Below are 72089 nucleotides of genomic sequence, written 5' to 3'. Positions count from 1 at the left end.
AAACTAAAATGACCAAAATAGCATTTTATTTTTTGAAAAATTTAAATTTTTTTAATTTTCAAAATTTGAAATCTTATCCCCAAAACCTCACTTCTCAACTCTAAACCCTAAAACCTAAACTCTAAATCCTAAACCCTAAATTCTAAACCCTAAACCCCACCCCTTGAGTGCTATTTTTGTGACTTTTGGCCTTGAGTGTTAGTTTGAGAACAAAAACTTGATTTAGTGCTATTTTGATCTTTTTCTCTATTTTCATTTCTTAATAATTTTCTATATCATATTTTTACTATCAAGTAATTATATATTAGAATATTTTTTTTGTATCTGAATAGTATTAGAGCTATATATATTACTAACTTTAACTGCCATAATTATAAGTTTCCTACTAAATTTAAATAAATATATTATTATCTGCTAAATATTGATTCATCGTTAAAAACATATTTTAAATATTATTATAATCTATAGCTCTAATACTATTCAGTTACAAAAAAATTATTCTAATATATAATTACTTGATAGTAAAAAATATGAGGCCACTATGGCCCTGTTCGTTTGCTCACCCAGGTGATCCATCTGGGTGAAGATGCAAATTGATGTTCGTTTAATGCATTATAATGCTACATCCAGATGGATCACCCAGCTGAATCATCTCAAATTCTCACCCAAATGAAGGTGAGTCTTGATGGTGCATCTGGATGCAGATGCATCTAGTGCAGTCCAAAATAATAAATGACAAAAATGACATTTTAAAATCAAAATATTATTTTCAAACCGTAAATTCTATTTTTTTTTGCATATACATTTTTTCGCTATAACAAAAAAATGTATTTTCTCGCAAAACGGAAAAACACACTTTTCCGCCAAAACCGCAAGATGCATTTTTCCGCAAAAAGATTTAAAACACACATTTTCATTAAAACACATTTTTCGGCTAAACAAGTAAAACCACACTTTTCGACCAAAACCTAAAAAACGCATATTCCCGCCAAAACTTCAAAAGCATTTTCCGGCCAAAACCGCAAAAAAAAAAACATTTTCCCACCAAAACCGGAAACAACGCATTTTCTCGCCAAAACAAAAAAAAACGCATTTTCTCACCAAAACCGAAAATACAATTTTCCCGCCAAAACTGGAAAACGGAAGTTTCCCGACAAAGCCAGAAAACATAATTTTTCCACCAAAACCGGAAAATGCATTTTCCCGCCAAAACCGGAAAATGCATTTTAAAAACTTTATTTTTAATTACATAATTTATTTACTGATGAGCTGATCCCATTTTTAAAAATATTTTAGGTCTAAAAATCACCTATAGCATAAGAACCTAATGTTTAGGCCGAAGAATCTCAGGCGGACTATTTGATTACAATGAAACTATGTCAGCTCGGTTTTATATCATGATTTAGCAATTTAAAAGTTAATTATGCTTATGAGAAGTTTACGTTTACGTGTTAATCCTATCTATCTTCAATATTTTTTTTCATTTTTGTGTCGTATTTTTTATTTTGGTTATTGCTTAATATAAATATTGATTTTTGAGTTTATTCTCATTTCGTCATTTTGTTTTGGCTTGAGATTTAAAAAATGTTTAAGATTTAAAATTATTAAAGAGATACATACTTAAGTTAAGATCCGCACCTAGTGCAGAATAAATATTTTATATTTATTCATTTTTATGTTTTTTGCATATTATGAAATAATAAAATAATAATTATATATTAAATAACTAAGAAATCAATTACTATTATGTAATAAATTGACGTGCGCATATAAATCAAATGACCGCTTTTGTTTATTCGCAATCATTTTAGGTTAAATAAATCAAAACAATCAATTTTATCTATCGTATATGATATATAATTAAATTTTAATGATATTAACATAGATATATAGTATAATTTAGATATAGATATATAGGGTAACGCACATTTTTCCTCTGACGCACACTATTAAGAGGGTTGAGATTCAAACTAAAGGCTAAGTGAGATTCACACTATTGTGGGATGTTGCTTCACCAAGAACCGTTATCCAAGCATTCTTAGCCATCTCATGTAACATGGATATTTCATCATCAATATAGCTAGCAGTGATGAGATGCTTCTTCAGCTGAGTGAATCACAAAGTGGAAGCAGAGGTACTTAGAATCAGAAAACTACAGAAAGAATGTGTTATGCAAACGAAATCAAAGTCTAGTGTTTTGAGAATAGTACCGTACCTCTCAATGCATGTCTTTTATACAACATCAAGAAAACTTAGAGATGATAATCTTAGGACAACATCAACCTGCACACAACACTGAGAAAAAAAAGATTTGAGGGATGGGAATAGTAAGTTTGAAGTTAAGGAGTGACATCAAATTTGATTACTTAAGACACTGATGCTCGAATCTTAACATCAAATTTAAACTTCTAAAAAGAGCACAAATTATGAAATATGAGTGATCCTGCTACTCTGCTCTTAAGAATGTTTTATGAGATGACTCTTGAGTCCTAAGTCTTAAGACAGAGAGATATGGAGCGAGTAGTTGGTGTAGAGTAAGGCTTTGACTCACCGAATGGTTCATGTATGACAGTGTGCACCCACCAGGTACTTCACCTTTGGAGAGAACAATACCGATCTTCAGTTATTTTGGCGACGAAGGTGCCCATAGTAGTTCGTTCTCGTACCATGTTGAACTGTTGTCGTCACCTTATTGAGCACAAACCAAAAATATTAAACCAAAACTATGCATAAATGATCATATTTAACATCATAAACATAGTGAAAGATTTATACTTTCAGGGAAAAGAGCATTATCTCCATCTTTTTCATGTGCAGCCGCCTTGTAAGAGCCACCACTATCATTATCAAATAACATAACTTCCTTCTCTTGTTCACGAACTACTTTTCTAACTGATTCTCTTGAAGGTTTACTTTTGGATATTTCAAAATTCTCGCAGCTGATATTGTCCTCGGCCTCCGCCTCTCTAAGAGTGCATCTTTTAGTCTGCTGGACTCCCGTTGCCGTTACTCTTCCTTTGTTTCCTGAGTCAGTAACACGGCCACGTCTATGCTCCGCATATCTCAAGCTCTATGCAATCCAGACACGACGGCAAGAGTCCGGTCATTACAGTCCTCCGCAAACGATGGGGAGGTTAGGGTTCGCCAGTTTTGTTGCGGTGAAGAGTAAACGTTATGGATGATGGAGAGAAAGAAGTTTTTCAGAAATTTGTAGTGTTGTAGGAGTTGTGAGATGAGTTTTACGCAAAGAAAGTTTACCTTCTTATAGATCAAGTTCCACCGCCTTGATGAGAGTTAAGATGCAATGAATGATTTATCGTGGATGGTGTGGGGCTAAGGAGTTAAGAATGTCGTCAATGGCATCGCATCAATGCATTTTCCGTAACGGCTGCATCCAGAATCTACACCGTCGGTTGCTCGGATTACATAAAGAAGAAGAAGACGGGAAACCTACGAATCTGTAAGCGGCCATTGTAGAAGAAGGAGAGCTCGGCAACTGGGCTAGATTTTTTATTATTTTTCGTAGCCCAATAAACCATGAAGTAGCGAAGCCCGCATGAATATCACTCTAACTTAAATGAAACGCAGTGCTGTATCAGCCCGGACACGTGTTGCAACGCCAGGACTCGACTTTCCTAGGTGAAATCCTAGGTGACGTTCTCACAGGAGAGAAAACAGTGTTTTATAATAATAGATAGATTATAGTCTTTTATATACACTAGAGATTTTACCGCGCTACGCGCGGTTTGTTTGTCTATAAACATTATATAATACTAATGTTAAATATAACTTAAACCTTAGATTTATTTTTTTAAAAAAAAAATATTATATCATTTATTTGTTTCAAAATATTTTATTTTTTTGAAATATCATTAATTTATGTTAACATATTAAATGTTTCTATTAATAGTTTAGTAATCATATTTAAATCTTTCTTAAAAATTATAATACTCTACATTTAATAAAATAAAAATGTTTTCTGTTATGTTATGTATATTCTATATTTTTTATAGATCATCTGATTGGTTTTTAATTATTTTTTGAAATATAGGTAAATAACCTTTATTTCATATAAATATATAATTTTATAAATGTGCAATGATTTTTAATACTTAAATCTGTAAATTTTGATAACCAATAAAATGATTCAGTAATTCTTTAAGTTTTGAAGCCATAATTTATTTTCAATAAACTTTTTTGGTATTTATGTTTTTGTAAATAATCATTTGTTATAAAAATGTGAAATATGTAGTAGATTTCAGTATGAACGATTCCATATTAGTTACTACATAAAGTACTATGGATAGATTGCATTACACATATGCAGATATATTAGTCATTGGTAAATTTTAAAAAATTCTAACCTTGGAATATTGTTTGTATGTTACAGTAGAAACTTATTTCCACTATTCTTAAGCTTGCGAAGGTGTTGGAATAGGGAGAAGCAATTTAGAAAGTTTTTAAAACTTGTAAAAAATTCTCAATGCATTAATTGGTGATGTTCTAACCTAAATTCTTATAAATAACGTGGAAAAATTTAATGGTATATAGATAGATTGAAGGTAACAATTTAAAAAAATGTAAATGTGATTTACTGAGAATCAAAAGCAGATCTAAATAACTTATTAAATTGATAAATGTTTATCTTATAATTTTGTGATTAAACCATATTTAAGCTTATTTCTATTTTATATTGACATATATGTTTTTTAAGAATGTCAACACTTTTAAAGTTTACTATATTTATTCTTTTATTTTATGTTATTTTAATTTAACTTTCAATCCGGAATTGTTTTTATACCAATTTCATCTAATTTTAAATCTAATAAGAACTAAAAAAAGTACCATGATTAACACAATAAATATGATGAAGGTAGTTGGATATTAACCGGTTCCTACTTTTGCTATCTAAATTAAGCGGAAAATTAAAATAATCGAACTAAAACCAAGCTAAATTTTGTAAATACTCAAATGATGTCTTAATTTCTAGAGCTAAACACCGAAATACTCACACCAAAATAGACGCAAAAACTTAACGCTGCACAATTGTGGACATGCGATAGTTTTATTTTTATATGCTTAATTTTAGGTGCCTGTTGTGTTCTCTTTTTTTCCAGGCTGTATCTACTTTGTTGTAAGGCTACAATTTTGAAGATTAATTCCTTATATGAAATGTATTTGACCTAAGATGTCTTGATATATTTTCCAATAGTATTATTAATAAATATTTGATAACCTTATATTTTGAGAAAATTAAGGAAATTACTTGGTAGATTTGTTTTGGTATTATATAGTAATTCATTATTTTTTATCCATAAAGTGTAATAAGGTACATAGATGTATATGCTGTGTTATCTTAAAATTTCGTTGGATGATAGTATTTCCATTATTTTGGTAATCTGAATGATGTATATGTTGTGTTATCTTAAAATTTTGGTTATTTAAATGCACCACTAACTTCAAAATTTTTATATTTCTCTTTTCTTTGCAATGAAACCAAAGACTAAAGAAAAAATCAATCTGTTTGAAAATATTAAACCAAAGCAAAGTTTTAAATAACGTTAAAATCATAGTCTTGACTCAAACTGAAAAAAAAAGGACGACCACTCAGCACGTACGAAGTGAGTGGCGTAAGATCTAGTTGCCATGTTTAGGACGCTTAGCCTTCTGTGATTCATCCCTTTTACTGCTACTTTCATTTCCATCATCAGCATTGATTCCAGACCCATCAACGACACTTGCAGTAGCCAAAGAAACTTCATCTTCCGCATCAAGTGGGATTTCAGTTAGAGTTGGCACAGGTGGCAGAATCTCTGGTGAGAAAACCTTAGTAACAGTTATAGCCTGAATCTTGCCGCTGAAGTTGAGGTTAGACACCTTGACCCTGAACTTATGAGTTTGTCCAATGGTGTCAATTAAAGCTTGGGGGGGGGGGGCAGGCATCTGATGGCCAGCACCAAGTTCTTGATTTGCCTAAAAATTCAAGAGGAATAACGTGAGTTCTAATGAACTGGGTGAGGGCTTGAGTTTATGGCTACGTACCTCAAAGTAGTTGTCAACCAATTCTGCCGCTTGCTTCCCTGTCAACTCAGTTCCTGCATCACCAAGTAGGATGAAAACAGCCTGGTCATTATTGTCGTAGACAGAGATCTTTGCGAGATATCTGTGAATAAAAGTGAACAGAAATCAAATTCTAGAAATATGAAGCATGAAATTGTGAGGTTAGAATGCATACTTCGCTACACCAGAAACGTTAGTGTTGCCACACTTGGCGCACATCAACGAAGAAGGACCTCTGGTGGCCTTAGTTTGACAACCGCCGCAGGCAATATAGTACCATGCACTGTCACGCTCAACATCATCAATTGTGGCTATGCAGTCAAAAGAAGCTTCCTGCAACAGGTTAAAAGACAGTGAATGACATGGATATGCTTCGTTTTTTACAGAGGTATCTTAACGTTCTATTTACCTTGGCATATTCCTGCTTGATGTAAGCAAAGATCTGCCCAATTGTCATTGTCTCAACCCTAGTAACCTAATCTGCATTAACCCGATTTGCAATCTCTGGGTTAGAAGTCAACCTGAGACAATTTACAAAACATAATTATTAAAGCTCACTCAAGAGAGACTGAAAAGAAAACAACTTTGAATTGACAAACATATTACTGTTCTCTCTACAACTACTAACCAGTTAAAGTAATCAATCGTGGGCTGGATATCTTTGTCTATGAAGACACGTGAGGATGACATCGTACTGAGAGCCTACGTTGCACGGAAGCTTCATCGGACGTCCGCTTCCCGCTTCGGAACCGGAATCGGAATCGGAACCTTGTGGAAGCTTACGGAATCTCGCTTCCAAAACGCTTCTAAAATATTCTCTTTAAAAACACATTGGAAGCTTACGATTCCGTTTTGGAATCACGCTTCCATTTAAAAAAAAACAATGTCTTATATCAATAAAAATATAAAATTATAGTTTTTAATTTATATATAATCCAAATTTTAATAGTATTGAATAGAGAGAATAAGAATATATAAATATTAAAACTAATACTATAAATTATCTTTATGCATTGAGGTTTTTATTAAAGATAAATCATATATTCAAATATATTATGTCAATTAATTATAAGGAATTAAAAAAATATAATATAATATTATTTAATTTAATTTATGTGTATTTTCACAGTTTAAATATGAAGTCATTTGAAAATTATTATAAGAATAAATGCTTTATTTTAAATTTAAATCATATAATTTTTAGTTTTAGATTTTAAAAAATAATCTTACATATGTATATATATTCATATATATATATATATGTGGATACGCTTCCAACACGTATCCGCTTCCTAATTTTTTAAAAAATCTCGCTTCTGCGCTTCCATACGCTTCCGCTTCCACGTACCCGCTTCCGTTTCCATGTAACATAGCTGAGAGCTAAATTACCTGTTTTTGGTTGCCACATTAAAACAGACACACACGTTAATGATACTGTTTCATGAATGGCTGAAACTTCAAAGAGAGAAGATGACCACATATATCTGAACCACAACATAACTCAACGTAAGACAGGAGCCTAAACTAATGAGATATGAGCAACCAAACACAACTTAATTCTTTTCTGAAACTATCAAGCATTAACATAGAGGTTGCGTGAAGAGCATTGACCCAAGTGAGAGTTAATGAGGCAAACAGGAAACGCTTGTATTTGCAGTGGGTGGGTTATGACATGGGAAAAATTGATTAGTGTCTTCACTGGATGTGAATTTCTTGTAAAAATCTTTTGCAGCCTTGTCCCAAAGGTACAGCTTCATAACGGCTCCACTGCAAAAATTTATTTAAAACAGCTTAAGTGTTATCAAGATGTCCTAGAGAGTAAGCTTTACAGAACGTGAGATTGTGATCATAATAACAATAAACACATACTCTTTCGTCTGCAAATGTACCAAAACATGACGCATGCTGATTATTTCGGCCTCATCAAGGACGGGGCGGTCAATGAGAGACTGTCCATTCACCAGCCTCAAGTGGCCAACGACATCTACAACAATTTTTTTGAAGATTAGTAGAGATATCTAAATACAACACAGATTTTTAAAATCAAGATTACCGTAGAGGTCGCCCCTGAGTCCACGGTTAGCTTGGAAATCATCATGTGTGTGGAACCTGAACCTGTCTGCCGGGAAAGAGACAGAGACGGGTATGTCATCGTCGTCAAGGGGAGCGAGAACAGAGCCGTTGGAGAATGAAATTGTTAAACTCTGATCAGCAACACGATAAATCTCCTTGCTTCTGGTGGCAAAAAAAATCTGAAGAGTGTAAGTAGCTCCTGCTTTGAGATGAGGCCGGTATGTTTCAGCACGATTAGAGGATATAAAACCTTGCATCACAGTCCCCTGCAGGAGTTGGAATAATTCAGGTTTAATGATGTTGATTTAAAGTACAGTGGAATGAAAGTTAGGGGATTAGAACTCATACATGTTCATCAATGAGTAGGAGCTCTAAGCCAAGAAAGGCCCGAGCTTTGGCTATGTTTCTTGCCTCCCAAAAGTGGATTAGCCGGAATCGAAGCTGTGACTCAGATCGTCCTGGTGAGATGTCGTTGAAATACATGGCGACGGAAGCTTTTCCGGTGGTAAGCTGAGACTTTGCGGTGGATTTCATCGCCATGGGTGTAGTTTTTCCAGATTAAGTTTTTTTTATTTAGGATGGATTTAGGTTAAGAGACATAGATTTGAATAAGAGAAGTATCAAGGAGAGATGGATCACACAATTGAAGAATAGCTTTAACAGCGTCATTGATTGTGAAGGTAACGGGGAAAGATCAGACGTTTGGAGAAGATGAAGTGGAAGGGTCTCGGGGGGGGGGGGAGACTATCGACTCCGAAAGATGCAGATGTACTATCATTGATGGGCCTAATAATAAATCAGAGCCCATACGAAAGTGTGAAAATAGCCCATACGAAACCTGCATGACATATCAAAAAAGTGTGATCTGATTGGATGATTTTTCTAGGTGACGTGGACAGCTTCAAATCTCTCCTTCAATCCCTTTTATATATTAGTTAGATACATAAAAAGAATAAGCAAACATACCTATATATAAATACATAAAAATAACATTAAATTACGACATCGAACTAAAATTGTCATGTAAAACTAGGAACACCCTCCTAGACTCATATACAATCATTTCCTACAAAAGTAAATATACATCTCACATAAATATCAAAATTGCATGTTGTCACAATCTCGATTAAATTCAATCATACTGCGGAACTATAGCTGCTTTTGTTGCCACGTCTAGCTTACCTTTATGGTAGAGAAAATGGATGAGCCATAGGATGAACATTAGCAAGAGAAACGCTCCAAACACTATAGCCACAACCACACTCATCGATTGAATCTTTCTTATGATTTGATTCTTAGAAGGGAACAAGATGAAGACTATATATATATATATATATGTATATGTGTGGACGATGACTACTTGTGTTAAAAATATGAAGCTCTTGGAAACTTGTATTCGTAATTCATCTCATTGACCATTGACTTTGTCTTGGTGTTTTCTTTTCTATTTCTAACCGAACCGTGTATTATTCCGGTTAAGCATCAACAAAACTCGAATTTCTGGTATAACTTTTCGAACCAAATTAGTCTAGACGTGTATTCATATCTTATATATTAAAACAGAAGTCATGATTTTTTTCATGTGTGATATTTTAAAATAGACCATTCCTTATAAAATAAACTATCACTAATCATTAATCAATTCTAATTAAATTACATTAATCATTAATCAGTATATTAACTGGTTTAACCTATAACCAATGCCCAAGATGTAAAAAAAGAAAATAGTTCACGGGATTCATATTTCCAGAGACAAAGATGTTTCCATGGGATGGGAGGCAGATGGATTGAAGAAAAGCAATTTGAAATCCATTGATCAGGTAGAAGAAAAATTAAATTCTTCAATCAATATTTTAAAACAAAAGAATATCAAAATAGAGATAGGACTCTTAGTGTTCTGTAAATTTGGTTGAGAGATGAATTGAACCTTTAGGGCACATGAGTCTCTATTGCTGGATATTCAGCAGAGGCAGAGACAACAGCTTAGGGCTTCTATGATGACAGAGGAAGATGAAGAGCTATCTTTCTTCCTCGAGATGAGAGGCGTGAGAAAGAGCATGATAATCTCCTTATCAACAATCATCATGAGTTGGAGACTCCACCAGGAAACATTTTTTGTTTTTTTTTCTTTGATTCTAACTTGTGGAGACAATCATGATGTCTTCTGATTTGGTTATGGTTCTGTACGTTCAAAGTTTGAAACTTCACCGATGTTCAATAGCTCAAGTGATGGCCCAGCAGGGAAGAAAGCTTCTACATTCTGCAGGCTACAAAAATGACAACGAATGGTAACTTCTTAGCCACAGTTTTTGTCAGCTAACATATTTACATGTTGAGGAGATAATTGACCCAAACGCAACGTTTTCAAATGAGGAAGGAGATGTGAGTGAAGGTGGCGAATTCCTGGAGCCACTGGAAGAAGCAAAGCTGTTCGTTGAAAATTTGGCTTATGATGCTGACAGCCAGGCTTTAACTATGCTCTTTGAGAAAGTCGGAACAGTCGGAGCATCTCTGGTTTGAAATAGTTATTGCAGTGTTCAGAATTGTGTGGATTGAATATATCTACATATATTAACATTAGATGGAACTTTCATACTTTTGGTTTTGAATATTCTTTCTTTTTACATTTGTTTAGTTCAAGAGATATATACAATATATAGAAAAACCGACCAGAGTCGTGGGTTTGGATTTGTGACTGAGAATAATGAAAGAAGCTCAGAGAGAGGTCTAGAAGTTCAACATTATGTAAATTTATATGTTATCAATCATATATGAAGTCTCTGCACAAAGGAACATAACCACAAGCAATTCACTATTTAAGTAAACCAATTCCAAAATAGTGTGGTTATAAATCAATAAACCAAAGCCAACTTACATGTATGGTAAACATTCGTTACTTTTTAACGGAAAAATAAATATTTTTGAAAATTTGATTTTGGCAAAATTTTAAAATTTTGGTATCGTAAAAAATATCTTAGCTATAGAATTATGGTTTCCAAACTTTGCATATTTTATTTTAAAAGAATATTAACAAATAACTTTATTTAATATATGTAAATTAAGTTTTAATACATTTAAAACAAAATACGTTAAATAATTTTAATATAAGATATATTGGGAATAAAATATTTAATTGTAAGAATATAAAAATCACTCATAAAATCAAGAATTCAAAGTTTAATTAATAACAATGTTGGACCACTACATTTATTTAAATTCCTTTATTTCTTCTACAACTAACTTAGTTATTATTAAATATAATCTAGCTAACATATTATTTTAATATTTTTAAAATAAAATATCTAAAAATATCTTTTTAAGATTACATTTTAATACATCTTCATTTTCATTTAAGTATCTTTATTTATTTAAAAATTTACTATTAAATAGTAATATTCGTAGTTAATATTAAATGTTATTATAAATGAATACTAATTTATTTTTTTATAGAATAAGAAATAATAATTTCTACAATTTTTTTATAATAATTTAAATGAAGTGGACTTTTATTAATTAGACTTAGCGTAGGTTATTGAGTTAAAAATTTAGATCATACAAATAATCTGATTAACATATATGTATGACTAAATCTAAAATACAAGTATACCTTTAGTAAAATATCTAATTTAATGTTAAATTGAGAGTTAAGGTTTTAATTAGTGTCCATGTTTTAATAAAGAGTTACCACTGATAATTTGAAACAATAAATTATAAATATATAACTTTGATTTTGTCATAAACAATTTAAATATATTACTTACATTATCACCAAATAAATTATTATCTATATAAAAAATATCAAATTCTAAACTATGAAAATTGTGTCTTTATTAGCTTATATGTATTAATATAAAAATTATCCAAATTGTATGTTTCATAATCAAATATACTTGAAAATAATAAAGTTGAAAAAAACTCCAAATTCCAAATCATTTATTTAGACTTAGTTGTTTAAACATCAATAACACATTTCATCAATGCATATAACATCAATGCATATAACATTTCGAACCATCAAAACATATGACTAACCATAATTGTGAAGTATAAAAAATAACAAATAACACCCGCACGGTTGTGCGGGTCGAGATCTAGTTAAGTTTAATAACATACATACTGTACCACTCTCTTTTTATTATTTACTTCTTATACAACAAAATTTAGCACTATGACCTTTTATTTTGTTCCTTTGACTCGACTGATATTCTTTTTCGACTAAAAACTTTTTATTGATTAATATCATCTTTACAATGTTACAAGATGTTTTAAAAGGGAAGGACAACAAGTCAACAATGGAACCACATCCATTCCACATTAATATTTATAGCCTTCCTAGCTAATTTATCAGTACATTTATTAGGGTGCCTCTTCTTATGAACAAAAATGACATTATGAAACATAGTTTTCCAATTTTCTTACCCCTTCTATATAGCAAAGTCATGATGGAGACATTAATCATTCTTGAATCATTTTTAACTTCCATTTTGCCAATTGAAATGGTATCATGCATGTTTAAATATATTTAAAAGTCTGAAAAGTGAGGTATTCAACGATTATATTCTCCTTCAAAAATTAGTCTGGTGGTATAAGTCTACATTACATATGGTTAAAACAAAAGCAAAAAAAAAAATTGAAATTAACTTTTTAAGAAGGCATTCCGTTTACGTAGTTAATTTTTTTTTTCATTACGTAGTTAATTTTTGAGTAATCAAAGTTGTATTTGAAGATTTAATATACAAGACTTTCTCAGTAGTAACTAGTTATACTAAAAAAAATTATCTAGAAAACCATAAAATTTAGATTACATATATAATGGTTATATTCACCTTATTACAATCCCATTAATTATGATTACAATTTTTTTATCTCATTAAGGAGATCACACTTAAAACCTTACATTCACAATTTAAAACCTTGCATGCAAATTCACTATTACGTCACTAATAACTATACAGCCTTTAACCTCCACACCCGCCACAACCGCCGCAACCACCGCAACCACCGCAACCTCCACATCCTCCTCCACCATCTCCACCACCATCACATTCTCCTCCGCCTTCCCCGCCTCCTCCACCACCACTAATTTCATCGGCGGTTCCGGTGGTTACAGCCGTAGCTACAACGGCTGTGGTGACAGCGGTGCCTGTCAAAACAACAAGCCCTCCATCTCTTGCGACACTGCTTCTACCTTTTTCAACGTCTTTTACCGGCGGACGCGGTGGAGGAGACCACGTTTTTTTCTTTTTGCGGTTTTGAAGACAACATAAGATAAGAACAACCGCGATTATAGCGACGCAGGCACATACTATAAGAGCAATAATGTAACCTTTCATTGTTTCTTTTCTTTTTTCTTTTGGAAACTGAATGCAAAATTATGACTTTTGGTGGCCTTTTATATAGATCTAAGTTGTCGTATACTTTGAAAATGTATAGAAGGTTATAGCATAACTCTAAACATTTTAAATTGTTTATGAAAATTACAAGCAATTGCAAAGGAATTTCAAATGTACTAGCAAAATAATTAATAAGTGTGACATCTTCTTCTTGATTACTTTTTCTTTCCAAGAAAAAAAAACGTACGTGACAACTTAATCACTTTGTTTCTTTGACCATAAACTCAAAGATTAAGTCTGAAAGAACTAATCTTCAGTAAGTCAGCTGTTACGGGTCTGTGGGTATATCAAAATGTATAAACAATGAAGAATCAACTATACAATGAGATCACCATAAATAGGTTGGATGATTGAAAGTCATTCCAAAGCGCGTCCATGACAATACATACACTGATAAACTATTCTTTGTATTCATTAAATAAATTATGTTTAGAAAATAAATATGTCGAGTTCTATAATACAATAAATTTCTGATAATTTTCATACCATTAATTTGGCATAGTTAAGTTTTTTTAACTTTAAAGCTTCTTAGTATTTTAATTTTACCAGCTTATTATTATTTAATTAGTCTAAATGACTAACTTTAACTAAATTTTATTAGAGGATACTAATATTTCCACTAAATATGAGAAATAAAGGATCAACATAAATTAACGAGTTAAACTAATAGGAGGATAGATACAACTTGAACAAAAACACAAATAAGGAGTACCATGTTTAGAATTAAAAGTTTGTGCATCAACAATAAATCATTTATGGATTCAGTAGCATAACTTAAAATGATTCATTTGAAATTCAATTCCCAGAACTTTGTCTTCGCATAGAATACATGAAACTAACTAAATTATATAGTAATTTAATAGAATAAAAATAAATACATGATGCCGTCTATATTGCGTAGGTAATGTATAATATTCGATTTCCATTCTAACAAAAAAGTAGGTTAAAATAAGTCACAAACACAAGAAGTTATCATTACAAAACAAATTATCGAACTATCATCTTTCAACCGCATCCACCTCCGCAGCTGCCTCCAGCACCACAACCACCACCATTTCACTGTGGACGTCTCTACCTCACTTCTCTGCCGCCTTACCTCTACTCAGTGCCGTGCCTAGACTGAGGGACCTAAGACGATTGTAAATTTTTACCAAATGTTTTATTTTATTTATAAACGTGATTTAACTTTAATTAATTTTATTTATTATGAAACGATATTCTATATTTCAAAACTTCAGTATCATTGAAAACAACGTACAATATTTTTGGAATTGTTTTAACAAATGATTTACCATAGTATTTTTAAAATGTCCATAAGAAAATTAATTTATTTTGCATACTAATTATTACTCATATGATATTAGCCTGTCAATCTAAAATGTTAACATAAAGATATTATAATACATACATTTTCTTCAAATAATATTATAAATCATAACCTTTAATCATACTATCTATATATAGAGGTAAAAAACTCAACATAAATCATTTTTATCTAAATAAATCAAATATTTTCTAATAAAGGCGGAATCGTTAGTTTTACAAAATTGAGTGGCCCAAAGCAAATGCCTTTTTGCATAAATGAAGGCACAGCCATGCTTTTACTCTTTTATTCCGACGCTTTTTAGGACCAGCTAAAATAAATGTGGAATCTATTAATTGAGCAAAACTAATCTTTTAGAAATAAATTTTTGGTTTTTTCCCAAAAAATGTTTACGGTATTTTAAAACTATTTATATTAAATTTTAATAATAAATCTAGTTAGATAAAAAGAAACTTTAGTTGAAGAAAAAAAATGTATATATATATATATATCTAAAAATTATCATTAAAAGTGATTTTATTTATAAAATTATCCGATTAAAATAAATTTTGAAAATTTAGGCTTTTAACTGTGTGTCCCGGGGTGATTACATTGATAGCCATGCTATCTATTATCTAAGCCAGCACTGGGTTTAGTCGGCTTTACAACAACAAGGCCTCCATGTTTCTTTCCTTTTTTCACATCCCGCTGCTTTTTCTTCTTGGGGCAGAAGCAACAACATAACATTCGACACATTATTATCCAATTTAGCAAATGTCAACAATAAATGTATAAGCATTGTTATAAGTTGTCTGAATACTGATACCAACATGTGATTTAGGGCCTGACTGGTTTAACTGCAGCGGTTGCAGTTGCGGTTGCGGGAGTTTGCGGATGCGAGTGGTTGCGGTTTCTAGCGGTTTTAAGAGATTTGTACGACTGGTTCTGCGGTTAGAAATTTGTGCGTTTACGGGATACTTATGACTGGTTAACTACCAAATGCAGCAGCTGTTAAATAATAAATTAATAATATTTACATTTTATACAATTATAAAAATATCAAAAATAATAATATTATAATAAATATAAAATTTATATTTAGAAAGATATAGTTTAATTTTTTTAAAAATATAGAAAATATTTTTATTTTAAAGTTTTATAATATTAATTAAAATTTAATTGACATATTTTAGCATTTTTATAATTTCACTTTAATTTTTTTATTGAATTTTTTTATTTTTGTATTTATATTGTTTTGGAAAAAAAATAATTTTTTTATCCTCCCGCAAACGCCCGCAACCGCAAACGCTAGCTGGAACCAGCTTTTGAATTTATGAGGTTCAGAGCGATTTGGAGCGGTTTAGAGCGGTTTGAGCGATTGTTGCAAAACGCCAGCAACCGCTACTAACCGCAAAAGCTGCGTTTGCGGGTGGTAGCGGGAAAACCAGTCATACCCTTAAAAGCCCTTTAATATAATCCCAAACTGCCGTGAAAGTTTGACAACTATATAAAATGTAAAATTACAGTTTGACAACTACATAATATGTAAAATTACAGTATACATAAACAAAATTACAGTATACAATAAAAGAAAGGGAAATTGGGGATGATAACACTAAAAAAACCATAATTCACTATATAACTTTTTTTTTTTTTTTTTTTTTGGCACAAAATTCACTATATAACTAAAATCCCACCATCTCTCCTCTTTTCTCTTTCTATCTCTCTCTACCTTCTCTCTACAAAACTAATTTCTTTTATTTTTCTTAGCTATTTCAAAAAAAAGCCCTTAAAAAAATGCACAATTCAATCCTGCGAGCAGAAAAGTGGCCCGGACTTTGATTCTTGATTAATACTACTAAGAGTCAAACAGAAAATGAGATGCACATTTACACTTATGCCTCGGAAACATCACATTATCACAGTTTTAAGAGTCGAGTATTCAAACATTTCAAATATATGTATAGAAGTGTATGATATGTATTTCGATGACTGCGAAGAATTCATATATACTTAAGCATAAGCATTTTGCTCCTCTTTATCCAATCAAATTTTATTTTAAAGCATTAAATAGCATTTAGATGACGTAAATGCTCTCCAAATGCTCTCTACTGAATGTTTCCATATGAAGATTTTGATGTAGCATTTGCATTTAGAATATATAAAATCTATTAAATAGTTTAATAGAATTAACTTATTTTGTATAATAACATCATAAATACTCCCTCCGTTTTTTAATATAAGTCGTTTTACAGCTATGCACGTAGATTAAGAAAACCATTAATTTCTTATATTTTCTAAACAAAAACATCATTGATTATTTACCTAACCACAATTCAACCAATAGAAAAATAGAAGATATATTACTATTGGTCACACAACATTAATTATTAATAAATTTTACATAGAAAACCGAAAACGACATATAATTTGGAACAAAAAAGTTTCTCTAAAACGACTTATAATAAAAAACGGAGGGAGTAATATTTAGAGAAATGACCTTAGATAGCCATATACCAACTTTTTTCTTTCCATTCTAGAATTCAAGGCCCAAAATCACAAAAAAAAATTCATTTAATATGAGAATTTACCATTTAACCCATTTCTTTCTCTAATTATATTTTTTTTTCTGAAAATTGAAATAATGAATCGACGACGACAGCTTGCCTCATTTCCGGCGTCGATCATCTCGGCCGCCATTATCTTCGGCGTTGATCATCTCGGCTGCCATTATCTTCGGCGTCGATCATATCGGCCGTCATTATCTTCGGTGTTAATCATTTTATCCGTCATCATCTCCAGCGCCGCTCATCCCCATCGCCATCATCACCACTTTAATCATCTCTGCTTTCCCTCCGTAATCGAGCTAAGTGTGTTTACTATTTGTGTGAAAAGTCAGTTCTGAAAATGTCTCTCAAACTAGTAACTACGAGTCACTCAACAGAGACGTGAAGAAATATCAGTATGCAATCAGAGGTTCTATCTTGATCTGAAAGCTTTTTCCTTTTCTGGGTTTTCCGAAGTCAAAAGGATGTTGTTATCTTCATAGTTCCAAGTCTATTCTCTGTGATTTTCATCACTTTCTCTCATTGTTTATATCACTGCTTTTCTCGTGAACACATGTAAGCAAATTGGTTTGGTTTGCTAGAAGGATCCTTAAAGTGGTGCTCTTAAAGTGCAGATTTTTCAATACTATACTCTCTAAACCTGTTTTGAAATTAGCAAAATTAGTAGATTCATTGTTGGGTTTGTGGATATCGAAGCATATTCTTTCAGGTGAGAATCGGGTCAATGCCGGTTCCGGTGAGCGGGTGTTCCGATCAGTTCTTGGTCCTTCCTGAAACAAGCTGCAGAGGAAATTACCAGAGATGAAACTGAAAAAGAAGAAGAAGAAAAACATGACCCCAAAAAAAAAGAAACTTTTTGTTACTCAGGCTCGCTCTCAAGGAAACAGTGAGTAAAACTGTTGATGCAGAAGTTTCTTTATTGGTTAAGACACATGGTTAATGGTAGGTAAGGGCAATGGTGATCATTAACCCCAGAAACCTGACTGGTCAGTGTCTCAGTGAAGCTAACTTAAGAGAGATATTGCGATTCTTTTATGACAAGATATTGGTTCCTGTAGAGACGAAGTGTATCAGTAGAACATATACAAAGATTAGAGACCCTCATCAACTCCAAGAAAGTAATCATTTTCCTTTGTGATCATCTTTACACTATGGAACACATGTGAGATCAATACTTTATCTTTAAAATATTTTGATGGATATCTTAGATAACATATATGCCTTATAATAGTATCACATTAAGATTTTCTTAATAAAATTCCTAAAAATGCTTCAAGACAGCTGAAACTTCTGATACTCTTAAAACTTCATTGATGTTTCTACACTAACTGAAGTAGTTTTATACATCGTTTAAACGTTGCTTCTGTTCCTATCTCCCAAAAAAAATTAGGAAGGGGATCATACAAAAGCATCCAAAAATTACTTGAAAATTCTAAGATTTTGAGCATGTACCTGCTGCGTCTGATTTGGAGTAAAAACTGGAGTCTTAGTACTCGGTTGAGCTATTGGAGAGGCAGGTGTCTCATTCGTTGCCTCTGTTTCCATCTGCAAAAAAATCAGGAAGAGGATCATGAACACGTACAAAAGCTTCCAAAAATTGCTTGTTACCTTTTTATTGTTTGGCGAAATAATCACAGTCAAAGGCTTTGTAGCATCCTACAAAAAACATGTTCATAATGCTATAGGCTCTATAATATCCTGGAAAAACATGTTTATAATGATATAAATAACATTAGTTTCTCTTCCAAAATACATTCACTATTATTTCAGAATAAATCTTACTTCATCGTCAAGATTTTCTTCTGCTTGATTCGGTTGGAATGGCATCTCATCTGATGGCTCTCTCTCTCTCTTACGGAAAAAAAATGGGTCCCAGTCTTTGTCTCAGCCTATAAGAAAAAAGGAAATTGTAAGAGTTAGTTAAACAGAAAAATATTATATAAACATTTTAAATATTTCTTCTTACTAAAGCATTCTGATTTTCATAAAGAATCAATAAAATTAGTGAAGATATTGGAGAGGAAGGTGTGTTATACACAACCTGTGTATCCTCTTGTGATAATAAAATAAAAGAGGTATTTATGAGGAGTTTCTACAATTAAATAAAATGAAACATAGTTGCTGCAACAATTAGGAAGGCGATCATGTATATGTACAAAAGCAACCTAAATAAATTGAAAATTCCAAAAGTAAAAAAACAAGCATACTTGTTGTGTCACATTAGGTGGAAGAATTTGAGTTTCAGTCTGTATCTCAGCCTATAAAACAAAAAAAAAACTGTAAGAGATTTATGTAGAAAAATTACAAGCCATTTTTACTAAAGATATTTTCTTACATCAGCATTCTGATTTTGATCAAGAATTGGTGTAGACATTGTAGGGGCAGGTGTGTTATCCAAAGCTTGTGTATTTTCCTATAAAAAGAAATAAAAAAGTTTAAGTTGTAGTTATGAAAGAGTTTCTGTATTTATATATTAAACAGACTAGTGTTTACCTTTTCATTATTTCCTGAAATGATCTCAGTCAAAGGCTCTGTAATATTCAGGAAAAAACATATTCATAATGATATAGATACCAATAGTTCTTCTTCCAAAATACATTCAACTATAATTTAAGAATACATCTGACCTCATCGTCAAGATTTTCTTCTGCTTGATTCGGCTTGGATGGCGTCTCATATGATGGCTCTGCCTCATTCTGCAAAAATCAGGAAAGAGATCATGAACACGTACAAAAGCTTCCAAAAATTACTTAAAACTCCAAGATTTTGAGCATGTACCCATTGCGTCTGATTTGGAGTAAAAACTAGAGTCTCATTACTCGGTTGAGCTATTGGAGAGGCATGTGTCTCATTCGTTGCCTCTGTTCCCATCTGCAAAAAAAATCAGGAACAGGATACAAAAGCTTCCAAAAACGACTTGAAAATTCCAAGATTTTGAGCATGTACCTGCTGCAATGATTTGGAGTAAAAACTAGAGTCTCAGTACTCGGTTGAGCTATTGGAGGGGCAAGTGTCTCATTTGTTGCTTATGTTCCCATCCGCAAAAAAAAAATCAGTAAGGGGTTATGAACACGTACAAAAGCTTCCAAAAATTATTTGAAAACTCCAAGATTTTGAGCATGTACCTACTGCGTCTGATTTGGAGTAAAAACTGGATTCTCAGTACTCGATTAAGCTATTAGAAAGGTAGGTGTCTCATTTGTTGCCTTTGTTTCCATCTGCAATAAAAAAAAACAGGAAGGAGATCACAAACACGTACAAAAGCTTCTAAAAATTACTTTTTATTGTTTGGCGAAGGGGGTGTTTACCTTTTTATTGTTTGGCGAAATGATCACAGTCAAAGGCTCTGTCGCATCCTGGAAAAACATGTTCATAATGATATAACTACCAATATTTTATTTTTATTGTTTGAATATCAATTTATTGACAATATTTCTTTTGGCTCTGGACTAATAGGGTACTTTAGTCCAAGCAGTGCTAGTTTGAGAGGTACTGAATCTCTCATCTTGTTTCTATCCTGCGTAAACAAGGAAATGTTTTTTCCGAAATTTGTTATCATCCGATTGTTTGGAAGGCTTTTCTGAAAATACACAAATCCTTCCTGAAATTTTAAGAAAATTCACGAGCCTACCAAAGATATCAACATGCATAAGCAGAACAAAACACCAAGCAAAAAGTTTTTCAAATTTGTTACCTTCATACTTTCTGGAAGACTTTCCTGAATCTATACAAATCCTTCCAGAAAATTTTATTAACACTACACAGTTTCACAAGTAAAAGCAACAAGAGACTAACAACGTCATAAGAAAATTCACGAGCCTACTAAAGATATCAACATGCGATATCAACATGCATAACCAGAACAAGACACCAAGCAAAAAGTTTTTCAAATTTGTTATCATAGGATTTTCTGGAAGGTTTTCCTGAAACTACACAAATCCTTCTAGAAAATTTAAAAAACACTACATAGTTTCACAAGTACATGCAACAGGAGATTAACAATGTCATAAGAAAATTCACGAGCCTACCAAAGATATCAACATGCGATATCAACATGCGTAAGCAGAACAAGACACCAAGCAAAATTATTTTCAAATTTGTTATCATTTGATTTTCTGGAAGGATTTCCTGAAACTAAACAAATCATTCCAGAAAATTTAAAAAACACTACACAGTTTCAAAAGCACAAACAACAAGAGATTAACAATGTCATAAGAAAATTCACGAGCCTACCAAAGATATCAACATGCGATATCAACATGCTTAAGCAGAACAAGACACCAAGAAAAAAGTTTTTCAAATTTGTTACCATCAGATTTTCTGGAAGTTTTTCCTAAAACTACACAAATCCTTCCAGAAATTTTAAAAAAAAACTACACAGTTTCACAAGCACAAGTAAACAAGAGACTAACAATGTCATAAGCAATTGATGTAGTTCAACTGATTCTCGAGAATAGCATATGTTGTTCTCAACTGTATCTAGAAAACAAGAAAATCAAAAGGTACATTACCTCAAAACCTTGTGTTCTCACAATTCAGCAGCCTTTGATTTGAGCTCCAACAACTTCCAAGGACCTTTCCCTCGCTGGACAACAAAAACGCAGTACTAAACAGTCATCTTAGGCACATTACAGTTGCGAATAAAGAAAACATGAAAAGTTTTAACTTTTATGTATGTTGTGAACTAGAAAAAGCTATAACTTTTAGAGGAACAAGAGAACTAAAACATCGTCACACACATTTTCTAAACACATTCAATAGATGCAAACAAACAACAAATAAATATGTAAAAAGGGATATAAAAGTAGAAATTAAAGGAGAAATCAAAATAACCTGTCTCTTTGGAAAGCTAAGCTTAAGGCAGTAAGAGCAGCAGTAATGATGGCAAGAGAGGTCGTGAGATAAGCGCAAGACCTGAATGTTCAACACAGCTCAAGAGGATCATTAATTATATTTCTCAACCAGTGCTTTCAAATGACACAGGAAGGCTTTGACATATACCCATAACGAAAATCACGAGGATAAAGCTCTGTAAATGAAGCTTCCTGAGATTCCTTCTTTGTAATTATGATTTTGTTCTACATGTTCGTTTTGAACAACAAAACAAGCTCAAATATATTATCCGAAGAACAACAAATCGAAATTCCTAATTATCAATTCAAAAATCCTAAGCTTTTTTTTTGTGAACCAAACAAGATAAACACTAATCATACCGAGATGGCATTGGAGAATCAAAGCTTCGTGCTCGTCGGAGATGACGACAGTGTTCATCGTCGCCGGAGTTGGTGAAATTTCGTCGGCGGCCCGTCGTGAGAGAGATCATAGAGATTTTGAGTCGTGAGAGAAAGATCGGAGAGATTTACTAATTTATTATTTTATTTAATATAAAGCAAGGATAATAAGGTCATTTAGTGTATTAATGAATGTTATTTTGTGATTTTTAGTTTCTAGTGCTATTTTTGAGATAAAAACTCAAAAGAGACTATTATGGAGGATTACCTTAATATGTATATCCAAAAACTATATAATTTTTAAAAATAATTTCAATTTTTTTAAAAATAGTATTACAAATAATATTTATATCCAAAAATTTTCGTATAACTTAATTTTTTTAAAAAAAATCAAACTATTTTGTTTTAAAAATTAGTTAAAAAAATTAAAATAAAAACAATTTTTAAAAATAAATTTTGAACTTTTAAAAAAAATTTGAATTTAAAGAAATAAATTTTGAAATAAATTTTAATTTTTTATAAAAAAAGTAAATTTAAATTTATTTTTCAGTAAAATCATTTCACATTTAAAATATAATTCATTATTACCAATAAACAAATAAAAAATATATTATAAATATAATATACCTATATTATTCAGAAATAAGCTAATTATAAATAATATACTAATCTATATATATAAAGTATTGTTTGCCTCTCTCCTGTGCCTCCACATCACTAATTCATCTCTTCCTAGCCGGCCACGTGTCCACTTGACCAAAACGTACGGTTTCCTCATTTAATTGTTACGGGCTTCGCTATTGTTTTGTGTTATGTTCATGGGCTGGCCCATGACACTTGCATCTTCTTCTCAGTCTGAAATTTAGGGTTCACCAGCTTTAGGAATCTTCCATTCTGTATGTTAACAATTGCAGTTCTGAGATTTTCGTATACATTTTGTCAATAATCTCAAAGTCCATTTATGTTCTGATCGTTTTGTCTTACCTCCGAACCGTTACAAGTTGCAGAGATTGGCATAATTAACACAAACTTAACTCTTCCTCGCCACTAGGACCACGATCAAGAATTCAATGAATCTTATTCAGTTTCCAGTCTGTGATTCTCTCCTATAAAAAGGTAATTATTCATCCCTTGAACATCATCTTTTCATCTCCTATTATCGAGAGATTTCTTATTTTTTCTATAATGGCTGCATCATTTGTCTTCCACTCTGATTTGAAAGCAAATGTTGTTCTTCCACGGCTGTTATGTTTATCAAACTCTAGATTTTGTTTGTCTTTTTGTTTTTCTCTTTCTTCTCCATAAGATTTGTTGATAAACACTATGGATTGCTTATGCTTTTGTCTTATATACTCTTGGCTCAATACAAACCAGATGGAGGTGGAAGATCTTAGCTGCCACTGGAAAAAAGCTATGGCAAAGATTATTTTTCAGGAGATGGAGTTGAGATGAGGATGAGAGTTCAGGCAGCGCTGAAACTGGAAAAAGCTATTCCCTTTAGTCACGAGATGGAAATCATTCAACTCAAGTTGCATGATCAAGCTAGATACGACATATTGTTACAGTCACACGGCAGATTATTAAATATCCTGTCAAGGGAACTTTTGATCCTTTAGTTGTTGGGTAACTAAAGTTTCCATCTTTATCTTCTCAATACATGATTTTAATTGCCTATAAGGTGTTTGAGTTATTGTCTGCTTTTCTCATGTCTCAATCAAATAGTTGTTTCTCTGGTTTTGTTGTCTTCTGCTCAGTTTGGTGTTCGTATTTTAAACAGATCATACTACACGAAATTGCGGCTGTGATCTCCCCCAAGAGCCTTTTACGTACAGATTGACACATGAGGTGATGTTTTGTGGGTTAGTTGTGCTTTTTGCAATGGCTGCCCTCAAACCAGTAAACTCCTCAAGTAAATTCTCTGATTTGAGTTAATGTGATTCACTGTGATGTTTTGTGATTTTCATGTCTTTTTTATTTTAAAATCCTCTGATTTGAGATTAATCTGTTGCTATGACTTACTCTGATCCAGGGAGCTCAGTAACAACGACACCAATCTCATGTTCTGACCAAAGATGCAGCTGGGGTGTTCAGTCCTCTAATTCAGGCTGTTCTACTCAGAACAACATTTGCGCTTACACGTTTCAGTATGGGGATGGAAGTTGCACCTCAGGGTTCTTCGTCTCTGATGTCTTACAGTTCGTTTGAGTACTATGACTCTTGGCCAGACATGTTGTCTCATTTTTTATTTAGTGCTCTGCTTTTCAGTGTTTTCTTCTTGCATCGCTTGAACAGTGATGAGCCCAAGGCCGATGTCACCTTTTAGAATAACATGTAAGACCCATGAATACACTAGAATTGATTAAAAAAATTTAATGCATGGAGATAGTTCATTTTACCTTGATCGAGTGTTGAGAGAGTGCTTGCAGTTTTGGCACTGAAGCCTCAAGATGATCTTCTTCGTGGTCTAAGCATGTTCAACGGATAACACAAATACACATCACCCTTAAAACAAATTATGACATAAAAAACATAGAGCAAAATAATCCCAAATTTAAAAACACTAATAAAATTTTCATATGATTTTAATCTGAAAGGATCAAATACAGAATCATAAAAACAACTCAGTCCCTAAAACTACAAGATAAATGGCTCACTATATTGATTAAGAATATCTAAAAATTGCTCAAGATTTAACTAACTGGTTTAATTCAAACACACAAAACACACTTTGTAAAAAAGAAGTGTCTATTGTACCTTTGATGACACCCAAAAACAACAATCCACTGAGATGAAGAATGGATATTAAAAATATCAAACAAAAGAAAGACCAAAGGAGACGCCATGAAAATGTTAAAATTTGCAGTTAAAAATTAATTATCTTAGTATCAGTTTTAGTACCAATTATTTTTAATCCAAAGGGATTCTTTGATGTTTTTATTTACAGAAATTACATAATATATCTAGCAATAATGACAATAAGTAATTGTAGTGTAACTAATTTTTTTCCAAAATCATTTAATTAAAGAAAGTTAATCTTATAATTAATTATACATCATGGAACATAAACAAATGTCAATCCATTTCTAAGTATTTTTTCAAATAAGTACCACATTAAAATTCTTTTAAACATTAAGTAAATAGTAAAATTATATAGGGTAGTATTATGTGTTTTTCCAATAACTATTTTAGTTTGATTATGTATATCTGATTGAAATATTATTCATTTTGTTTAACAATTATTCTTTTGTCATTTTGTAGTGATCTATAACAAAAAAATAAATGATACGTATTTTATAAAAAGCAGAAGACAAATCATCTATCACATAATTTACTTAACTGCATTGATTTTGGGGTTCAATTTTCTGAAATTCAGTATAAAGCGATTTTATAGAAATAATGCCCTATACAAAATATATAATTGAATTTTAGAAATTATTTTAAAAAATCATGTCAATTACTTAGCGAATCCACTCGCCGCGCGAAGCGCGGCCCGGCCCTAGTTTTATATATAAATCATTACTGCTTTACCAATAACAGTATTAATTGCATTTATGAAAGCAAATTGGTTATGTACTTCGAAAGCATAATGTTACTGTTTTGCCATCGGATCTACCAATCGAGGCCTTAGCGGTCAACAGACAGTGATAATTATTTCGACATGTTAATATTAAAAGATTTGTTACTGTGTCAACCCTTTAACAAAAGAAAAATTGTTACTGGTTCTACACGGGTTTATAGTAATCATGTGCAACATTAGGCTGCTCTAGGCCCCATATTAGACGCTTCTAAGCAGCTTCTGTTGGTTTTTAAAATTCGTTAAGATGATGGTTAATTATCATTTTATGTTTTAAATTTCCGTTTAATAGATTTACATTTATAACTTTTGATTTAACAAGTACACGTGGTAACCAAAGTTTATATTGGAATCTTCAGTGAAATTATATAGTGAAATATTCTATGCAAAATTTGTATGGGATTTTTGCAAAATTGACCTATAACTTAAAGTCAAACACAAAACTAACCTCTTTTTTTTTGAAAATTGGTTTTGCCCTATTCACCCCACAAGTTCATATAATTTACGAAAATGCCATCAATTTTTTTTTTATTTTTTTTTCGAAAATGACATTTTTACTCTCTCACCCTCATCATCTTCAAGTAATTACAAGATTGCCATTGTCATCATTACCACAACCACCATGAACAACCAATTTGAAGCTCTTAATGCTCCTAAAATCGATTTACCCTTCTTCTTTTTCCATTCTTGTGAACTAAACACAACATATATCTCATTTTCTCTCCACAATGAGCTAAAAAAACTCAAGATTTTGATTCTAAAATTTTTATGGTTCATAGAGTCATAGAAGCTAACGATTATGGGTGGGTGACTTCCGTTTGTGATTCTGTGTGCTTGGAGAAGCCTTATGTATGCTAAGGAACTTATCTCACTAATTTAAGGTATGACATCGAGTTTTTTTCCAGATCTGTTCGTCAGACGACTTACTTGGGAAGTCGTCTGGCTGTAGACGACTTACCTTTCAGTCGTCTGGCTGTAGACGACTTACCTGGAAGTCGTCTGGTCAACGCAGAGGTTATTTTTGCAATTGACTTTGAAATCTGTAACCTGAGACGACTGAAAGTTAAGTCGTCTACTATTGTTTGGTTTCAAAAAAAATTCCAAAGAACCTAGACGACTTACATTTCAGTCGTCATAGGTTAGTTTTGTATTTGACTGGATAATTTCAGAAGTTTGACTTCCCCAGACGACTTACATTTCAGTCGTCTGGCGAAAATTAAAATAATAATATTTTTTTAAAGTAAACGACTTACAATTAAGTAGTCATAGGTTAGTTTTGCAATTGAAAAAAAAAACTTCAAGATTTAATTATACACAGACGACTTATAATTCAGTCGTCCACCAGACGACTTAATTGTAAGTCGTCCAGGATTTTTTTCCGAGATTCTGGTCAAACCTCGTAAATCCTGGACGACTTACATTTCAGTCGTCTCGTGGACGACTGAATTATAAGTCGTCTGTATATAATTAAATCTTGAAGTTTTTTTTTCAATTGCAAAACTAACCTATGACGACTTAAATGTAAGTCGTCTACTTTTAAAAAATATTATTATTTTAATTTTCACTAGACGACTGAAATGTAAGTCGTCCAAAAAGTCAAACTTCTGAAATAATCCAGTCAAATGCAAAACTAACCTCTGACGACTGAAATGTAAGTCGTCTAGCTTTTTTGGAGTTTTTTTTTAACCAAACAATAGTAGACGACTTAACTTTCAGTCGTCCGAAATAACAGATTTCAAAGTCAATTGCAAAAATAACCTCTGCGTTGACCAGACGACATATAGTTTAGTCGTCTAGACAACTTAGATTGAAGTCGTCCGCGTCTTCTCCACTAGTTTTTAAGTCTTCTACGTTAGTTTTTGAATAACTTGTATTTTTAAGAGTGATAAGTAACTTCAAGATATGTAAAACTCATATTTACAAAATATGTTCTCTCCCTTAGTTTTACTAAATTTGACTAAGTTTTTCAATGCAAACTTATAAAAAATATGATATGCTTTGACTAGTTACTATTGTTTGTTTCCATCTCTTACCAACATTCTTGTTTATTAAGATGAGAAAAAGGCCATTGGAGTTTATTATTGCATATGAGAGATCCAAAGATAAGAAAAAGGCTACTGAAGTCTATTATTTCATTGATTTGTAAATGTGTAAACACATTGTTAGCACATTTAATACATCTTGGAAAACATTATTACTGATTTTACAAAAAATTCACAACTAAAAGAGTATACATGCAATTCATAAAACAGATCACAAACAAAACTATTATAGATCATTCATCTACAAAGACAAGCTTGGATTCCACTTGAGTAGACAAGACCAGACAACTTTTAAGAAGTCCAGACGACTTCTAAGAAGTCCAGACGACTTCCAGGAAGTTCAGACGACTTTGCCAGAAGACTTTTAGGAAGTTCAGACGACTTCCAGACGACTTTACAGGAAGTCCAGACGACTTTTAGGAAGTCCAGACGACTTCCAGACGACTTCCAGATGACTTCCAGACGACTAACAAGTAAGTCGTCCCAGAAGTTTTCCAGATCTGAAAAACCTGCATATTAAATCCAGATCTGAAAAACCTGCATATTCAAAAACGTTCAAATGGCTTAAAAACAGAAAAAATGAGTGGAAGATTAGATAAATCTACCTTTACAGAACACACAAAAATACATATCTAAAAATAATAGATCTACCTTTAAATTAGTGGAAGATGAGTACCAAATAATTAAAAACCTGCAAAAAAAAAATAGATTAGTAACAAAGACATGAGACAAAATTGAAAAATTCATATAAAGTTTGGTGTTTTCAAGTCAAAGAGATTAGAGTGGGTTTGGAGAGTTTTAGTTTGGGAAAAAAGTAAGAACTTTATACAACAAGAAGTTACCAAATGAAGAAAAATCAGACATAAGAACTTACCAAAACGCTCAGAAAAATCCAGACGACTTCCTAGAAGTCCAGACGACTTCCTGGAAGTCCAGACGACTTCCTGGAAGTCCAGACGACTTCCTGGAAGTCCAGACGACTTCCAGGAAGTCCAGACGACTTCCTGGAAGTCCAGACGACTTTGTCAGAAGACTTCCAAGAAGTCCAGACGACTTCCAGACGACTTCCAGACGACTAACAGGTAAGTCGTCCCAGAAGTCTTCCAGATCTGAAAAACCTGCACATCAAATCCAGATCTGAAAAACCTGCATATTCAAAAACGTTCAAATGACTTAAAAATAGAGAAAATGAGTGGAAGATTAGATAAATCTACATTTATAGAACACACAAAAATACATATCTAAAATTAATAGATCTACCTCTAAATTAGTGGAAGATGAGTACCATTTGATTAAAAACCTGCAAAAGAGATAGATTAGTAAGAAATACATGAGACAAAACTGAAAAATTCATATAAAGTTTGGTGTTTTCAAGTCAAAGAGATTAGAGAGAGGTTGGAGAGTTTTAGAATGATGAACATTACATTTTTGTTGCAGCCATTTGAGAGGAGGAGAGAGAATGTGTAAATTTTTCTTTATATAGGGAGACAAAAAATCCAATTAGATTAAATATTTTTGACTCAGACGACTTCCTGGACGACTTACATTTCAGTCGTCTGGTGAAGAAATTAAAACAGACGACTTACATGTAAGTCGTCCAGAAGAGTTTAATATTTTTAGCGGGAAATTAAATATTTTTAGCGGGAAACTAAAATAGAAGACTTTCCAGACGACTTACAAGTAAGTCGTCTGGACGACTGAAATATACGTCGTCCGGGTAAATTATTCAACAGACGACTGAAATATAAGTCGTCCACACCCTAAACTAAACATAAACTTAATTAACTAATTAAACACTTCATAAAACCAAATCAAACTTGAAAAGTGTTTACTATACACAGAAATAAACACATATAGGTGAAAACTAAAAAAAAACATTTTAGTTTTCCAAAATCTAACCCTAACAATACATACAATACTACAACATATGTTTGCCAAACTCCTAAACCAAAGTATTTCATGATTCACTACTTCCACTCATATATCTTCAAAACAAATCAATTTTATCATATCTTAATTTATATCAGTTAAAACTGTTTATAATTACTTGATTTTTATTTTTTACGCATCAAAATATTTTTTTACAAGATTTATAAATTATTTTTAAAATAAACTGGTACCAGACGACTTACACTTCAGTCGTCCAGACGACTTCCAACATCTCAGACGACTCAGACGATTTACTGGGGCTATATTCGTAAAAATGGCTTCTGTTTTTTTGTTTGGTCACAAGGGGCTGAGCTGTAATTTCACTAGGCTTTTAGGTTAGTTTTGCATTTGATTCAAGTTTGGGTATAAGTTTGGAATTAAAATCAAGTTGTGGGTTAGTTTTGGCAAAAACCCCAATTTGTATATGGTTGAAAGTTCATATTATAATTTAAATATGACTGTGGGTTTGATCTATATTTTGATCAATTAAGGTTACATTTGCAACAAGCAAAAAAAAATTCACTTCCATAAAACCTTTTTTTTTTTAATTTCTCCATAAAACCCCTTTTAAACAAGTACTATAGTGATATCTTCTTCGATAAAATCGAGCATCAGATGACAAAAAAAAAATCGAGCATCTAGTCTAATATAATAAACTAAAATTTATGCAACACAAAATATTCACATTTACACAAGTGTTTATTCACTTGTATATGAACCATTTTATTTAAATTAATAAAGCAACACACCAAGCACAAGAAAATAATCACCTTTTTTTTTTGTCGACAAGAAAATAATCACATTTAACTACGAAACCTCATGTCTTCAATATAACTAGCTATCAGCCGCCGCCACATCCACCACTGCCACATCCACCACCGCAACCTCCAACACCGCCAGCGTTTTTACCATAGCGTTTGCAACGGCCTGAAGCCTTTACTGGCAGTCTCGGAGACGGCCGTGGCTTTTCTTCTCCGTTGTGGCCACTTTGGATAGAGGAGGAGATGCTGGTATTTTCTTGCCCGTTTCAACAACTTTTGGTTGAGGCGACGACGGTCTTATCTTGGTGCAGCTGATGAAACAGCAGAACAGACGAAACATCACCTTTGTTGTAGCGAAACTAAATGTGAAAGTATTCTGGTACGTATCAATGATACATTAGCCCTTCATATATATATTAAAGTGTGTATAAAAAGGTTATGACATAAACCTAGTAATTTCTGAAGGTTACAAGAAACTGCAAGGGATGATTTAGTTTGACGACTACGAATAATTATACATACTCTGCGGTCAACAGACCGGATACTAATTTTCGACGTGTTAAAATTAAATGATTTGTTATTAAATGGAGGTAGTATGGTTCTACACGGGTTAATAGGCATCACATTCAACTTTAGGCAGCATTAGGCGATTCTAAGCAGCTTCTGGTGGTTCTTAAAAGCTTTAAGATGATGGTTAATTATCGTTTTTATGTTTCAAAATTCAGTTTATTAATATTTCTACGTTTTGATTTAACAAATACTTGTGGTAATCAAAGTTGAAGTTAATTTAGCTGATTTAAGAACATTCTTTCTGTGTTAGCATAATATTAATAGTTTATTTAATGTGATAGTCTGCACATTTTACGTTAGGCGCTTAGACTAATGTCGGTCAAAATTGCTCGATCATACCTAATCAAAATTACTATATGGCACAATATAGCATTGTAAAACGATGCAAGTATATAACACATATACAAGAAAACCACACGTTAAATCTTACATACACATTACATTACACAACGAATTTTCTTTCTGGAAAGCAAACTCTCATTAATGAGCACTAAACGCTCTGACAAGCTGTAACAAAAGCTAGTGCTTGTTTGTTCTTTCCTCCCAAAATCCATCAAAAGGAAATTGCATCAAAAAAATAGACAAAGCAATGATATCGGATAGTGTTAGGATGTATTTCAGTAAGGGAAAATCTGCGAGCGAGAGGAAAAAGGGATATATAGTGTGCAAGATGCAGAGAACCCGGGGAGTAAAAAACCTTGTGTTTTTGAATGTCCACCGGCTCTACAAGTCTGGACTCTCTTAAAGGTTTCATCGAACCCATACATTTTTTCTTTTCAATCACTCTTCGTAAACTTAAATTACCTATACTGGAGGGTTTATCCGCACATGGATGAGCATCAATTTGCTTGGGATTTATGATATATTTGGGAAGAAAAAAATAATAAAGCTTTTATCAACATAGATAATAATCCTAGAGATAATCTTAAATTAGCAGAAACCAAATCTTTAATTTGGATTGAGGCACATTGTTCGATCACTCAAAGTGTCACCCAATCTAGGGAACTTGAGGTGACAAGTTTACCTTCCATACCGGAAAGATGGTGTTTTACAGATGGGTCATAACAAGAACAAGATAATCACTCGGGACAAGGTTAGAATAGTATGCTTGAAGGCTTTGATGGACTGACAGGGACAAGGAATGCAAGGGCCTGTCTCTCACCACTTCATTTGGAAGTAGAATCGCTCATCTGGGCAATGAAATGTATCAGCAATTTACGACAGTGCCACATCACGTTTGCAACAGATTATTCTCAATTCGTGAAGATAGATTAAGAACCAGAAGAATGACTTGACTTTGCAAGTTATATGGAAGATATCAAGATCCTGAAATGAACTTTTAATCACTCAAAGCTTTCATATACCCTGGACGCAGAATACAAGGGCATATAGTCTTGCACGTTGTGCCATGAATCAACTGTCATTTGCCGTTCATATGGATGTGGAGTTACCATCTTGGTATGCAAAATCTTAGCTGAGCCTTTTTATGTTGATGAAAAAAAACAATGATATCATAAACTATTCCATAAAGTTGTAATGCTGAATCTTCCCTCTTAACCGCTCTGATAAGCTGTGAAGACACAAATTCACATCTTAGTTTCTTAACTCCTTGCACATTGCATTTAACAATCGCCTCTCATATAGCTAACACTTTGTCGAGAATTTCCAAGAAATTCTTGACGAAATTCCGTTAGAAATGCAAATTCGAAAATTTGTTGGGATGAACACAGTTCCTCGGGAAGTTCAGATGGCTTCCTGATAAAATTTGTCCATCAGGAAATTCTTGACGAAATCAGGATAAAAAAACTATCATTGACGTAACCATTGTAATTCCTGATAGATTTTCAATAAAACATAGAACCCGTTGGAAATTCGCCAGAAATTCTTGACGGTTTCCGATGATTGTTTTTCCGTCAGGAATTCACTCATGTTTATCTATACATACCATCTGCCCCTCATTAATTTTCAAGTCACAACAAACCCCAAAAAAAATTTCCTAATTATTTGTTCTTGGATAGATAAAACTTATATGGATCTGAAGACAATTTTTCTTACAGATATATATGAACAAGGTATTAGTGAATTTATAGAGTTAGTCCAACGATAAGTGGAAGCAAAACCAGGTAAGTTGATATGTGCATGTTCTACTTGTAAGAATAATAAGAATATTAAGAAGATGGATGTTTCAACCATTTATATTTGAAATGGTTAATGCCGGGTTAAGATTTGGTATATATCTTCCTGGAGAACGACTGGATTATGGTAATACTAGCGAACCTCATATCGCAGATTAGTTAGATGAACCTAGCACAGATATAGATTTTGGTATAGTTATGGTTCAGATGGTAAATTATGCATATATAGAAAATTACCGCCGGTTGTAGAGGATAAAGATGGATGAGAAGAACCCAATTTAGAAACTAGAAGATTTTTTAAAATCCAATTTAAAAGCTAGAAGAATTTTTATTTCTTTTTAACCTTATATTGTTTTTTTAAGCAAAAGTTCCCTTGAGATTTGGGATTGATAGAGGAGGTGAAAAACGCTTTCCACCATTACGTGAGTGGCCACTACAGAGGTCAAATCAATTAGTGGAAGCGAAAATAGGAAGTTCAGAAAGTGCCGAAGTACATAAACCCGGCCATTTGAGAGGATTTTCTGAAGCATTGGACGAAATCAAAAACAAAAATTTCAGTTCAAAACTAACTCCAGTAACCGGCGTAGCCAGCAGCGTGGCGGGAAATGGGCTTATGTGTCCACAACCTGAGGTCGGCTAGTTTACATTCCTGGGAACTTCAGCTAGTAAAATTTAATATTCTTATTCAAATTAATATATATATATATATATATATATATATATATATATATTAATCTCTTTTGTTTTTAGATTGCATCAAACGATAGTAATCCCTTTTGAAATCTGGTCACACCAACATGAACATTGCTGAAATTAAAGATCCAATTATATAGGACGTCATCCAGCTGGTCTAGTCCCCAGCAGACTACTACTTCTCAGTCTGAAGATGGATCTTCTGCTTGCTTGATTTTACCTCATCGAAGTTCCTTACATGTGGGATTGCAGCAACTGTGATTGATTTGGAAACCTTACGATGCAATTGTTGAAGAACTTAGTAGTTTTCATAATCTATCACTATAATAAAATAACTTACGGTACAAGTCAAACATAGGACTATTCACTAAATACATATTTTTTATAAATAATTTACTATATTCAGTCGACTCGTAAACCGGAAATTTGTTTATGATTATAATCCTACTCTTAGAAAATAACTCAAATTAACTGTTTCCTAACTAGTTTCGTTCGAATCACACTCGGCACGTTCCGCTAGTACAAATTCGGTCTCAATGAGAACCGAGAGCCGTTCTCAGCCTTTGACGATTATATTGGGAAGGTGAGATTCAGCTCACTGCTTTGAATGCTAGGACTTCCTGAATCATTTCGGGTGTAGCTAGCTCCCGATGAAATTGTCTAAGCTCGTAATCACCCCCCACGGACACTGAAGCTCCAGACGAACTGAAAGAGAAAGAGGATAAAAGGCGTTTTGACTGTACACCCGCACCTTCGTCGCCAAAGTCGGGCCTGGCCCGGCCTCGACACCAAACACTAATCCAGAGACTCTAATGAATTTCACAAAGCAGCCAAGAACATTATCAATCGCAAACCAATGAGTTAAAAAATTTAGCTTAAAATCGACACTAAGATGTGAAACATCGCTCAAAAGTGACACCATCACGATCGAGACCACAGTTAAAACGCCTTTGGCCGACTTCAAGAACCAAAGGTCGGATGCCCGTGACTCGTTAAGCATTCCCCAGGTGTTGACGGTGAAGCAGCCAAACAAAAAAAAACCTAGAGTCGAACTCCTATAAGGAAGGCCGTCGCCACCGGGCAGAGGAGCTATAAAGTGATAATCAACAAGGAATCTGAAGTGAGAAAGGTCCATCGAGCAGCTACTAGAATTCTATAGACGACCATATTCCGACGAACTGAACAGACCCTAACAAGCTGGAGCCAGGACAGGGTACCATCACTGCATGCATACGACGTCCACAACTCACCTCCGTGATAACCAATCGCCATAGCTCACCTAGCTTGAATGAATAGGAAGCGCATCTCCACGACACTAAAGAAATCGGGAACCAAACGCCAAACCCCCCGCCACCTCAGAGCAAACTACAATACCACCGCAACCGCCAAACAGAGGAGTCAACCCGACTTTGACAACTAACACTTTCTCTTCTTCCTCTGGACAACCCTGCAGCTGAGTATCGAGACCACTAGAAAAATCTGAGGATGCTAATAGATCTGAACTAAACCCTAAAAAAGAGCCCCTCCAACGAAACCACGCAATTCCTCTTCGCCTGAACTCCAAAGCAAAGGAGTCGCCGCCCGTCACTACAAAAAACAGGGGGATTCTGATGGCCGAAATCGTCAGAAATTCGTCGGAATAGACCAATTCCGACGAATTTCTGACGAATTCGTTCGTCGGTATCATTTCGTCGGAAAAAAAGAATTCGTCGGAATTTCGTCAGAGCTTCCGACGACTTTCTGACGAATACCGAGAAACGTCATTCTGACGAACTTCCGACGATATTCCGATGCGGACACACGAGACCAGAGTTCATCGGAAAAACTATATACCGACGGAGAACGATCCTCGGAAAATACTGACGAACAAAGTCCTCGGCAAATACCGATGAACGGAAGGCGTCGGAATATACCGACGAACCAAGTCCTCGAAAAATACCGACGAACCAAGTCCTCGGAAACTACCAACGGACTATGGTTCGTCGGAATGTTCCGACGAACATTGATTCGTCGGTATGTTCCGACGAACCAGTGTCCGTCGGTATTTTCCGAGGACATGGTTCGTCGGTATATTCCGACGCCTTCCGTTCGTCGGAATATATCAATTTTAATAAGAATTAATTTTGCATTTTTATATATATTTTTTATATTAAAAATTAATTAATAAATAAATAAAATCTGAAATTTAAAACTAATAATATTATAGAATTTAAATTCATACAAACCGAAATAGAAAAAAACATTCAGAAAGTTTAAAATTCATGCAAAACGAAACATCGTATGTCTCAAAACCATGCGCCCATAGTTGTTGCAACTCATATATCAGTGGTTGAAGAAACACATCTAGTGATCTTTTAGGATGATCTGGCCCGGGGACGAGAATTGAGAGAAACAAAAACTCTCGTCGCATGCACAAGCTCGGCGGTAAGTTGTACGGTGTCACAATAACTGGCCATAGAGAATACTGTCTTCCATGCTTTCCAAACGGGCTGAAACCATCAGTAGATAATCCAAGATAAATATTTCTTCTCTCTTCTGCAAATTCTGGATATGTTGACTGGAAATGTTTCCAAGCCTTCGCATCTGAAAGATGTCTAATCTCACCATTTGTGGAATGCTCTGCATGCCATCTCATTGCTTTTGTTGTGCGCTCACACTGATAAAACCTCTTCAATCTTTCCGTCAAAGGCAAATACCACATTCTTTTGAACGGGATCGGAACTCTTCCCCTCGTCTCCTGATAACGAGGTTTTCCACAAAATTTGCATATATTCCGTGTCTCATCCGCTCTCCAGTAGATCATGCAGTTGTCAATACATACATCTATCACTTCGTACGGTAGTTGAAGACCGGCAACAAGTTTCTGAACCTCGTAGTATGAACCCGGTGCAAGGTTATCCTTAGGTAGAATACCTTTGACAAAATCAGTAATCGCATCCATACATTCTTCAGCCAAATTATAGTCTGTCTTAATACCCATTAATCTAGTTGCAGGTGATAAGACTGAATGACCATCTCTACAATTTTGATACAAAGGCTGTTTTCCTGCATCCAACATGTCAAAAAATCTCCTAGATTCGGGATTTGGTTCTTCCCCTCTATAATGATCATGTACCATCTGCTCATCACCTACACCCTAATCTATATCCGTTCTAGATTCTTCTAACCTAATATCAGACTGAAGTTCACTAATAGGCTGAGGTTCGCTAGTACTACCATATTCATAACCAGTATCCCCATGAAGGTACCAAACTTTATAATTACGTGAAAACCCTTTCATATACAAATGAGTCCAAACATCAAATTCTTTTATAACCTTATTATTATTGCAAGTAGAGCAAAGACATCTTAACATATCACTTTTTGCATCCGGTTACTGTTGAACAAGCCTCATGAATTCTCCAATCCCTTGAACGTATTCTTCCGTAAGCAAATTGGTGTTGGGATCCAAATGAGGTTTATCCATCCACGAACGATAATAAGCTCCTGAAGACATGATTTTCACGGAATTGTTATGACTAAAGAGAAAGAAGAGAGAATGAAGTGTGAATGAGTTGAATGAGGAGGGGTTGCATTTATAGGAAATTGCTTACGGCCATCCGACGACTTTCCGACGGAATTCCGACAGATATAAAGCAGTCCGTCGGAATTCTGTCGGTATTTTTCAATCTCAAACGGCTATAAAACGGTCATATATATTTGTCGGCAACGGTCACTTGGTTCGTCGGAAATTTGTTGGAAAATGCCAACGGAATACCGATGACCATAACGGTTATATCTGTTAATCGGAATGTCGTCGGAATTTCGTCGGAATATTCCGACGACTACAATGGTTATATGTTTTATCAGAATGTCGTCGAAAAGTCGTCGGAAAATTCCGACGAGCCGTGTTTTCTTGGAAATTTGTCGGAATTGGCCGACGAAATTCCGACGACTTCAAATTTTTTGTTTTCGTCGGAAATCTGTCAAAAACGTCCGACGACGTTGTTGTCCGTCGGAATTCGGCGTGTTTTCTTGTAGTGCGTATGTATGAAGCATCCTCGCGAGCGGAGCAATTTCCAGAGAAGAAACCCGGAGCAAAGTCGAGGGAAAGACGAAGCAGGTAGAGAGCGGTAGAGGAGTGAAGCAAGAAGAGGCGAGGAGAGAAATGTTGCCTCCGGCTCCAGCATTGCGTTATAACCTTGCTCGAAGTCCGAGAGATATATAGAGAGTTAGGTGAGGGGAGAGAGAATACTTTTCAGTTAAATACATAACTTTGATATATCATATATACACATAAATCCAATTTACATTCTCACAAGTTGCCACACGTTAAGCTTTACAAACACATATAATACCGAACACATACAAGAAATCATTACATAACCAATTCAGAATCATCATCTTTAGTTACCTATTTAATCTCCACCTCCTTTAAAACCACCCAGTAACCGTCGCAGCCTCCGTCTCCACCACCACAACAACAGCCTCATCCTCCTCCTGATCCTTCTTTACCGGAACGCTTCTTACTCGGCTATCTCGTCGCGAGTTGCGATTGACTAAACAACATAACCTTTGAATCATCGCGATCATATTTTGCAATACAACCACATATTGTAACTAATTAAGGTCAATAGTAAAATCTTGTGAGTTACCGGTGCTTCAACTTCTGGCTTCTCATCGTCGGGTTTGGATTACCGGGATCACGGTTTGTCATCTTCTTGAGATTGAAGCGTCTGGAGTGGACTCTACCGCCAGTGATGGCCGGACCAGGGCGAGGTCAACCCTGCTTCGCCTATTCTACGGTTCGAGTCGCCTTCGGGACGGTCCGCGGTCCCTCGGACTGTTCTCCGGCTGTGTTCTCTTCGGGCCTGTGCGGTTTTGATGTAGGTTCCGGCATCATCTCTCTCGCTGTGTCTACTGCAAACTTCAAAGTTGTCCATGGAACTGTTAGTTTAGCTAAGCTTTAATCACTTCCATTGTGTTGTGATTGAACCTTTCTTGTCCTAGTGAGTCTTTTTTACCTTTTTTTGTGGCTTCCTAAGACACTCTTGCTTTGATTAGCAACTTAGATGCACTAAAATGTATCTCTCTGTGTCATTATTTGCTTAATGAAATTCACATACTTAACAAAAAAAAAAAAATCTTGTGAGTTTTTTTTCCTTCTGATAAATACTGGTAAGTTTATGATATTATGTCATTTTATATAGTTTATTCCCTTTTTTTTTAACTGAAAAAAAGAAGATTATTCCCTTTTTTTAGCAAAAAAGTTTATTCCCATTTTTTTATATACACTTCATATATATATATATATATCCATCTGCTTACAGGATTACGACATAGCAATGTTTTATCAGAGATAAACGAAATTTCCTTCTTTATTTGTTGAAAAAGTGAGATCTTCGTTTATAAAATATAGGTCGAATAGTTGAAATTCCAAGGAAGCAACACATTCACATTATTACTAGATATCGATTTGTGCAACCGCGGGTTTTTGTTTTCATTTATTTTTATATAAAAATTTTGTTTTCAATTCTAAATTGGTATATATTATAATACTAGCTATTCTGTCCGCACATGCATGCATAGTATTTTTATAGATATTTATTAGTTTATAATTATTAAATCAAAAACTAACATAATAAATAATTAATTATGTTTTTAAAAAAATAAATCAAACACTAAAATTTATACTTTATAATAAAAAATATTATTTTCAGATAAAAACACAATATATTTAAGAATTATCTTATGTTTTATAGAAATTCGTTTTTAATTATTTTTATTTTAGATAATTCTGATTATTATTAATTTTAATCATTTATTTAATCAGATAGATTTAAAATTCGTTTTTATTTTCAACTAATTTATATAATTGATTCATTAAAGGTATAAACGATATTAACCGCTCTAATTAATGTGAGGGCTCAATTCCAAAAAAGAATATTATTTTCAGATAAAAACACAATATATTTAATAATTATCTTATGTTTTATAGAAATTCGTTTTTAATTATTTATATTTTAGATAATTCTGATTATTATTAATTTTAATCATTTATTTAATCAGATATATTAAAAATATGTTTTTATTTTTGACTCATTTATATAATTGATTCATTAAAGTTGTAAACAGATAAAAACACAATATATTTAAGAATTATCTTATGTTTTATAGAAATTTGTTTTTAATTTTTTATAATTTAAATAATTCTGATTATTATTAATTTTAATCATTTATTTAATCAGATAGATTTAAAATTCGTTTTTATTTTTGACTAATTTATATAATTGATTCATTAAGGGTATAAACGATATTAACCGCTCTAACTTTTAACGTGAGAGCTCGATTCCAAAAATTTACTTCGCAAATAATAGTATAGATCATTTATTTAATCAGATAGATTTAAAATTCGTTTTTATTTTTGACTAATTTATATAATTGATTCATTAAGGGTATAAACGATATTAACCGCTCTAACTTTTAACGTGAGAGCTCGATTCTAAATTGGTATATATTATAATATATGTGTCTATCAATTTTTAAAACATAATAAGTTTACGGTATATTTTTTTCATTGAATAGATTGCTTCAAACTTTCACATGTATTTGTATCTTCTTCTATATATATATTTTGGGATTATTATTTCATTATTAAAATCGTAACTATATATATAAATATTAGTAAAATATCATTTATTGTCATATTCGAAAATATTGTAACATTTCACAAATTTAGAAAGTTTTTAAAAAATTAAAATTTTCGCTTCATAGATTTATATTATCGAGTAAATAATTAAACATTTAGTTTTTGTTTAATTTTTAAAATAAACTATATAGTTTAAAATTTGTTTTCATTAGTTTAAGGTAGTAAAGATTAATCATTGTTAGATAATGTGCTTTTTGTTATTTTTTTTTTTTATAATTTTAAAAGTTAACATCAACAAATATTTAAATAATTAGCACGTGGAAGTATAGTATTACAACATTAAATTATATCTATTTAATTTATACAATCTATAAATCTAATGGATAATCTATTGTTTAAATCCAATTATTGATAGCTCAATAAAAATTTCTGGTAGGTCCAAAATTTAAATGATAAGAAGATTATAGATTAAATGTAACATGACTTTCTAGGAATATGTCTATTTTTAAATAAAAAAAATCACACATGAATCAAGGTTGTGACTTCTATTTTAATATATAAGATTTATAATTTTTTTGAGAAAAATATTTACATTATTTAATGAGTTGAATATTCATTAATACGTGCAACCACAACCAAATAAGATTTTATATTGAAATCTTCTGTGAAATTACATATTGAAATATTCTATGCAAAAATATTATATGGTTGAAAGTTTTATTTATATTGTAAATAGAACTTCGTGGGTTTGATCTATAATTTTGATCAATTAAGGTAAATTTGCATCAAACAAAAAACTCACTTAGCATAAAACCCTTTTAAATATAACTGTAGTGATATCTTTTTCGATGAGTCGGGCGTCTAGTCTAATATAATAAACTAAAATTTCTGCAACACAAATTATTCACATTTCCACAGTTTTGTTTTTCAAATATAAACAAATTGTTTATTCACTTGTATATGAACCATGTTATTTAAATTTATATACATTAAATTTTGAAGATCTTATGTTAAAATCAACATACAGATAAATGCAACACAATACGCAGAAGAAAAATAATCACATTTCACTACGAAACCTCATGTCTTCATTATAACTAGCAGCCGCCACCACATCCACCACCGCAACCTGCGACACCGCCAGCGTCTTTACCATAGCGTTTACGACGGCCTGAAGCCTTTACTGGCGGCCTCGGAGACGGCCGTGGCTTTTTCTTCTCCGTTCTGGCCACTTTGGGTGGAACTTTCTTGCTCGTTTCAACCACATGCGGTGGAGGCGAGGACGGTCTTATTTTGGTGCAGCTGACGAAACAGCAGAACAGACGAAACATCACCATCGTTGTAGCGAAACTAAATGTGAAAGTATTCTGATACGTGTAAATGATGCATTGACCCCTTCATACATATATAGATAGTCCAAAATTTCCGTTGACTTTTGTGTATTTTGGTAAACTTGGCGACATGAACCGATAAACTTGCCCAGATCTGCCACATGGCCTATATAATATATATATGGTCTTTCTTTAGCACACTATCTAATAAGGTATAAACAGATTAGGCTGATTCGTATACTAAAAATGTTAATGATGAAGACAATATATTTGGTCTTTAAAGTAGGGAAGAAAAGTTGAGGAGGACCACCACCTAACCATGTTGCAGAAATTGTATAAAACACTCCATGCTATTTATATATCACTAATCTATACTATTATTTGCGAAGTAAATTTTCGCAACCGAGCTCTCACGTTAAAAGTTAGACTGGTTAATATCTATACTACCCTTAATGAACAATTTATATATTATTTGTTAATTAATTATAAAAAAACTATCTATAATATAATATAATACGTTAGGCATGAAAAAATTATCTATATATTTAAAATAGTATATGAAGATCTCAAGAATGAAGTATATCTCCTTTTGATTATATGATTTCAACATAACGTTTCCTTTCTATCTTTATTCTTACTAGGAGGTTTTCCGGGCTACGCCCGGATTTTTTCCTATAATATTAGTTTAATTTTTATATTTATATTTAAAAACGAACAAATATGATATACACTGAAACTTGTTATAGAATTATAAACATAAATGCAAATTTAAAACTATTTGAAATAATTTATTGTGTTTTATTGGTGTTTTATGTTGGATATTAGTAAGATTATTAAAAAGTTTAACTAAATTATAAGTTAAGATCTATATATATATATATATTCTTTATCTTGGTTATTTCTTTTTATGTAAAACAATTGTACAGCTTATAATTAGTACTGTATAAATTTTTATTGGTTTTAAAATTATTAAGTTTCATTTTTGTACTTGTCTTTAAAAGAAAGTACCACCGATTTGTATACCGTTTCTTTATTTGTTGTCTTCAATTTATCGTTTTAACCAAAACAATTTTGTCAACCTTCTTAACCAAAATTTAAATTAACATTTATTGTTGCTATTTAATTTCTTTGTTTTTTTTAAGTTTGTTTGTGATAGAAAGAAAATTTTGCTTCATGATTTGAAATATTTTTAGTTGTAAATTTATAGAAGGTTTACTTTCTTACCGTTGTTGAAGTAATATTAATTTAACAGTTTCTTGTTTTAATTATTTAATTAATCAGATTTTTTGGAAATAATTTTGAATATTAATACTATTATTTTTCTGTTTGCTGGGTAGTGTTTGTGTGCTCGGTCATCCCTTTATGCAAGGCTGAGATACTTGCTCAAACATGGTCTTGAATGACCTTTCGAAAACAGGTATGAGTGAGGACTTCAAACCTAACTTAAAAGCTTTCTGAAATTTATAAATGGTAGATATATACAAAAATTATCACTGTCTGAAGTCTGGAATTAGGTTTTAAATCAAAAATTCTAAAGAACTCTTAACTTAAATTTGATTTAACACATTGCAAGACATTTCGTGTGATTCTGAAAATAATTTATATACAAAAATGGTTTAAGAATTCTAACTCCTACGGTTTGATCATGCCCTACAATCTGAGTTGCAAACCTACAAACTGCATTATTATTATTCTCGTATTTGCCTCACTTCTTCTTTTGTGTTTCATGACCTTTTTTTTAGGTTCCATGACCTTTGTCTATGATGCTTTGATAGTATTGTGTACAAACTCAATATTAAATTTTACTTTAGTTATACACATTCTAAGTTATTATCCAGGCTACACATGTTTATATTAATAATTTGTTTATAATAATTTTAAAATTATCAAAATAGAAGATCGTTTTTAAAATTGTAACCTTTTAATTAACTACCATTTTCTATTTTTGGATATATATACACATAAATTGTGTTTTAAATGTACTTTTCATATGTAATACACATTATGTAAATATTTTTTTTTGTATATGTAATCTTATGATATAATATTTTATAATCACATTTAATATGAGTAACATATACTAATTATTGAATAAAATTAAATTGCATCTTTTTCCCCAAAAAAATTACTGTTTAAATAAAATATGTTCTATAAATATTGAATAATTTGAACACTAATTGTTTTTGTTACAGGATATTATTATTAGCATATTGTTTACAGTTCCATAATCTTAATATATGACTGCTGCTACTGATGTTAAGGACTATGCTTTTGATTTCAAATTGCAAAATTCTTGATCCATTGGTTATAACAAATTTGGTTTAGTGTCCTAAACTTTTGAGAGTTCCAAATTTGGTTTAGTGTCCTAAACTTTTGAGAGTTCCAAAGATGTGGACGTGGACACTCTAGATGCTATAGCTCAATCCCTTTTCTATATTGGGATTATTATCGAGCAGAGTAGCTAACATTAAACTCTCGAGCTTCCAATTGTACTTAAACTCTTAATTTGCACATGATAGTATATATAAGAATAAGATCATCAAGAGTAGAATCGAAGGAGTATAAGCAGCATAAGATTGTGTAGACCTTATAAACACAGCACCCATGTGACCTGAGATAAAGTAACATAGACGACAACGGGCTCACCAAGTTCCTTAAGTGGCACATGCCTTAATTTTTTTTATCAGCACCATTAACATCAGTCGGGAAATCTACGTTGAAGTTTGCATCCTCTTGTCTTCTACTATCAGGAAGAATTGTTCACGTATATGATGGAAGAATGGCTGTTTAGAGTAGATTTCTGACAATATATTTTAGAAACTCTCAGGAGCTAACCTTCTGGTAAGCTTTGACCATAACTTCTCTCACTTCTTTCAAGGGTTTTACTTGATTCTGCAGAGACCAGACCACAGTCATATCATATACATATAGTGATTATTACATAATTATTAAAAATGATATTTACTCATGCAACTGCACCTGTATATCAGTAATAGCATGATTAGCTTGAAGCTGAAAGAAAGAATTGCTGAGAAGATTCTTAATATTACCATTTTCACTCCACAACTGATGTAGAAGCATGTTATTATAGCTCAAATGGAAGACCCTTAAGAATATAAGAAACAAAACAGTCTAGGTCGATCAGTGGGCTAATCATTTTACATCTTATGGATATAATATATACTATCAGATACTTACTAATGAACATAAACAAAAAAAATTATCACTTCCTTTGAGAATCGTAGCAACAATGGGTTCCACCTTCTCATTATCAGGATTATAATACTACACAAACAAATTGAGAGTCATTTTTTCTACAATTTTGATAGAATAAGCAAAACTTGTTTTGGACAGGAAGCTAAAACCTTCGTTCTCAAAAATGAGATGTGGCTTTTAGCCTTGCCTCAATCTTGTTCCACTTTTGAAGAACCCCGCGAGCACCCTGTTAATTTGTATTGAGAAAAGCTATTGAGCCAACCAATCCAAACAAAAGTCAGAGAAAAAGAGTTGCATAAAGAGCAAGAAAGTGTTTGTGAATGTACTATTTACACTTTCTTCGATGATGACAGAGCCTTTTAAGTTCTTTTTTCTCGAGAAAGGGACGGCTCTGCATAAATATCCATGCTTCTGTAGCACAAAGCTGCTTGAAGTGTTTCATGATCATATGGTGAGATATGACGCTAAGCCGAGGGAAACCACATAGCAGCGCAAGCTGGAACACATCAAGTACATTCTCAGTGTTACGCAAACCATGTTGTAAAAGACATCCACAGAGCGTTTCAGCTGACGAACCACGTACGCGTCACGGAGGCAGCAAATTCATCAAAAAAAAAGTCAGCTTTAATCTTTACTAAGAGAATGTTAGAAGAAGTGAAGCAATATTTTGTACTAAGAGTAATGGAAACAAATAAAAACGCATACCACAGATTGATTGAGACTGTATGCAACTTGCCATGTCTTTTGGCTTACTTTTGATATCACAGTCGATCCCTGTTAATTTAAAAACATAAAAGAGACAAATTTAGTTTGTATTCGGTTAATTAAAGAGAACTACCCAACGAATAAGTTTTATAAGTAGGGCTTTACAATAGTATTTGCACGAATTTTTAAAGACGAAGATAGCAATAGGAATTTGAAGAGGTATTCTAGAGGCTGTACGAACTTGAATAAGGGATAAAGAAGGTGGGTTAAGCTGAAATTAAGATATGAATAAATAAAGGATTGGATGATTGAGAGTAAATACTTAATAGTTATAACTTCAACGAAACAGAGAGTTGCAGAAATCAATCGGCAACACCATGGAGAAGTGGAAGAGGCAAAACGATATCGACGGTCATTGGGTGAAGAAAGAGAGTTGGGCTTATGGCTACAACAAAATATTAACAGGCCATACTCAGCCCGTGTAAATTTTATGCTACGTAAAGGAACGTATATGTGGCAAATAAAAGCTTTTTCATTGGCCTGAATAAAAAATCTGACGTGGCACGCTGTATGCTCTGCATATTCGACTTTTAGTAGTGTTAGATTATTATCCTTATTATTAATGGACATATCTTTCAGAATAAAACAAGTCGTTTAACCAAGGCTGTGTTAATCCCCACGCCCTCAAAAGCTTCAAAAGAAAACTTTCTAATATCTGAATAAGCCTCTTCTTGCTCAGTGCAAAACGTGTCATATCTACGTAGGATGTGAGCTACTTTACATTTTATTGATGATATTAAATTAGGGAACGATAGATACAAATTAAATGGGCAAGTTATGAAATCGTGGAAGCTGTGGAGATAAAAAAAAGTAGTCTCCATTGAGATAGTTCATGAAGATGCAATTGTGAGTACACTACAATCTTATTTTTGATGATTTCTATATTTAGTTTATGTAAGATTATCTAACTTTTTCAACTGTACGAAACAAGTATACATGCATCCATTGATGAGGATTTGATACAAATATACGAAAGAAAGGTGTCCTCTGAGGGTGTTGCTTTTTTATAAGCAATTTTACACTTGTGAATTATGCAATAGAGTATATGACAAATCTTTTTCCGTACAAGTTGACGTTTTATCGAACAACAAACATTATTCCTTGTGATGATTTTTCAGAGATTCATTCTGGGATCTTCGAGAATGATGTTTAGATTGGTTAGCAACTTTTTAATTGGTATATGTATATTAACAAAGACGAATAGTTAAATTTCTTTGGCAGAATTTATTACTTATTTTTTTAAATATATACATCTTTTCTGGTTAAGATGTTGTTGGTCAGATTGTTCATGTTGGTGCTCTCACTGAAATTTATGCTAAAGAGAAACAAACTAACAAACTCAATGTTATTCTTCGGGATGAATCGTAAGTGCCTTGATGAATTCATATTTCAGTTTTTTATTAATGTCTTCATTCTATTAATTTGATTTGGTTTGTTTGTCTCTTTTTGTAGTGCTTCAAATTTGACTTGCACTCTTTGGGGTGATTATGGGAAACATGTTATACACTGTCTTTAAGAAAACAACAACTCAATTGTTGTTTGTGTTGTGCGTTTCGCATGTGTTACCGAGTACAATTGTATTTTTTAATATGCTTTCCCAAGAATTATTCTCCTAAAATACTTACTCAGATCTATACTATTGTTTTGCTATACTTTGTAAACCATGTTTCTTTTTCTGATTAAAGGAGTTCATGGTATTTCTAATGTGTTTAATGCAACACAATTGATATTCGATCCTCCTGGTCCTCACTTTGATGATTTTTGATCAAAGTAAGTTTATATACAAAAATATACATTAGTTATAAAATTCTTTAATTACCATGTTTAAAAAAAATGGTTCTCAGGTTTCCAAGAGATGACATTGGTCTCTCACGACATGATGGTTTGTTTGGATCTACTGTTTCTTGGCATGTTATTTACTGTTGTGTAGATACTCTTTTCTTGTCTACTATATGAAAAAAATGTTTACTCTTAGTTCTTTTTAATTTAGATTGGTTTTTCATACGGTTTGATACTTAATGTTTTGTCATAACATAACCTTTCTTGCTGTTAGAAGAACATTTTCTATTTTACTATTAGTTCCTTCCTTGCCGTTTTGTCTAATGTATTATAATTTGCAGCATCTCCAATGGAACACTATTTTTTTCTCTATATTTTACATTAACAAAGAGTAATTTTATTATAGAGTTGGATTTTCTCTAATAGTTTATTATATAATAGAGTTATACTATAATAGAGTGAAATATAGAGAAAAAAAATAGTGTTCCATTATAGATGGTCTTAGCGTAATTTATAAAGAACAACGCAACACCCTATAATGTTGGTATAGCATTTGTTTCTCTAAATTAATTATTATTTTTTAAATTTTTAGCTTTTTAACGCTATGACGTTCCGGTTGATACGATTGGTAGAGAACTCCAAGCGTCTGGTAATACTCAAAACATTATTTTAGTTTTTTTTTTTTTGTAACTGATATCGATGGATCCTGTGTTAGATGTTTCTTTTGTACTTTCATGGCTTTGCATTTATCTAAACATCAATAATAAAATCCATGCTTTAATAAAAGGAGTCTTTAATATGACCATAAAACATGTATATATTCAATCATGGATGTGTTGTTTTGCATAGACAATAATATTTAATTTTATAAGAATAAAAAACATTTTTTTTTGAGAAAAAGAAAATGATATAGACCAAATACCACAAGAAGATGACTTCATAATACTTTGTCATTTACAAACGCCTCGATATACAATTAATTACTAGATCATGATCCGCGCTTTACAAGCGCAAATTATTTTATGATGAAAATTTTCACTAATAATTAATAAATATTTTGTTAATTTGTAAGAATTTGTTTATTTGAATTTTTTTTTGTATTTAAATCAATGCTTTTAAATTTGACCCGAATCCGCAGTCAAATCGGTTAATCCGGTGATTCGATGATTCAATTTAGGTTTTAAAAATATCCATATTTATTAAAATCACTATATCCGAGACTAACCAATTGAACCGATGGATGCCCGATATGTTAACATATCCAATTTGATTTAAATTGCTATAGTTTCATAATTTGTCACCTTATAATCCAAATTTTAAAGTTTATTGTTTTACAATTTTATTAAATTATGACATTTCTACAAAATTTTGATAGAGAAAAAAATAGATATAATTAACAACTATAAATGTCTTGATCATATTACTCCATTTTATATAACTTAATTAATTTTATTATAATTGTTTTGTGTAATTTTTCTTGTTAATCATTTATATTATAATATCTTTAAATTTTTTGTTAACAATTAGTATTAAGCATTTTTCTTTAGATAACATATATTTTGAACATTTTTTTATAATTATTTTTGTTATTATAGTTATTGTACACTGTATAATGTTTATATATTTATTTTTTATGTAATGGCTATTATTGAATTGTTATCTTACTTAAATAAATGATAGAACCATTATGTAGTAAATATAAATAAAATAATATGTTAATTTAATTGATTTATCATTCATTGAAATGTTTTGTAGTATTTAAACATGTAAAAGTAAGTTTTATTTATTTTCGTTTTTTATAAATTTTTTGAATATCTTTTTAATTATTTAATTTATTTAAATATTTGGTTATTAAAAAGATAAGTTCTATTTGGACATAAGATTAATTATAGTGTTGTTTGGGAAAATGAATAGTAGTATAAAGAAATGACTATATTGTTTGGAAACATTGATAGTAGTATAAGGAAAAAAAATATTAGTGATTTAATGTAAGTTTAACTATAAAGTAGACAGATGTATTTAATTTAAAAACTTATAAAATAAATGTTAGGTCCAACACAATGTTTCTGTTTTAATAATATAGATTGTTTGGTTTCTTAGTATTGTATACTTTCTCGATTACATGATCAAAATTTTTATCATTATGTTCTTTAAATTGAAAATGCACGGCAAATATTTTCAAAATGATTGTGCCCGCGTCAAACACGGGCTGGACACCTAGTTGTGTATTATATTCGTTGTTTAGCTAACAGCTGTACTTGATATATTAAAATATTTGAAACAACCACTTTTTTTTTTGACATCTAAGTTTTATTAGAGGGACATAGCCCATAAAGGGACAAAGCCCAGAACAGAAAAAAATGACGAAAAGCCTAAACAAATAGGCCAACTTTACAAAACTCTTTGGACCGTAAATCCAGAAGAGAAAAACCGTTGAGGAGGAAAGCTTGACTTGTCATCCACCACGTGGACGATTGCCCGACAATCAATGAAACACGCGTCAAGGCGAGGAGCCCCTTCTTCCCTCAAAAGCCAGAGAGGCGATACGACGGAGCTCCGAAACCGCGAAGACGAACTAGTGAATCGTCTACTGTAAACAGAACAGCCGTCACAACCGAAGAACCTAAACTGACAGATTGAAGCTTCGGAAGAGAATATTCAAACGCCTACAATCGATTCAACAAATCTGAGATTCCTACATGAACAAGTAGACACCTTTAATGAAAAGAGTAAGCTTTTTGGTGAAGCGGCCCAACTCGAAGAGAAGAAAGGTTCAGAGAGTCAGATCGAGAGGCAGATGAGCAGAGAAAACGAGAAGCAACGATCGAAGCATAACTGGAAAAAGCCCCGGGATGGAGCCTGCAAAAACGGCACTGTGAAAGTCGCCGTAACCCAGAGTCAAAAGCCGGCGAAGCAAGTACTTTGAAAGCCACTGCTTCCAAGAGTTAAAGGCCCCACGAACGGGGAGAAAAGCCGGAAAAGGACCGGCGATCTAGATATTAAACAGAAGAGTTTCATCTCTCATCTTTCTCTGTGAAAGATTTAGATAGGGAACATAGAGAAGAGAGAGAGAAAACTTCAGGCGACAGAAAACAACCACTGGATATACTGAAGGGGATCAACAATTTCTCTCCTACTGTATTTACCTAAACTTTGTTAAAATGCCTATTTCATTTCCGACTACAATTATTTCAAATAAATGATCTGAACTATAAAATTCAAACCGAAATCAACTTTGACCAAAATGATATTGGTCAAACCATTTATAAATATAAAAAAAATACAACTTAAAACCCGAAAAACTATATAAATACCCAAAACCTAAGAATATAACCAAACCCCAAGAAAACTATAAATAACTAAAAACTTAAAAATATATTTGAAACCCCGAATACTCAAAAAAAATATATATTCAAATAAAGATGGATCGTAAAACAATCCTTCAACTAAAAATTCTATGAAACCCTTAACTTTAATTTTGTTAATGTATGTCATCCTCCGTCAACAATACTGTAACGGAGGGTGACAAACGTTAAAGGAAATAAAATTGAAGATTTCTTTTTTTAAACTTTTAGTTGAGGAGTTGTATTACGATCCATATTATAGTTGATGAGTTGTATTACTAAAACTGAATGTTTTAAAACTTTTACTACCACTTATGTATTGTTTAAAAATCTTATAATTGACTTATAAGCCTATAAAATTAATTTATAAAATTCTTATACATTACTTTATCATTTTTATAACCAATATATAAAGCTCTATAAATATTTTAATATTCTTAAAAATAACTAATAAGTATTAACAATGATTTTATAAGCTTTTAGAATTCATGCTACTTGTTAAGGTAAAATAATGCAAAATTATTCATGATACTACGGGAACATATATAAAGTAAGACAATTAAACAAGAAGAGTAAGTCCAATAAATAGTTTTTTTATCAAAATATATCCAAAACCTCAAATATACAAGAAACCCCAGGAAATAAAAACCTAAGATTTTTAAATATATTGTGATACCAAAATAAGTAATAAATTAGATTATTCGTGTATTTGATCGAGTAAAATAGACATATGTGAACCTAGGTCATGTACTCTCGGTATTTTGGACATTGTTTATGTTCTGGTTCCTAACAGAAAACTGATCCTATCCTGAAATTATAAAAATTATATATGTTCGTTTCAGATATAGTATTGTTTTTGATATATTTTGTTATGCTGAATGTTTATAGCTTATCACGGATTTTTTGGGTATATTTTGGTTTTGTGTATATTTTAATGTTTACGAGCTATCCAAATTTGTCACGTATTTTAGGATATTTTTTTTCGTGTTTTGAATTATCCGAATGTTTTTATATATTTATAGATGGTTCATGGTTGACTAACATTATTTCGGTCAAAGCTGATTTTTGCTTAAATTTGATAGTCCAAGTAGTTTATTTGAAATAATTGTTAATCTGAGATAAAATAAGCACAATAACAAAGTTTAGATAAGAAAACACGCGACAGAAATTGTTGCGGTTGGTTTGTATGATGGATGCTTTTAAGACTGCATTCTGAAATCTATATCACGCATACAGTGAATTCATTAGCTAGTAACGACAGAAATGATCCTATAATTCACTGGCTGGCAGCCTGGCATAATAAATCTTCATTAATTTTAGCAAAAAAGAAAGAAAAATAAAACTATTTTATACTATTAACTCCACCTGTAATCCCGTAGATATGAATAGAGTTTTTTAGCAATTAAATTAACTTGGTAAATGCAAATTATAGAAAATCGAACCCATTACTTTTCTTCTATCTATGGCTTCATTAACCACTAGCCTAATTAAAGATTTTTACCTATAGTATTATTTCATCAGAAAGTTTAGGGATGATCCACGTTACATTAACTGCAAATAACATAAATTAACATAAGATGAATGTTACTGAATCCGCTGGATAATCACAGAGTTAAACAAGATACTGAATCTAGGCGAAAACTATGAAAACATATCAATACAATATATATTTTTTAAAAATCAAATTATAACGCTCAGCTAATGGGCCACTCACACCCGTTCTCTCGGCCCGTGGATCCTATCCCATCTGACGTTCGGTCCGTTAATTTTTTCTAAGGTTCTAGAGTCTTGTTTACTAACCCTGCAATCACCAACTGACATTTCTCCGTATTTTGGCCTCACTCACACGGTATCGCAATCACTTTCCGATAGGTCACCCATCCTTCCACTACTCCAGTTCAAGTATGCTTAATTCTAGAGTTCTAAACGGATATATGACAAAAAAGATAAGTCAACTTTGATAACATAGATAGTCAAATCAATTTTCTTAAGCCTTTCCATATATCACAATTCGGTATGTTACACAAATTTTATCAACTATTCAGCCCCCACAGCCACCACTACTGCAACCATCGTCGCCACCACAACCAAAATCACAAAATGTTGCTGAAGTAGAAGCCGCTAACCGGGGCTTCTAGCTCTAGTGGTAAAGGGCTTACAGCTGTGAGTACCGCCACCTGGGTCCGAATCCCGGCCACTGGAGAATTAACATTTCGGCATCGCCAGGGACACAAGACCGACACGTGGCAACACATGACTAGTCTGGATCACTTATGCGAGGCCAGGATACCTCTGTATAATTCAAAAAAAAAAGAAGTAGAAGCCGCTGTCATAACAGCGAAACCGCCATCATCTCCCTTAACCTGAAGCTCTCCCAAATTTTTAGGCGTCTTGTTGACCAAACTATCATCTACGGATTATGGAGCGACTGGAACAACATGCTTCACAAGCGGTTTTTAGGAGAACCTACCGTAAAGTGCACGACACCTCATTAGCAAAGGCCCAAAAGAATCAAAAAGCTCTTGATGATATTGTTTGTTTGGTTTTTAGTTTTTGGATTTTGGTTTTTGGTTTTTAGTTTTTAGTTTTTGGATTTCAGATTTTGGTTTTTGGTTTTTGATTTTACAGTAGATTTTAGTTTTTTGAAAAACATGATTGGTAATTTTAGATTTTGGTTTTTGGTTTTTGTTTACAAAATAATGAAATGAAATTATTTCAATAGTAAAGTATTTATTCTGGAAATAATACATATAATATCATTACCAAAACACATATAAGCTTATTAAAAAAAACAGCAAAAACAAATATAATTTTACGTTTAAACATAAAATTTAAAATTTAATTATGTGTTTAAACATAAGTTATATATACTTTGCTTTATAATTTTACTATATATATTGATTATTTATGTTTGAAATTGAAATAAAAATTAGAAAAAAAAATTATTACTATGAAAACTACAAATAATACAAAATATTACTTAAAAATACATTTATTTATTTAATAAATTTATTTTAAAAGAGAAACTAATACAAACTAAATAGATGAACCACAATTCATATATATATATATATATATATGAAAATACATAATTACAGTTCAAAATTGTCAATACATAATTAAAAGCAAACAATAGCTATATTTTAAAAATATTCTATAATTCGAATATTAATTACAAATTATTAATAATTAGATAATTTAAAGATATTAAATAAAATTTAAATGTATTTTTATAAGTTTGGGAAACCGTATAAAATTATATAGCTATTTAAATTCTTAAATTTAAATTTTATTATCTGTTAGTTTTTTCAAAATTTGATTAATGATTTTTGGTCTGATATTTTTTTTAAAAAATAGAAGTTTATTTCTTTAAAAAATAAAAATTACTAAAAAAATATTTATGTCATGGATTTTAATAAATAGTAGCAATAGTAAGCAAATGAATCTTAATAAACTTTATTTGTTCATAATGATTATCATTTTTGTTGTTTTGTTACATTAAAGCATAAACATAATGAATTTTTTTAAAAAAAATTGTAAACTAGCGTAAGATGAAAAAACTATGAAAAGATGGCTTTTGGTTTTTATGTTAAGAAATCAGTTATTTGCAAAACGTTTTTATGGGCATTCGGGGTCCCAATCGGGTTTCGGTTTTATCCATTCGGGTTTCGGTTTTATCCATTCGGGTTTATCAAAATCAACCCCATTCGGGTTATATAAAAGTTCGGTTCGGGACCGGTTCGGATTCTATCGGGTTCGGGTCGGGGTTAGTAAATCTTCAAAGAACCGGTATAACCCATTGTACTTTCGGGTTCAGGTCCCAATCGGTACTTCGGTTTAAAAATACCTGATTTGTACCTATTTTGTAACTAAAACATAAATGAAATCGGTTCTTCGGATTTAAAATACATGATTTGTACATATTTTAATAGCCAAAACATAAGTAAAATCGATTCAAAAATAAGAAAAAACATCAAACATGATTATTCAAAATCAAGCGAAAGATAAACATAGTTAGTGATAGAAAGAAAACCATATAGATGAAATCATAAAACAAAAAATAAGTTCTCATGAAATGAGAAACATTATTCAATAAAAACAAAACCAAAATCTAAAAACTTCAGGCATCAACCGCCACATTCCACCATCAACCTTCAGGTAACAGATAATTATTTTAGAAGTTCAATAATATCTTAAAGTATTTTGGATACATATTAAGAATTAAGATCGTATTTGGTAGAAGTTATTTTTTGTGATTTTAAATGTTTCGGGTTCTATCGGATATCCATTTAGGTCCGGGTTCGGTTCGGATAATACCCATAACCTAAAATACCAAAAAACAAGATCCATTAGGTATTTATGTCGGGTTCGGATTCATTTTTATCGGATCGGGTTCGGTTCAGATTTTCGGGTTCGGTTTATTTGCCCAGCCCTAGCAAAAACTAGGTTCCCTATATTTTAGAGAATCTATTATTTCAAAATATTGATTGGATGCAAAATAGTTTTTGGAAAAACAAAAACCAAAAACTAATCCAAAAACCACAAACAATCAACCTCTGATAGTGTTGCTTGTTACCATAATTTTTTAAAAAACTTTTTTGAAAGAAAACCTCGATGTTTTTTTTTACTGAAGAAAACCGCAATCTATCTATCTATAATAATAAGGAGAGTTTTTTCTCCCACCTCCTGCAGCCACGTCCTTTTTGGGGATGGGCATATGTCGCCACGTGTCGGCGCTTAATTGGTTACGTTTTTTTTGTTTTTTCCCCTTATTCGGTATCTCTATTTCACTGGTCTCCTCTCTCCTCTCTGCCATGCCGGATCTCTCTCTCTCTCTCTCTCTCTCTCTCTCGATCTATCCCGTGCCTCGCTCTAGAGAAGGCGAGAGACACCACCGGTATCCTCTCTCCTCTCTGCCATGCCGGATCTCTCTCTCTCACATGCCTCGCTCTAGAGAAGGCGAGAGCCACCACCGGTCCCTCTCTCCTCTCGCCATGCCGGATCTCTCTCTCTCTTCCCGGGCCTGGCTCTGTCACGGTTACAATCTCTCTATCTATCTTCCTCTCTCTCTCTCTCTCCTCTCTCTCTCTCTATCTCTCTCTCTCTCTCTCTCTCTCTCTCCTCTCTCTCTCTCTCTCTCTCCATCTCTCTCTCCCTCCTCTCTCTCTCTCTCTCTCTCTCTCTCTCTCTCTCCTCTCTCTCTCTCTCTCTCTCTCTCTCTCTCTCTCTCTCTCTCTCTCTATCTGTGTGTGTGTGTGAGTTTTGATTTCGATTTTTTTTTGTGTTGGTAAAGAAAGTTGGAGGAGGCAGAGAAGCTTGATGGAGGAGGACGGAGAATTCACGAGGTGGAGGAAGCGAGGTGGAGGAAGCTGGACGAACAGACAGCAGAAGAGGCAGGATGAAAAGGCGGAGGAGGAAGCATGACGCTCAAGTTTGCCAGCGGTGGAGAGATCAACAAGAAGATGGCGGCCTCTAGATTAGGTTTAGTGCTGTATTTTTTTTTTTTTAATTTTGTTTAATGGTATAAACCGGTTCAAATATTTTGTAAACCTGTTTTAATATATACATTCTATGTTTATCTATATTCTACAGTGATGAGAGGACGAGATCTTTTTGTAGAAGCAGTTTTGAGTGATGAGGTCTGACACGGAGGCCAAGCCGTGGACGTTAATGGCAGCGTAGAAGCTGGAGAGAGCTTCAGAGTTCAGACACAGATGTGGGAGCTGTTCGGGACGCAATGTCGATGGCTGTCTCCCACCACGCAGCTGCTTTTACAGACGGACTACAGGATGTGAACTATTGCCACCGAGTGATGGTTGTTGGTTTCAAACTATTGCCAGAAAGGTGAGTGAGAAGTTTCATCTCATTGGTTAAGTTTGCCAGCGGTGGAGAGATCAACAAGAAGATGGCGGCCTCTAGATTAGGTTTAGTGTTATTTTTTTTTTTTAATTTTGTTTAATGGTATAAACCGGTTCAAATATTTTGTAAACCTGTTTTAATATATACATTCTATGTTTATCTATATTCTACAGTGATGAGAGGACGAGATCTTTGTAGAAGCAGTTTTGAGTGATGAGGTCTGACACGGAGGCCAAGCCGTGGACGTTAATGGCAGCGTAGAAGCTGGAGAGAGCTTCAGAGTTCAGACACAGATGTGGGAGCTGTTCGGGACGCAATGTCGATGGCTGTCTCCCACCACGCAGCTGCTTTTACAGACGGACTACAGGATGTGAACTACTGCCACCGAGTGATGGTTGTTGGTTTCAAACTATTGCCAGAAAGGTGAGTGAGAAGTTTCATCTCATTGGTTACATATATTCTGCAAATATATCTTTTTATTCCTCCACTGCAAGGTATATTTTTATTCATCCAAGTATGCATCTTTATGGAGTTTTGTAGCTTGTGATTAAGTGTTTAGTGTAGCCAATCTTAAAGCTTCATTCGTGGAGGAGTTTAAGTCTGGAGTTTAAGTCTGAACGTTCTTTAAGATTTGAATAGTTTTCATTTTTGAAGGATTTGGTAAAGATCCCAACTTTTTAACGTTGACATGTGTGGATTCACAGGTTTATTCTTTGGACTGGACACCTGAGATGAACCAGATTGTCAGTGCATCTCAACAAGACACGCTCAGTTAGAAGAGAAAAGTGATGGAAAAGGGAAAGACACAACCAAAGGGCCAATTGATAAAGTGCTGAAAATGCAATCGTTTAGATCTTGAAAAGGTCAGACTTTAATAATATGATTAGTTAAATTCTATTTTTATATACTAATATATATCTAAATGGGTATATCACTCTGCCCACCTGCACCAAACCAAACTCACACGCTCACAGTATGTATAATATAGATACTGAAAATGTGGGAGATTGGCACATTTCTCCATTAGAGTTACTCCACAGTGGTCCTTTGCTTGATTTTGATCTTCTTCCAGGATGTTGTTCTTCAATGGCTGCCTTGAGTTTACCGTCTCTACCAAATGTCCTTATCTCAGACACTTGTGGAGAAGCTTATGGTCTCTGTGAGTAACCAACTTGAACCGTAGATCTACATAGATAGTTTGTTGTTTGTCTCATATTTTGTTCATCAATTTTCAGGTCAAAGCTGCAGAGCCTTTTCAACCAGATATCTTTCCATACTTCACAGGCCAGGAATCTAAAACAGAGACGCACATAGCTACGAAATGTTGTCTCTGAGACCCCGCAAATGTTTGAGACAAACGACTGTTGTTAGTTTATTTCACTATGTATCTCTACAGACTCAGCTTTGTATTGACAAGCTTTTTCATGAGAAGAACAATATGCATTTACAAAACAGCTTCCTTATTGTTTTCATATTGTTAGAAACATTGAATACGTTCCTGCAATTCTTCTGTGATTTTTTCTGCATGGGTTTACATTCCCCTGTCACTAGAATGTTTGCAAGATTTGGTTTAATGTTTGTGCGTTTGTGTGTGTTTTGACGTGTTTTTGACTACGTCCCGCATATATTATAACTTAATTGTATGAGAAATCTATAGCATAACAATTTACAGGAAAATATAACAAACCTACAAACACAATGTATTTTACCTATAAGTGGCTCCGCTCACCCATGGGTCTTCTTCGTTAGGGCTGCCACAAGCCCTCATAAGAACTTAGCGTATTCCAAAAAAGGGTCACAATAAATAGACAATAACACAAACTCTCAATTATGAGCTACTCAGCTGTTACCTCACCCACCCCTCTACAAACAACTAAGTGGGAGTTATTAAGTCTACAATAATATGTCATCCAAACAAGATCACTATGAGATACCACCACTGCTATTATTTTATAAGAGAACTAGATTTTGATCCGCTCTCTAAAAGCGCCGATAACTTTTTACTATTCTAATAAAATTCGATTGAGTTTATAACTTTTATTTTAAAATAATAATTTTCAAGTTTTTCTATTTGAATTTAAAAAAATTGTTCTATTATACTATTTGATTTTCTTATCCGAAAGACCCGTGAATCGATAGATCCAGTGACCTGTGTATAATCCGGTTCAAATTTAGTAAAAAGAATTTTAATTAAAAATTCTAGAAAACCAGTAAAAATCTAAAAATATGTACGATCTGATATCATTATTATGTAAAACAATATAATAAATATTTTTTCAAAATAAAATTATTTATATATTCATATTCGATCGTTAAATAATACTATGCATGAAAAAAATATATTTAAATTTAATGGAGTGTATAGTTTGCATAAAAATTAGAATTATTATAATTCACAAAATATGGAAAGTATTAATTACCATTAATATAGGGAATGTTCATATTATTAATTTAAATAAGTAATATATGTGAGATTTATATCTCCTACGAATTAAAAAATTACATCGCTCTTTTACGATAAAAATAATACTCCAAGCAGCGAAAGAGCATCTTCTTTGGAGATTTATATCTCCTACGAACTAAATTGTCTATGTCATCTTTTTCCAAATTTTAATTTCATTATGTCATACATGTGAACTTTCCATAAACAAAAACAAACACATGCATTTACATGTTTTTTTGGAACATCAATTTTACTTTATGTTTTAAGTTCAACTATATTTATTTTGGTGCAGTTATCAGCTATTTATTCTTTTTTATTGAATCGATTAGTGAAACCACTTATACTATTCATTTTTGACATAAACAACTTCAAAATAAAGTAATAAACTACTATCTCTAACCACTATCAAATGAATAGATAAAAAAAATTGAATTCATTTGAAAATTAGTAGAGAATAAAACATATGAACCTACGCGCCGGAATACCACTAGTGTTATAGTAAAGAAGACTTATTTGTAACAAACTTCCTCAATTTTTTTTTCAATATGAATTTCAGTAAATGAAATGAGAGGGTTTTATAAGATATTACAAAAGTCAGCTTAACCGGAAAAGTTTTATCATTGCAAAAAAAAAAAAAAAAGAAGAAGAAAAAACAAGTAAGAACCTAGACTTAGTCGAAAGTGAGCAAAGTTTCTCATTTCTTAATAAATCTTACCATTTTCCAGATGAATTCCACTTGGCTGACGTGTAGGATCACTGACTATCATCCGTCGTTGAACCTGTGGCGGCTCCGGCAATCGAAGTTTCTGCTTTTTATTAATGCAATTGGAACAACATATCAAAAAAACCACTGCCCCAACCAAAACACTGGTGATAACTACTATAACAATGGTTTTGAAGTGATCATCCATTTTTTTTATAAATTTTGTTTGTTTGTTTCGTTGAAAAACGCTAAATTGAAGAGTGAAGAAAAAGAAGTTGCAGGATAATGAGAGATAAGCGCCAATCAATAAGGTAGTTGATTTAATTCAGTTCACGAACAAAGTTTGTGGAGTCCTAATGAATGTAGATAGTCTATTTTCAGAAAAATACAAATGCATCATTATTGATTCTCATTATTGGAGGTCCAAGCAGTCTCGACCGCTAGCAATTATTTTGGCCCCGATGTCATTCCACGCGCTCAAAGTGAATGAATTCTTTTTTTTTTTTTTTGTCATCTGGTAGATTAATGATAGATTTTCAACAGTTCTTACAACATAACCAGCAAAGGTATAATCCCTTTCTGGAGCCACAAGCCGGCGTGTACAAGTTACCACCCGGAACCAAACGCTTACACTAAAACATATTCTACAAACTCAAGAGACAAAAGAAGGAAAAAGAGGCTAAACGCCTGCTGGAGCACAAGCATAACTTCAAACAAGATGAAGTTTGTCGAAACCGGAAGCAGGATTGAGAAGGAAAGCGACAGGTCTTAATTATTAGAGTTGAGCTGAAATCTCCACTACCGTTCCTAAGGAACCACAAGCAAACAACACACTTACCACTTCTTCAAGCAAGAGAAGCCACCAGAGAACAAGCCATCAACCCGAGCAACCAACGATGAGACACATACACGATTGGCGATTGACTGCTCCAAGACCGTCGCGATTGAGCATAAGCTCCACAGCCCCTTACCAAGAAGTCCGGAGAACCCGTAGGATGCAAACCAAGGAACTGCACAGCTTCCCCGCTTCGACACTTCATCAAATGAAGACCTAAAAATACTACCGAGACTGAACGACGAGACCAAACTAGTGACTACACGAAGCAGCAACTAAAAGCCTCAGAAAGAACAAACATCACAGAGACCACATCAGATCAAATCCAACCAAAGGCCTCAGCAAAAGCTCCTTCTAAACAAGTCGCCAACCCAAACAAACTCAAGCCTGCTTACACCACTAAACCTCCTTCAACCCCCGAAGCATAAACTGAGATACAAGCTCGAAAACCACCAAAGGACGCCTGAAGGGCGCTTGACCAGGATCAATGGAAGAATTAAAAACCCACATCAGAGCCAGCTATAACCTGCAACTGCACACCTGAAAACAGTTTCGACCCTAGAGAAGCAATCCAAGCAATCCACAAAGTGATTACTAAACTTGATCTCCAAACACAACACCCCAGACCAACCTAGGACTGAAGACTAAAACACAACACAAGAAAGACACCCTCGGAGTGGCCACAACAGGAGGATTTCAGACTCAAGCTTGACAGCTAAACTTCACCGGCCCTGGAACCAGATCGACAAACTCACCATCGACGCACAAAAAACCATCAAGCCCAACGTCCAGAGAAGCTCCAACCCAAGCTATAGAGCCACAGATCCGATACCAGACCATCGAATCTCCTCCAAACCTAGATCTGAAGCCACGAACCACCGGATGTCAAAACGCAGAGACAAAGACCGAAGACATATAAACAGAGACGACACGGGACCGCTCCCGTGGCGGTGAGAATCACCGACCACCGGAGCAGCAGATCGATTAACGCAAGAGTTCCTCTCTTTAGGGTTCGGCTGCGAGAAGGAGAACGTGTGAATGAATTCTTTTTTTTTTTTGCTAAACTGTAAATATCATTTAACTAAATGAAAAGTTTGTCCTAAACAAGCTAAGACTTTTACACACTTATTTCTTGGCAAAAATTAGATAAAAAACAAGAAAGTCAGTAGTTATAGAATCAGAAGAAGAAATCATCTAATCCAAAGGCACATGAGTCCTCGAAATTAAGTTCCTCTTGTGCTGTCTTGCAGTGATGGCATTCCTGATGTCTCTGTCCATGAGCTTAAACACTTGTAGAGGAGAGAGATGAACGTTGTTGTGTAGTACGTTGTTACGTTGTCTCCATAAATGAAAGTGAATGAATTCTATGCATGATCATTTATAGCACATACGTTAATACAATTTTATTTACTAGATTTCGTTCTGTAACAATTGCAATAGTTGATCATTATGTATATACATGGTTTATGCTTTTGAATATGTATTGTTTTGTATAATTTTTATGTGTGCATACAATATTTTTTTTTCAAACGTGCGCTTACATGATAAATATTCTTAGTTATATATATATATATATATGGTCCAAAATCTTACAAGTCTGTTAGAATCACTTTAAATTTTTATTAGCATGGATATATCAATATAAATAAAATAATGCCATGAAAAAAAAAAAAAAAAAAGAATTTTACGTTTTCATTGAAGAGCAGATTCCAAACTCTCCAATATTAAAATTTTATTTTTGCCCTACCAAAAACCATAAACGAAAAACCTTTTCTCATTGTTCGTGATATAAATGTGAAATTTTATTTACAAGAACAATTTTTTTATATGTTATTGTTGATATCATTCATCACCATTAAGAATCAAACTTAGTGTAAAGTAGATAATTCGTCTTAAAAGTTATTCGATTACATCTCGTCGGAAACCAAATTTATCATCTTTGTCAAAAAGACAAAAACACAAATTTTACATGATAACATGTACCTTTCTCTTTAGAAAAAAAAACATGTACCTTTCTTGTTTTATTTCTCGATTTATTGGTAGTCCATCTATTTTAAAAAAAATAGAAAAACATAAAAGGAAACAACAAAACAAACGATTTGGAGATGAAACAGCTACTTCTGATATGTAATGATTGTGTTAATGACACTGCCGTGCCTACAATTTGAGGGGCCTAAGGCAAGAAAAACATGATTTTTTTTTTAATCCTATTGAGTAAATTATAAATTAATGAGTTAAGAACAAAATGTAGAAAATCATAAGAGTGCATACAACAAAATTGAATAATGAAATCTAAAAAACATTTTCTTTATAAAATTAAAAAGAAACATATATTTATATGGAATATATACAGAAACATAGTTACTTCAAACAATATTTCATATAACTTGTTTATTGTGCATTCCATTAAAACATAAGTGAATGCATATTTAGTAAAAATGGGGCCCTAAATTGTAATTGAAAAATGGGGCCTAAAGCTGCCGCCTTTTTCCAACAAGGGTGAGAACACCCCTGGTTAATGATCACCGTTATACAACAAAATCACATACGAGAAGCAATATAACTTCGACTAATATATAAAGGTATAAACTAAACTAAAACCTAAACATATGAGCATACACGACAAACATTAATAGGGTTTAGTATATATATAGTTTCATAAATTTCACTTTTTTAATGGAAGATAATATTCAGTTAAATTGATGGCAACTTATCAGCTTTTGAAAGTAATCACATAAATGATTAAGAGTCTAATTTGAAATATATTTAGTCAATATCACGATTTATAAATTAGTTATAAATATCTAATTTTTTATTAAAATAAAAAATATGATAAATAAATATAGTTATTCATTAGTGGTAACATTGATATTTACCGGTCTAACTTTTAAGGTTAAAATTTTAATGTGAAAATTACTTCGTAAATTTCATCTTTTTGAATCAAAGATAATATTCAGTTAAATTGATGGCAACTTATCAGCTTTAAAAAATAATCACAAAAATAATAAGAGTTTAGATTGATATATATTTAGTCAATATCACGATTTATAAATTAATTATAGATATCTATTTATTTATTAAAAGAAATAAATTATTACAAATAAATATAATTATTCATTAGGGATAACATTGACATTAACCGATCTAACTTTTAACGTGTAAAAAATCACTTCGCAAATAATTGTATAGAATATAATTTCATTTAATGTTTTCCAAAACTTTATAATTATCCACTCAAAAACCTATATATATGACTCATTTTGCAATATACATATTCATGATTCAACTTTCATTCTCACAAGAAATTATATACATCACACTTCATATCTTGCATGTACAAATAATAAAATCACACGCACAGAAATCACAAAGTTACATTAATAACCATACATAACCCTAATATTAAATTTTAACCGCCGCCACCTCCGCACCCGCCTCCACAACCACCTCCACAGCCACCTCCACAACCGCCTTCACAACCACCGCAATCACCTCCTTCTGCGCCGAACACACAGCATCCGGTGGTCTTATCATTCTTTCCCGACGACATGACAACAAGACCTCCATCTTTCGTGTCTGACGTCGTTTCACCCTTTTTGACGTCATTTCCAGGCAGTGATGACTTCGCCTTCCTATGCAAGCGACGACGCGCGTAATAGCACAAGAGAAGACACATCGCGACTGTAGTAACAAATGTCTATAAACAATATTTGTAAGGCTTTGTTTTATAGTTTTCTGGTGATATACATTTGATCAATTGCCTTGACATAAAACAAAATAATCATTTGCCCTTTCCTATATAGACAGCTCCTTTGACTTAGTATATAAGCTGATAACTAAATATTGGTTGTTGTATTTTAATGTGAAAATCTTAACTAAATTTAGTGTTTAGTTCTATAATTTTTAAATCTGTATTAAAATTAATTGTTATTGGTCTAATGATTCATAAATTCTATATCAAATCAAGTGTTATTCAATCGTACGAATTTACTTATAAATTTGATTTTATAATGGATTTAACTGAATTTTTTTGGATTTTTTTGTTAAAAATACAAAGATTCAAATCCGAGGGAAAATCTCTGAATTTGTAAATACTAATCCGAAAATATAAAAATATGCATATTTTACTTGGATTTATAAATACTATATCAATTTTTGAATCAATCAAAATATATAAACCAATAACACATAATTGAAGTGGAAATTTCAATCAACTAGCAAGTAGATAAACTTTTCTTGTTTATTAGTTTTCAAGGAAATATTAAATGGTCAAATCTAAAATGAGATATAAGGTCTATGATTGAATAGTTGAAATTCCATAGAAACAATACATGATAGACTTAGTCATGCGTGCTAACAACTACACTTGATATATGATATATCATATATATTACACATTCTCTTTTGATGTCAAAAAAAAATACACATTCTCTTTTTAAATTTATATTTTAGTGAATGAGATGATTGAACTTGCATGGTCTACCAAGCAAGCTTTTTTTAAAGACCAATCAAACTTTTCCTGTGAATTTACAAGAAATACGAAATAGAAAGCGCATCACTTACCCTATGAGTCCTGCATGTGGGCCATGTTTTTTTATATAAAAAACGTAAGGTTTTCATGCGGGAACATGTTGGAAACATTCTAAACCATACACTATATAGAAATGCATTTTTGGACAATACAAAATCCAAATATTTTGACTACATAATCATGTTAACCGTTGCAAAGTTTATGATCTGCAAAAACACGGTAAAACATAGGACATTAATTTCGACACATATTGTATATGTTCCTAATTTTACAGTGGTACTTTCAAAATTGAAAATATATACTACCACAAAAAAAAAACGGATCGACAGAGAATATGACTCAAATTATCTGATGTTCCAGCGAGAAACGGCCTAAACCACCGAGTCGACTAGTTAGGACTGGGCAAAAAACCCGGATCCGAAGAACCGAACCGAATTCGGTCCGAAAAAGTAGTAACAAATCCGAATCGAAATTGATTAAATATCCGAAGGGGTTCAAAATTTTGATATCTAAAGAACCAAAACCGAACCCGACCCGAAATATCTCGGGTACCCGAATGTAACCGAAATAGATTTAAAAACATCCAAAATATATAATATACTTTAAGTTGTCTAAAATACTTGAAAATATACATATATAGTCAAAAATAAATGACTAAAATAGCTAAAATATCTTCAAACGACAACAATGCTTGAAATATTTATTGATTTTCAATCCAAATATTCCAATCAAACCAATTTATATGTTAATTTTAGGTATTTTGACATATATTATACAAATTTATATGTAATATATTATTTTGTTTTATAGATTTTGAGAATTTTTAAGCATATAATGAATATTAAAATTTTAAAAATAATTTAAATGGGTTATCCGAATCCGAACCGAACCCGCAAAGATCCGAACCGGACCCGAACCGAAATTTAGTAATACCCGAATTGGGCTGAAATCTTTAAATCCGAAAACCCGAAACCAGATTAAATCCAAACCGAACCCGAATGGGTACCCGAACGTCCATCCCTACCATTAGTATTTGAAAGGGAAATACGACGAACATTTGACAGACATATTTTCTTTAAATAGTATTTAAAATTAGTGTTTTGGGGAAATTTCAGTAGAATGTTTAGTACTCATATATCCTTTGAACTTCTAACAAAAATTGAATGAAAATAATTTGTATTTATGTTTGAAATTTCATGTTAGTCACAAATTCTTAATAAAATGCTGGTGTAGTGAAATCTTGTCACCAAGCGTCTATATAGATAAAATTAAACCAATTGTAACCCAACAAATTTCAGAATTACCAATAGTAACTTTCACCTTTTAGGATTCATTACAATATACAAGTGATCATCTATATACACTTTCTAGATGATCACACAAAATAAGAACATTGGATTGTATGTATAAAACTCATACGACCACGCGAACAAGAAACCATAAAGGGTAATTTCGACGGAGAACTTTAACCACCACAACCGCCGCAACCTCCTCCACAACCGCTGCCTCCACGACAACAACAGCCTTTGGTCTTAGACATCTCCAACCCTATGTTATTTTTCGGAGAAATTTTATGTTTACCACTTTCATGTTACTATTTTTCATCTTTACCACTATTGAGAGAACATTTTCAAAAATATGTTCTTCATTAAGTGGCAAAAGACTCTTATACTCTTGTTATATTTTTTTAATCAACATACCTTTGTTATCTATATATATAATAAATCATTATTTAAATAAATAAAATAAATAATAATAATATTTTTTAATGTTTTCAAATTATACTTTTTCAAATTCGAACTTTTTTATAAATTTATTTTTGAATTTTTTTCAAATTTTTTTTAATGTTTTTACAAAATTTCTTTTTGAAAATCGAAAATTATGTTTGAAACTATTTTTAAAATTTTTTAAAATTTTTTTAATTATTTATTTATATATTTATTAGAATCCTAAATTTCACATTCCAAAAATTTTATCTCACCATTCAACTCTAAACCCTAAGTCTAGATTAGTCAACCTTAGTGGTATAAGTGTCTTTTATCTTTCATTAAAAGTAAGGATAAAAATAGTTAGTGTAAACATGAAAAAATGGTACTATGAATGTGGTATTTGTGGCAGTTTCTCTTATTTTTGCCTCTATATGCTATAATCGAGTAAAATCTACTCCAACCCACCTCTATTTCTTCTCCTAAAATTGAGATTGTTATTTTTGCCTCTATATTTAGAGAAAAAATAGCAATCCTCTATAATAGAGATACATTTTTTTATTTACAAAATAGTCCTTTAACTTTTTGTGATTATAACCAAAAGACATATTTATGTAGAAATACAATTTTTAACACATAAAACACACAGTTATTTGTTTTGATAATAATTTTAATTTTTACAATTATACTTGAAATAACAAAGAATATTATAATTTTATTGAAAGTCACTGTTTTTATTAAACAAATGATATTTAAAATTATATATTTAAACAAAAATGATTAATAATAAATTAATTATTAAAAGTTGCACATAAATATTACATAGATAACAAAATAAGTTGAACATAAATCCAATTAATACAACATAGTGAAACAACTTAATATTCCGGTAAATTATTTCCGGATCCACAAATATCATTAAAATATTATCCAAACGAATGAGAAAAGATAAAGAAGCTCATTTCTCACTTCAGAATGTATTAATTGATCATTTATGGGAAAAGTATAGTAATATTGATAATTAGATAATGTCTACTTTTTTTATTGTTTAATGTTTTTTCTGTACTGAAATGTTTAGTTTAAATAATATTGCAATTTTATGAAAAAAATCAAAAATTTAAATGAATGGGTAATTTTTAACATTCAAAAGTAAAATGTAATAATTGTATAAGAAAAAAAAGAATATTTTAAAAATATTTTTTTAGAAGAAAAAATAAGAGAATACGTTGGAGAATAATTTATCTCTATTTTAAAAAAAAAATAGGAAAATACATTGGAGATAGTGTTAGGACCTGAAGTCACCACACTAAACCCTCCATCTTTCTTTCTCGGTTTAGCCTTCTTAACACGAGGCGGAGAAAGATTCGAGGACGGAGTCTTTTTCTTCTTTCGGCTGAAGAAACAGAATAACCTACGAAACATGGACATCGTAAAGCCAAAACGAGGTCAGATGTTAAGCTTTTGTCCTTCTTTTGGATATATTTAACGAATATATGACGATAGAAATATGATCCTTTTAGATATAGATATCTCTAAATATCCGTTGACATTTCGTATGTAAAAAGCTTACGATGTGCTCTTAACCTATATATTTCTTTAAGATAATACACGAAATTGCAGAATAATTTTCCATATACGTTTAAGAAAAATGTAAAGAAAAAAATGATTAACTCTCTTTGACTATATTATCCGAAATATTTTAAGCTAATTGTGTTACTCATTAATATGAAACCTCCATTGACAGTCATAAAGGAAGACGAGTTACCGGTCATAAAAAAAACTTCTTTATATGAGAATGTGACAAACAATAATTGTCTGAGCAGTGGTAATATCAATCTACTAGCAGGAAAATGGAAATTTTCTTGTTTGATACCGTTTCAAGAAAACCAAACATGTGATGCCAAAAAAAAAAAACCAAACACATAAATATATATGTTCAGTCCTCAAATGAGATCCCAAGTCATAGATTTCATAAATGGAAACTGAAAATCTATAGAAACAATCAAGCACTAGAGATTTCTGGATTAAATATTTTATTAGACATGTCATGTGTGCAACAACGAGACTTGAGAATTAGTAGACATTCTCTCTTTGAATAAATATTCGAATGTTATTACGAAAATTAGAAAGCGCGTGACTTGTCCAGTCTATACACATCAGTATATGCTGGAAATGTTGGAAAGATTCTAAACTATATACCTGATCAACAGTGAAGTGGACTCTAAATCTCGAATTATCTGATCAGATAGTATTGAAAGTGTGTTTGGGAAAGACTGAAAGTATACCTGGCTTGCGCAGAATTATAGAATGCCGACTCGGTAAGGCTTGCGAACTGGGGCCTTGGGATTTCATTAAACTGTTGTATATGCGATTCAGTTCCAGAAACAAGGGATCATGTGTTTCTACGCTGCAAAATCAGTGAACAGATATGGGACATGATTCTTCGAAGGTTGTATACACACTCATGCTTCATTACTTGGACATCTTTTATTGAATGGTTATCTCTCAAAGACTCCACTACCCCATTGATTCTCAAAAGACTTGTTGCTCATGCAACTATCTGTGAGATTGATGAAGAATGATATGAGAATGATGATGGTTAAGTGTTTAGGTGACTGGAACAGAAAATGGGAGAGATTATGAGTGAGTGGTTGAGAAAGTGTATCTGAGACAGTAACAAGTTTCAAGTGAGATTAGGAGAGTTTGGGAGTATGAGAGTGGAGTCTAGGCTTGTGGGAAACAAGAAAATAAAGAGAATATGAAGTAACAAGAGAGTAATGAAGAAGAATTATTCATTCAACTTAAAGTTTACAATCAGATAGAACAATGCCATATAGAGGCAAGTTCACATATTAAACTGATACTAAAACAAAGTTTTACTAAACAAATAATATTGTAAGGTTTCTGATGAGGACAAAGAGGATAGAGCCAAGATAGACATGACGAGAGGGAGTGAGAGTGACAGGAGAGAGAAGCTCAGTCTTCTTAAGTTGAAAGTAACATGAGTAAGGTGCATTCTTCAAGGTTGAATAGTGACAAGTTTGGTTGCTTCTCCAAACTCCCATGTGACTTCTTCTTGTCCAATTTTGATCAGAATTAAGCCTTTTCATCCAAAATTAGTTTATTTGAAGCTTCAACATGTTGGGGGATATTGAATTCAGTTTTCCACAGTTCAGTTGTCCATGATTTAAGTGTCCACAAATTGTTGTTCAAGATTTGGATGTTTGATGTAGTGGAAGCTTATTGGGATAGAACTAGAGATCCGTTGATTTTGAGAATACCTGGAATACTAGATTATTACAAATATCTTATTTAGTCTAAGAATGCCTAAAATCAATGTTTTCTTAAATTCGTTGAGAACACCTATGTTCTAGCAGAAATCAAGGAATAAAGAGAAATCTCTTAACTTTTATTAATCAAATCATAAACTGAATACAAACTTAAGACTAGACAGCTATATATTAAAACACCATAAAATCCTAAAATAATAAAAAATAATTATCTAAATAATTAATAAACTAAATAATAAATATTTGGAAATATTCCAAATATTTAACTACATCATTCTCTCCAGATTGGTACTGTGGTCGTCAATTATTTTTTTTTTCTCTTCCATTGATGAAACTTAGCATCCTTGATCTTCACATAAACAAACAAAAGGCATATATAGAACAAATTATTTTTGTCAATGTATCCAATCTTCGTTGTTGAACGTTTTGTCTCCACAAACCAGTCACCAACAAGACACGTAACCACTTGACTCTTTGATTTGATGCCATCCACCACCACGTGATTTGCTTGAATTAGAGCATAATTTTTCATACTTATCACAACCGCACTATCTTGTATGGAATTGGTTGAGTTGGAGTTATGGACGCCTTCATGCACGACGACGTCTTGCGGACCAGGGGCGGATCCACGGTAGAGTGGGGTGTGGCACGTGCCACACACTAAACAATATATCACTTTTGCACTTACTGAACTAATTGATGTTATCAGCTCTTTTGGTTATGAGACTCACAGCAGTGCTCCACGCTTCACGTATTCGACCCCTGGCATATTATTTTCTGTTTTCTTTTGGAAATTAGGCTAAAGATAAATAATTGATAAATAACGTAGTATTTTAGTTTAATTCAAATTTCGAGGGCAAGACCAGAGACAAAACTAATACTAACACAACAATTTTATTCTATACATTTTTTTTATTTTAATCACTTTTCATAAATATATATTCTTTTTTAATTGTGTTGCAAATTTTTTTATGAGTGTTTTCCTTTTCTTTTAGTATATATTTTTTCTAAGAAAAACATTGTGCGCTTTATTTTGTTTTATTTATTTAGTATTTATTAATTATAATACTTAGATTAAACTAACAGCTATATTTAATAAGCGTTTGTAATGAAACTATATGTGTAATATATAATTTTCTTTTAACATTACTCAAAATAAATACTTAATATTATAAAATGCTTATTTTATGTTAATAATATTTAATTTAAATAATGCATTAAATAAGACGCAATAATTAATGGTTAATGTCATTTATTTTAAATTTATTATATAACAAATCATTACACAAAAACAATTATTATTATATAATTTATTAATTAAATTAAAT

At 32.3% G+C, this 72089-nt stretch overlaps 3 protein-coding genes and 4 long non-coding RNA genes across 9 annotated transcripts; 2 read left to right on the top strand and 5 right to left on the bottom strand.

Annotated features, from left to right (window-relative positions):
* Positions 1-1821: 1821 nt before the first annotated feature.
* Positions 1822-3536, bottom strand: LOC106382132. The gene is made up of 3 exons (XR_007331847.1): positions 2552-3536; positions 2216-2295; positions 1822-2106 (listed from the first exon to the last, which is right to left on the bottom strand). It is a non-coding gene; the product is annotated as an uncharacterized LOC106382132 (long non-coding RNA).
* A 2101-nt stretch (positions 3537-5637) lies between these two features.
* LOC125597615 lies at positions 5638-6517 on the bottom strand. Its single transcript, XM_048772213.1, has 4 exons — positions 6470-6517; positions 6236-6393; positions 6043-6163; positions 5638-5973 (listed from the first exon to the last, which is right to left on the bottom strand). The coding sequence occupies exons 1-4, from the start codon at positions 6515-6517 to the stop codon at positions 5638-5640; spliced, it is 663 nt and encodes a 220-aa protein (XP_048628170.1).
* A 1165-nt stretch (positions 6518-7682) lies between these two features.
* LOC125597614 lies at positions 7683-8673 on the bottom strand. Its single transcript, XM_048772212.1, has 4 exons — positions 8482-8673; positions 8114-8399; positions 7930-8044; positions 7683-7827 (listed from the first exon to the last, which is right to left on the bottom strand). Exons 1-4 carry the CDS (start codon positions 8671-8673, stop codon positions 7683-7685), a joined length of 738 nt encoding a protein of 245 aa, XP_048628169.1.
* A 4229-nt stretch (positions 8674-12902) lies between these two features.
* On the bottom strand, positions 12903-14095 carry LOC125597610 (PE-PGRS family protein PE_PGRS47-like). Its single transcript, XM_048772210.1, has one exon. It carries the CDS (start codon positions 13464-13466, stop codon positions 13092-13094), a length of 375 nt encoding a protein of 124 aa, XP_048628167.1. The 5' UTR covers positions 13467-14095; the 3' UTR covers positions 12903-13091.
* A 9295-nt stretch (positions 14096-23390) lies between these two features.
* On the top strand, positions 23391-25022 carry LOC106361970. The gene is made up of 4 exons (XR_001272998.3): positions 23391-23743; positions 24002-24250; positions 24405-24536; positions 24657-25022. It is a non-coding gene; the product is annotated as an uncharacterized LOC106361970 (long non-coding RNA).
* Positions 25023-44752: 19730 nt separating this feature from the next.
* LOC125597609 lies at positions 44753-46693 on the bottom strand. Of its 3 annotated transcripts, XR_007331844.1 has the most exons (6): positions 46377-46664; positions 46212-46280; positions 45840-46073; positions 45656-45732; positions 45270-45575; positions 44753-45182 (listed from the first exon to the last, which is right to left on the bottom strand). It is a non-coding gene; the product is annotated as an uncharacterized LOC125597609 (long non-coding RNA). The 3 variants fall into 3 exon arrangements; XR_007331846.1 differs by having other exon boundaries at positions 45270-45732; positions 46534-46693; XR_007331845.1 differs by having other exon boundaries at positions 45270-45732; positions 46377-46665.
* A 10307-nt stretch (positions 46694-57000) lies between these two features.
* Positions 57001-58725, top strand: LOC125597630. Its single transcript, XR_007331858.1, has 4 exons — positions 57001-57676; positions 57958-58116; positions 58242-58412; positions 58489-58725. It is a non-coding gene; the product is annotated as an uncharacterized LOC125597630 (long non-coding RNA).
* The last annotated feature ends 13364 nt before the right edge of the window (positions 58726-72089 follow it).

This window comes from Brassica napus, unplaced genomic scaffold (assembly GCF_020379485.1).
Source record: "Brassica napus cultivar Da-Ae unplaced genomic scaffold, Da-Ae ScsIHWf_1506;HRSCAF=2102, whole genome shotgun sequence".
In the NCBI taxonomy this organism is placed as follows: Eukaryota; Viridiplantae; Streptophyta; class Magnoliopsida; order Brassicales; family Brassicaceae; genus Brassica; species Brassica napus.
The sequence above is the reverse complement of the archived record's forward strand: the minus strand, read 5'-3'. Positions and strand labels throughout refer to the sequence as shown.

What these genes read in the sequence shown, in the direction of transcription:
- LOC125597614 (XM_048772212.1), bottom strand. Translation starts at nt 8,673, where the DNA reads ATGGCGATGAAATCCACCGCAAAGTCTCAGCTTACCACCGGAAAAGCT. An exon ending in TCCTACTCATTGATGAACAT is followed by an intron (nt 8,400 to 8,481) that starts GTATGAGTTCTA and finishes CAACTCCTGCAG; the next exon opens with GGGACTGTGATGCAAGGTTT. An exon ending in ACTCAGGGGCGACCTCTACG is followed by an intron (nt 8,045 to 8,113) that starts GTAATCTTGATT and finishes AAATTGTTGTAG; the next exon opens with ATGTCGTTGGCCACTTGAGG.
- LOC125597610 (XM_048772210.1), bottom strand. Translation starts at nt 13,466, where the DNA reads ATGAAAGGTTACATTATTGCTCTTATAGTATGTGCCTGCGTCGCTATA.
- LOC125597615 (XM_048772213.1), bottom strand. Translation starts at nt 6,517, where the DNA reads ATGACAATTGGGCAGATCTTTGCTTACATCAAGCAGGAATATGCCAAG. An exon ending in AACGTTTCTGGTGTAGCGAA is followed by an intron (nt 6,164 to 6,235) that starts GTATGCATTCTA and finishes TTTTATTCACAG; the next exon opens with ATATCTCGCAAAGATCTCTG. An exon ending in TGGTTGACAACTACTTTGAG is followed by an intron (nt 5,974 to 6,042) that starts GTACGTAGCCAT and finishes TTGAATTTTTAG; the next exon opens with GCAAATCAAGAACTTGGTGC.